The following is a 55,124-nucleotide window of genomic DNA, read 5'->3' on the forward strand; positions in this document are numbered from 1 at the left end:
CTGTGAGAGCCAGATAGGATGGGTTTGATGACTTCTAGGCTTAGAGTGCGAGTTACCTCTTTGGGTTAGCCGACCCGAGTATGATCCATCAGAGGCGGGGCATGTAGCGAGTGGATGCCTTCCAGCTGACCTTTTGGTTCTAGATTGGACTGGTCGATGTCATTCTAGTGATGGAGTGGCTAGCTACTCGTAGTGCTACCGAGTCAGTAGAGCCAAGGTAGTTAGGCTCACAGTTTAGGATAGACTAGAGGTAGTCCCTAGGAGGGACAGAGTAGATTGCCTAGAGGTTTGATGTCAGCCCTACAGGCTCAGAGTTTGCTCAGGAGAGGTCGTTAGAGGGTTCTAGCTCCTGTGAGAGAGTTTAGTAGTTGGGTTAGGGAACCAGCCTCTGTGTCTGTGGTTGAGAGAGTTCTTAGACGTCTGCCCAGACGAGCTGTCAGGTTTATCATCTGTCAGGGAGATAGAGTTGGGAGAGGAATGGTGTCTGGACCCAGAACCATTTCTTTCTTTCCCTACATGATGGCACCTGCAGAGTTGAGCGAGTAGTCGAGAGCAGTTGTGAGACTGGGTTTTATCCGACCTAGTACCTCACTCTGGAATGATCCAGAATAGTTGCGGGAAACGAAGGATGAATCCTTGAGGCTTGTAGCGACTGTAAGCAGTTGGACAAGGTCACTACCAGGGACAGGTATTCCCATTCAGGATTGATGATCTATTGGATCAGCTAGCAGGAGCTGGTCGTGTTTCCTAGATAGATCTGAGATCCGGGTACTACCTGTAGTGAGTTCAAGTTAGTATGAGTTAGTCGTGAGAAGTCAGAAGAGGAGCAGCTAGTTTAGTACAGATGAAGAGAGAAGGGCAAGGATCAGAGTGTGCAGCGAAAGCTGTTGCTGTGTAAGAGACGTTGTGGTAGTACTGGAGGTGTCTCCTAGAGAGGGGGAGATCTCCGGAGATCTCACCTGCTTAGCTCAGTTGTGTTTACTGTGCTAGGAAGACCGAGAGTTTTCACTCCAGTAATACCGAGTCTCTTTTCTGTATGCATGTTTTAGAGCAAGAACATTCGGGGACGAATGTTTTTGTAAGGGGGGTAGATTGTAATACCCGGCTCGTTCAGACATCGGAATTCTTACCGTCCGGTGGAATTCGAGGTTGTCGGAGCCTTCCCTAAGGGTAAACCAAGGTTTTAAGATGGTTTTAAGTGGTTTAAAGGTTTTATGTTAGAAAGGCTATGAGTTTTGAAGAGAAAAGACTAAGGAGGCAAAATGCAGGTTCGGCCGCCGAAGGTAATGTTCGGCCGCCGAAAGTGCCTTAGGTTTGGCTTCCGAACTCCAAGTTAGGCCGCCGAACGTTGCATGGTTTCGCATGCAGGTTAGGCTGCCGAAGGAGGGGCGGTTGACCACCTATAAAGGGCTCCTTGCTCTGGAAAAAGAGGAGGTTTCTCTCTCTTTTTGGGCTAAGGTGAGTTCATGCTTTCCTTGGGTTGATTTCATGGTTTCTCTTCAAATCTTTCAAGGTTTTCATGAGGTTTCTCCTTGAATTCAAGAGTTGTGAGCTTGGAGCAAGGAGGTGGAGCTTGGAGACTTTTGGAGCTCGGATCTCCATATCTTCAAGTTTGGGATCACACCAGCCTTTGTTCTTCAAGAGGTATGTGTTGATCCTTATGTTTTCTGATGTATTAAGCAAGTTTTATGGAGGGAGAAGGGAGTTATGCATGAGTTTTTGCATGAGTTGTGCATGTGAGGGTCTAGGGACCCTTTGTGCCTTTGTATGTTGTTTGAGTTGTTTTTGGGGTTTTGAGCTTGTTCTAAGCCCCTATGTGTTAGTAGAAGTGTTTATGCATGTTGAGTGAGGTTTGGGGGAAGTTGAGTATGAGGTGAGCAAGGTTCTGCCTAACTGGAGAACCCAGCTTCGGCCGCCGAAAGAGGATTCGGCCGCCGAACGTGTTGAGGAGGTGGTTTCGGCTGCCTAATCCTGCCCCCGAAGGATTGGACTTTCGTCTCTGGAGGGGCGGTTCGGCCGCCGAAGGTGCCGCCGAAGGTTAGAGACTTTCGTCTCTGGAGTGTGGTTTGGCCCCCGAACCATGCCCCCGAAAGGGTTCGGCCGCCGAAAGAGGAGATTCGGCCGCCGAAAGTATGTGAGTTTCGTCTCTGGAGAGGACATTCGGCCGCCGAACCTGCCGCCGAAAGTGTCCTGTCCAGCCTTCTTTTGCATGCTTTATGTGATTGTTTTCAGAGGTTCAGGGGGGATTGTTTAAGAGTTGTTCAGAGTATAGTTGACACCTCATTCGAGTCCATTTGTGTAGGATTGGACCCGAGAGATCGAGGAGGTCAGCAGAGTTAGAGGTTGCAGAGTCAGTTCAGTATCTGCCAGAGGAGCAGAGGTGAGTAGAACTAAACTTAATTTTAGTAAAAGATACAGACTGTATGAGCATAGTTCATGCATCATGGATGCTATGATTTATATTAGGGTGATTTGCATTAGAATCACGAAGTTGTTGCATTGCATATTATGTGATCAGAGATTAGGTGGACCCAGGCGACCTCAATAGCCTAAGCTTCGGCTCCTGTCATTGTGTCAGGTCAGTTGGGCAATTACTTGTTGGAATGCCCTGTGTAGCTCCTTTGGGGGGCCAGTGTTGACAGAGGGTATTTTTGGGGTCATGTCTACCTTAGTGGGGGTTGGACCAAGGCGACTTCAATAGCCCGTCGAGGGAGTTTTGGGGTCATGTCTAATCCAAGATATATTGAGATGCTTGTGTTGTGATGCATTTTCATATATAGTGCGTATGAATGAACTGTTTTCAGTGTTTCTACTCACTGGGCTTTAGAAGCTCATCCCTTTCCCTTAATCCCAGTTTTGCAGGTTCAGAGTAGCTGGGAAGGGTAGAAGCATCAGAGTTGCTAAAGGATTGCATATGTAATAGCATAGTGTGGACATGATGTATGTCACATGATGTATGTCACATGATGTATGTCAAATGATGTATGTAAAGAGATGTAATAGATAGTCAGTTGAGTTGTATATGAGATAGAATGTGCTTTTGCCTATAGTGTATGTTTAATCCTTGGTATATACATGTATCCTGTTTTTAAAGTTTCTTGATGAGAAATGAGTCAGACCAGACTTACTATATGTTGTGTTTCGAAAACCCAGTGACATATAGTAGATACAGAGGAAAGACCAGGTTTGATTCCTGTGATCCACAGAGTAGACCACTAGAGAAGACCAGGTTTGATTCCTGTGACTCTATGGTAACCAAGTTAACTTATGATATGCTGACCCTTACAGAGTGGGTTCTATGCTGCAGTGCGCATAGTGCATGGAGGTTACTTGGTAGAGCGTCGCTGGTTAGCCCCTGAGGGGTAGTTCAGACTAGTATGTCTGAGCTTTTGGTTCATATGATTGGACCTCCAGAGAGTGTTTTACAGGTTAAGTCTGGTTGTGTTACAGACAAGTTGTAACAGTTATAGTCCAGTCGGATCATGTATGGGATTGTAACAGATACACAGAGTTCAGGATAGGCTTACTACGGGTCTAGGCGGCCTTAAGTCGATCTGGATCCTAGTGCCGAGCAGTTTGGGCCGTTACAAAGAGGGTACCGGTTTCCGGGCTGTTACAAGTGGTTGCAGAGAATAATGTACGAACTTGTGGTATTTACAAACAAGCCGACCATCCCACAAATACGTATCCTATCCTTCAGGAAAGAGAGCAACAGGTAAATGCTATTGGAGGGTTCAATGAACAATAAAGGAAGTATGACCCATTTTCAAGTACCTACAATCCGGGGTGGAGAGATTATCCAAACCTTAGCTATGGGAATAGACAACAGTACTTTCAGCCTAGAGCAAACTATCAAGCTACAAAATCAGGTATGTCTCTAGAATACTTTGTTCAATCCCTTGCTAATAGCACCCTTGCTTTTTAACAAGAGACGAAATCGAGCATACAGAATTTAGAGAATCAAATGAGCCAACTTGGAATCTCAAGGGAAACTGCCCTTCCAAACCATACCAAATTCAAAATAGAACGTAAGTGCAATTATGCTGTGAAGTGGGTTGTAACATCCTCTGGGCCCACACCAGTGAATATTGTCTTGGGTCAAGGGATTGGCACCATTTCTTCTCTCAGGGTTTTATTTCCGGGTCAAAGGATTGGTTACCCTTTCTTCCGAAAACGCGTCCACTGGGGTTTCCAGGGCATGCCTTTATAAGGCCCTGCCCCTTCTAACCTCTTTATGATGTGGGATACCTTTGATCTACCTACATAGGGTTCCTTTCCCTATACAGGCCTGAGCGTCCTCGCTCAGCACACCGTACTCATGAGGCCCAGGCTTTGATACCAATTGTAACATCCTCTGGGCCCACACCAGTGAATATTGTCCATTTTAGGTCAAGGGATTGGCACCCTTTCTTCCCTCACGATTTTTTTTTCAGGTCAAGGGATTGGTTACCCTTTCTTCCCAAAACATGTCCACTGGGTGTCCAGGGCAGCCCCTTATAAGGCCATGCCCCCTCTAACCTCTTTCTGATGTGGGATACCTTTGATCCACCTACATAGGGTTCCTTCCCCCAATACAGGCCTGAGCATCCTCGCTCAGCAACCGTACTCATGAGGCCCAGGCTCTGATATCAATTGTAACATCCTCTGGGTCCACACCAGTGAAATTGTCCGCTTTGGATCAAGGGATTGGCACCCTTTCTTCCCTCACGGTTTTATTTCCGGGTCAAGGGATTGGTTACCCTTTCTTCCCAAAACACATCCACTGGGGTTTCCAGGGCATGCCTTTATAAGGCCCTACCCCTTCTAACCTCTTTCCGATGTGGGGAAGAAAGGGTGCCAATCCTTTGACCCAAAGAAGACAATATTCACTGGTGTGGGCCCAGAGGATGTTACAATTGATATCAGAGTCTGGGGTTCATGAGTACAGTGTGCTGAGCGAGGACGCTTAGGCCTGTATGGGGGGAAGGAACCCTATGTAGGTAGATCAAAGGTATCCCACATCGGAAAGAGGTTAGAAGGAGCAGGGCCTTATAAGGGCATGCCCTAGACACCCCAGTGCACGCGTTTTGGGAAGAAAGGGTAACCAATCTCTTGACCCGGAAATAAAATTGTGAGGGAAGAAAGGGTGCCAATCCCTTGACCTAAAACGGATAATATTCTTTGGTGTGGGCCCAGAGGGTGTTACAATTGGTATCAGAGCTTGGGCCTCATGAGTACGGTGTGTTGAGCGAGGACGCTTAGGCCTGTATGGGGGGAAGGAATCCTATGTAGGTAGATCAAAGTTATCCCACATCAGAAAGAGGTTAGAAGGGGCAGGGCCTTATAAAGGCATGCCCAGGAAACTCCAGTGGACGCGTTTTGGAAAGAAAGGGTAACCAATCCCTTGACTCGGAAACAAAACCGTGAGGGAAGAAAGGGTGCCAATCCCTTGACCCAAAGCGGACAATACTCACTGGTGTGGGCCCAGAGGATGTTATAGGGAAGGAGTTAAAATCTGCCAGCCCGAAGAGGCTTGCCCAAAGCAGTACGATAGACTTGAAAGCAGAAGCAGCAGAGAATCAGCCTAAAAAATCAGAGGTAGAACAACTCCCAATGCAGGTAATACGTCCTCCTTTTCTTGAAAGATTTGCTCAATCAAAAAGAGAAAAGGAAGAAAAAGAGATCTTAGGGATTTTTTGCAAAGTCCAAGTAAACATACCCCTTCTTGAAACTATAAAGCAATTACCCAGGTACGCGAAATTTCTAAAAGACTTTTGCACTAATAAAAGAAAATTGTATGGGTACGAAAAGATTAAAGTAGGGGAGAATGTATCAGCTATACTTCAAAGAAAATTTCCACAAAAATGTAAAGATAAAGGCATGTTTGCAATATCATGTAAAGTTGGAAACCTTGAAATCAAGAAGGCAATGTGTGATTTAGGAGCTTGCATATGCGTCTGTTAGTTTATTTGTCTTTGGATGCAGGTCCTTTGAAATAAACAGGAGTCACACTCCAATTCGCCGATAGATTAATAGTTTATTCTAAAAGCGTGTTGGAGGATGTTTTGGTCTAAGTGGGGAGATTAATTTTTTCAGTTGACTTTTTTGTCTCGGATATAAAAGATGACAGTTCATCCAACTCTACAGATTTATTGCTAGGAAGACCATTTCTTAGCATAGCTAGAGCGAATATCGACGTGCACGAAGGCAAGCTTTCAATGGAGTTTAATGGAGAAGAGGTAAAGTTTAATGTCTATGATGCAATGAAGTATTCTGATGATAATTTTTCTCTTTGCAGCATAGATGTAGTTGATTCTCTCGCTCAAGAAGCATTTGAATTAAGTAAGGAAGATAAGTTGGAGGTAGTTTTAATCGAAAACTTGATATCTGACAATAGTACATTGAAACTCAATGTGGAAAACATAGAAACAATCCGTTCATTGGACACTTTGAGCCATAAGGCACCAGAACTTGAGTTAAAAATGCTTCCAGCTCATTTGAAATATGCATTTTTGGGAAGTAATAACACACTTCCAATCATAATCACTTCCAAATTGAATACTTTAAAAGCAATAAAGTTAATTTGGGTGTTGAATGAATATGAAGATGGAAGTGGATGAAGTTCAACATACCACTGAAGTCTAGCCTAAGATAATAAACAAGGGTGCTGCTTGGGAGGTAGCCCAAAGTTACAGTCTTATCCAAGCCTGTAGAGTCACAAGTAAGTTTCCTTTTAATTTTTCAGTTTTTAATTTTTTTTTAATTTTTTGGAGCAGATTGGACCTTCTGGACAATTCAAAAATTTAAGGAACTTTTTTGGAGGTAAGTTGTTATTTTTAAAATTGCTCCCAAAAAAAGGTAAGTTTTTTTTCTACTTGGTTTTATTTTTCTATTTTTATTATTAATAAAATAAAATAAAATAAAATAAAAATATAAATTAAAACCTAATTTCTTTCTCTCTCCTTATTTTTCTTCTTCCTCTCCCTCTCCTGTCAATCTATAGAATGGTGAAGACGGCTGCCCTCGAGACTGCCAACGCCGCCACTCTGACTGAAAGGCGTCGCTCATTGCGTCGTCCCCAGACCACGCTGAAGACTCCAGTAGCCACGACGATTAGATCTTGCGCGCATAGGCCCATGATCGCTTTCCATCCTTGTCGGTTGCACGTCCTTCCGTGCCATCCTTATCGATCGCACGTCCTTCCGTGCCATCCTCATCGGTCATGCAGCCTTCCTCGTTGGTCGCACATCTCTCTTCACCGATTGCAAGTTCGCCCGCGCCATCCTCGCCAATCGCGTGCCCATCCTCACCGGTCGCAGCTTCTTCAGCATCGACACTGCCGCTCCACTGCTATCAGCCTCCTCGCCGACCACAACCACGCGACAAATGCATTCGCAGGTGAAAGAACATGCACCACATTGATGCCAAATCGGACGCCATTCTCTCTCACTTGTGATTGATGAGTTTGATTGATTCTGAATATATTTTTGCTGTGTTCTGAAAAATTTTTTGAAAATTTTTCTTGTGTTTTTGCTGTTTGAGCTAGAAGGTTGCCCAAGCCTATAAACATTGATATGTTTTTATGATTCTCAACATTTTCACTTGTTAAATTATTTTTCAGATTTAATTTTTTTATGATTTCCAGTATTAACATCATTTTATTAAAAAATAATAAAAAAATAAAATTTTTTACAGCTCCTTACTTGTCTGAGAAATTGATATGTCATTTATCATAGAATCCAAGTTCTTATGCGTTCTTATGCCATTTGTATTCTAGCTTGAATAGAATAAGTTGATCATTGTTCATTTTATTAGTCTTGTTTTTGAAAACTTATAAAGTATGGTCCTTGCCTAAATAGTTGGATAATTAATGCATGTTCTGTAAATAAATTGCTGCCCTTTGTTAAGAATAACTTTAAAGATATTGTCTAGATCACATGTTTATATGAAAATTAAGGGGAGTAAAAAAACTAAAGAAAAAAATATAGAAAAAGAAGAAATTAATGCACTCCTATGACCCACTCCTCTAGTTGCTTAATTAATTGGTTACCAACCCGATGATTTAAGTAGTGCGGTACTTGGTGACCCTTTAAGGTGATTCCATATGGAAAAAATCGGTGTTGGGAGAGTATCACCCCTTTTGGGCCGTTTAAACTCACCCATGCCTTTTAATGAGATAACCATGAGTGGAGCTAGTAGCCACCTGAGTTGAATAACCTAGGGCAAGTAGCTCAGTAACCATTTGTTTCACATTCACTTTATTAATTTCAGGTAAGATATAGTAGGAAGTGTAAAAAAAATAATAAACCCTCAACTCTTTAAATTTTTGATGGTCTAGTCAAAAGAGTTCCTAAGATTCTATTCTTTCAAAACGGCAATTTAATATTATGACATTCTAATATTTTATGTGCTTGAAATTGAATTGAGAACCAACATTATGTCTTGAGAAGTACATTTTAACATGAAATTTTTTGAAGTGAACTTTAGTGAAATTAAGCTATTTCTGCTATCATCCTATTGCATGACAATTTGGTTCTTTATTTTGGATAAATTAAATTTCAGTCTGGTTGAGGACAGGAATGTGATTTATTATTGTTATTATTTTGAATTTTTATGCTCGAAGACAGGCAAATGTGCAAGTGTAGAGGAGTCCGATGAGTTGCAAAATTCACAACTTTTTCCTTGTTTAATTTCATAATTTTGCTATGATTTTGGTATAAATATACATTTTTATTTGGAATTTAATTTTGGATAGATTTTTTGAGCAGAAGTTAAGAAAAGGAAGGAAAAGAGACTGAATTGAAGAATTTTTAGACGGAAAGGTTGCAATCTTGGCTGAATTTGTAGCCCAAGGTGATGGAAAATTTCAGAAAGCGCCACCTCAGCAGATTTTACTACCTAAGCAAGGATAAAATAAGTTTCAAGTTGGATCAAACACGATCAGATTAGAATGAAAATAAGATAGGAGTAGTAGATTTTATTTTAAATTATTAAATTTTATCTTTTTGTGCCTATATGAAGACTCCTAGAATTAAATCTAAGTATCATTTTTTTTTCTCTCTCTCCCTCCTCTCCTCTCTTACCGCCGCCTCTCTCTCTTCTTCTCCATCTTCTTCTTTTCTTTAGCTTTTGCAATTTTATTATGGCTCTAAGAGACTAAATAATTAATTTTAGTTGAGAGTTAATTTAAATTGAAGTTTTATTCAAGGTGTGAGGTTATGTGCTTTAATTCTTTTAATCCTATTTCTATTTTCTGTTAATTTTTAAATTTGAGCAACACTTGTTTTCATGAGAATTGAAGGGGTCCATTGAATCTCTTGGAAGACAACATATTGCTAATTAATATAATTAAATCTGTAATTGTTTAATTGAGTTAATAACAAGTAGCAATTAACATATTAATTTATGTTAATGAATTAGTAGATTTGATTTAAATATAATGGGTGTTTTTATTAATAAGTTTGGATTCTTCTTTTTAAATCTACACACGTGTTGAGATTGTCAGTTAACTAGGAATTAATTTAAGTGCGAATGTATGTTTGACCACTATAACCAAACAATAGATAATAACATGAATTATTTTTTTCTAACTAATGATCAACTGCAAAACACCTCAATTTGATTACTTTTAGCTAAAAGTTTTAATTAATTATTTGTTTCTCAAATTTTAATTGCATTATTTATTATTTTCTTTTAAATTTATTTTTTTACTTGCTCAAGGCAAGACCACTTTCATAATAAAAAAAAAACTCTCTTGTCACTTTTTGTATTAAACTACTTTTCTATTTTAAATTGGTCATCTAAATTAAACATAATTAAGGTTTCTGTGGGATCAACGGTCACTTACCTTATCTACAATTTCTTATCAATCAAGAAAAGTTAAGTAAATTTTAAATTAATAGATTTGATAATTGTCAATTGTTTTGTTTGACATATATGCATAATTTTTTTTTTAATAAAAAGAGGGATCATTTGATTCTATTTTTTATTTGAATTGGCCACTTACTAAAACAAATAAAAATAAAAATGAAGTTATGTAAATCCAAAAGGGAACGAACAATTTGCATTATAGTTTTCTTATTCCAATAATTTGGTTTATTTCTACAAAAAATTGATGCCGAAATGTTTGAATGGATCCACTTTGGCAAGATCAGCTACCTGTAAAATAGTAATTTGCTTTGTATTCTTCTTGTTCTTCCTCTTTCATATATATTCCCATGTTACACCTTTGGTGGAGGAAGCAACCAACTGCTTCCTTTAATATAACCAAGACTAAGGAAGGGTTTCGCTTCTGCTTCTGTTAGCTGTTTGGCAAATTTAACACGTCCAGCAGGATCAGCACCTGGTCCTGTATTCTTGTATTCTCCAAAAAATACATTCCTGCAAATTTCATTCAATATAATTTTAATATTCATATTATTAGAAAATCTCAAACTTTAAAATTACTCACTTTTCTGATTCAGGGTTCCTATTATTAGTCCACCCTTCAGGATTGACAACCGCACTCATAGTACAATAAGAGTAGACTGTGATGGGCATTGGCATCCATGGTCGACCCAAGAATGCTCCTTTTCCTTTTCCATCTACTTTACAATGTACAAAAGAGTAGCCCACATCTTCCGAATCTTTTTCTCTCGCTTGTGCTGCTATAAACGTTAGTTGATTAGGAACATCTGCTAATACATGTATCTCTGTTTGCTGCATTTAATTTACATAAAATTTCCATATTAATCATACAATGTAAATATTAAGCGTATCAAAAGAAGAATATTTATTGAGTTTAGACTAAAGATTTAAACATTACTAGGTAAATGGATTTTCCTCTTCCAAAAATAAAATCAACGGTGCCTTCGATATAGCAGTCTTTGTAGAAATGAACTCCCCTATCATCACACAGTGTATCTTGAAATCCAATCATTTTAACATTGTATACAGCTGCCATAGTACCGCCTATCCTTAAAGCAAGAGCTTGTTGTAGTTTGCTTACACCATCCGGCCTAGGTGCAGTATTCTAAACCAATAAAATTACAAAACCTATGAATTAATTTGAAAAACCAACATAAAAAATCACATAATACAATATACATAATGATTCAAGAGTAAGTTAGAAAATGAAAGAAAAGAAAAAAAAAAAAAAAGAGACCTCAATGATTAAGTTAGACGCCATGAAAAAATCAGAATCCACTTGTAATGTGGCACTGTAAACAGTTCCGTATTTAGCAGCAGTACCATCAAATGACAAGGTTGGCTTTTCAGCTCCTGTCCCGACAAACGTAATGAAAGGTTGGTCTTTTTCAATGGTTACTTTCTCAGTGTATTTTCCGGGACCGATATCCACAATAACACGCTCTGTATTTTTTTTTGGAACACTCTTAACTGCTTCAGTTAATGTCTTGAATTCTCCGCTTCCATCTGCTCTAACCTTAATGGTTTTAGGTTTAGCTTCCGCTGCTTCGAGAGCTTTCTCTAAGGTGCCAGCACGATCAGCAAGGGGCTTGACATTAGCATCAAACCATGCTTGTACTCCATCTAGACTTGCTGGGATTGGTGTTTCATCATCAGATCTAGCCGCGGTCGCTGCAAGAACAATGACAAAGACGATATATTGGGAGAAGAAAATGAAATTAAGTTGCTTTTTATCCATCTCTCGTTGATAGATTTTGGGAAGGTGTTGCTTGTTTCTTAAGTGAAGGAGGATGGGGAATTTATAGGCCATTTAGTTTAGAGAAAGTCTTAATGATGCAAGAAATTTGGAGAGCTTTTAGGCTATCGCATTCTCTAGCTACTCGTTTGTAGCGCTTGGAGAGCATTTCTCACTTCTTTACTTTTAATTTGTGGCTCACCTTATCTTTGCGATTTGTGTAATTTATTTATTTTTTCGACCAAATTTATTTAAGTTCATACTTGACAAATTAACATTACTTTTAACTTTTATGTTTTAATTGGACATGAATGATAAAACCATCCTCACACAAATAGAACAATATAGCATGTAATTTCCAACTAGAAATTTTTATCGGCCCTTCAATTCTTAAGGATATTTATGGATTAATTTTATCAAGTTTCACAATTTAAATAGATATTATATTAATAAAGTCGTCAGCGTTTTTCCATTTTATAAAGACTTTTAAAACTTTATTTTCAGTCTTATTAGAATTATTATGACTTTCGACTCAAGTTTCCCTCTATAGTCTCTTTGTGGTTCGATACTTTCACATTTTCTTCTTCCTTAAACCTAACTTCTTATTTTCCCTTTTACATGGAAGACAATCTGCGTCAATTGACTATCGATGAAAAAGAAGATGTTGTTGTCTCTATTAAGAGCTCTAGGGATATTTCGATCGTCACTTATGATTTATGTATGGTGAGAATATTTCTGACGTACAATCCAATCAATTTTCAGAATATGCAGACCTCTCCCGCTCCTTTCAATTTGCAGGATGGTGAAGATCGCTGCCTCGAGACCGCTGACGTCACCACTCCGACTGAAAGGCACCGCCGGACCCTGCCGAAGACTCCAACAGCCTTAGCGATTGGATCTTGCATACATCACAGGCCCACAATCGTGCTCCATCCTTACCGGTCGTACGTCCTTCTGCACCATCCTTGCCGGTCGCACGTCCTTCCGTGCCATCCTTGCCGGTCGCACGTCCTTCCTCGCCATCCTCATTAGTCGCGTAACCTTCCTTGTTGGTCGCACATCTCTCTTCACCGATTGCAAGTCTGTCCATGCCATCCTTGCCAATCGCGTGTCCATCCTCACCAGTTGCAGCTTCTTCCGTGCCAACACTGCCGCTTTGCCGCCTTTAGCTTCCTCGTCGACCACAACCATGTGACAAATGCATTCGCAGGTGGAAGAACATGCACCACATTGATGCCAAATTGGACGCTATTCTCTCTCACTTGTGGTTGCCCATACATCAACCACCACCAGCTTGAGTTCTATGCGATTTACTCCTCAGGAAAGTTCTCTTTGACTTACTTTTACTTTATTTTGTGAACTTTGCCCGTTTAATTGAATTTTTTCCACATTGAGGACAATGTGAGAAGTAAGTGGAGGGGGGAGATATGGAATAGAAATAGAAGTGTTTTTGTGATTGATGAGATTGATTGATTCTGAATATAGTTTTGTTGTGTTCTGGAAAATTTTTTGAAAATTTTTCTGTAACACCCCTTACCCTATCAAAGTGTAGACAGAGCAAAGAATGTCACAAACTATACCTTTTTAGATATATCCAGACTAAACAATTTCTTTTATCTGTAAATACCAAGTTTTTAGGTAATGCATGTAAATTTCATCAAGTGATTAAAATAAATGTGAGATTTTAAACTTAAAAGTTAGCAGAGTCTCATATGTTTCATTAATATTTCAACCTGTAGCACATATGAAAAACACATGTAAAATTATCAACTGTTATTTGACATCTTGATTTACATAACCCTCATAACTCACTCTATTTAATATGTACATGCCAAAATAAAACTATACTATGACTCAGAGACTCAAAACAACCAGCTATGGTAATGGCCTTGATATCTGATGTAGACCTCTGATGAACTTTGCATGCCTACTTTATCTACAACCTGCGTAAGGTAAAAACCAACACGCTGAACTAATGCTCAGTGGGTGATAGCAGACAAATAACAAAATAGAGCAAACAAGTTCACGTATACAGATAATCAGGTAAACAATTACAAGCTAGTAGATGCAAACATGTTAACACTCACTAATAAGTTCACAAAAGCAAGTATCAAACTTAATTACGATCTTAGCCCTTATAAACACATAGTAGGATCGACTAGGTAGATAAGAAGTTATAACGGTAGGCACAGGGTGCCGAACGGTAGGCTCAGAGGCCAAAACTGTGATAGCAGAGCTCTGTGGCCATGTTTATGAGGTACCAGATATGTAACCTCAAATATAGATCATGTATCGGTAGCAGTACTGCGAACTCTGTATGTATATATGGCATGCCATACCCTTAATCTGACCTCGACTTCTATTACGTTTACCAGGGCCAAGTATCATCAATTCAGTGTAAATGCATATCATTTGGAGCTATTTGAATTCATTTTCCAAAGTACATATATCATATGCTAAGGTTTACAATATGGAAAACTCATGGCAAATAGTGCAAAACTTTATTGACTTAGCATTCCAATATGAGTAAAATGCATTCTGCCATATATTACATACACTTTTCAAGCTGTTTAGAGTTACAATTTGACTTCAGTTTCTACATAATAAATGTACATCTATGTCTTATCTTTCCAACGAAGTATAATTCATGCAAATCTGCTCATTCTAGCTTAAGTTATGAATTTTTCTTTACAAGCGGCTCAATAAGGTCTTAATCAGTCCAGTATTGGTACTTGTTTATAGTATCACAAAACATATTAGATTCGTGCATTTCCATACAAATTCAAGCTTAAGTGCCTTCGACAAAATTCTAGCTATATTTTTTAGGATTAATTTGGAACTGGTCTTAATAAATTTCACTGAGTAAATAATTAGTTATGATACAATAAATACACTCTGTTCTGGATGCACTATCACTGTATCCAGTTTAGGTTCACTTGCAATTTTCATCATCTTACCTACAGATTTAGAATTTATTCAATTCATGAAAGTTTTATCTCTTTGTCTCAGATTTCATTTGGTATATCTTATACCTAATTTCAATAAATATACAATAAGTTATGAAGTTTTCAACACAAGCTGCCCTGTTACAACCTATTCTGCCAGGTTTGCACTTTTAGCTCTCATGTTAAATTTCTTTACTCTAAGCCTTTCAAACATCATTTTATCATTCATATAACATATTTATACAATCAAAGAAACATTTTCAGCAAGTAAAATTGTAATACCTGGCTAGAGTCCGGCATCGAAATTCTACTTTCCGGTGGAATCCAGGATGTCGGAATCCTCTAGAAGGGTAATATTTATATTTATTTAAAGTATTTTAATAAGTTTTAATGTTTTAAAGTGTAAAGGAAATAAGTTTGTTTGAAAGAAAAGAGCCAAGGAAGAAAGGCAAGGTTCGGCCGCCGAAGGTGAAAGTTTGGCTGCCGAACATGCATGAGTTTGGATTCATGTTAGGCCGCCGAAGGAGGTCTAGCCAGCCACCTATAAAAGGCCCTAGGTCGATGAAATGAATAAGTTTCTTCCATTTTCACAGACAGAGGTGAGACCATGCTCTTCCTTGGGTGATCTTCATGATTTTTCCAATTCTTTCAAAGTTTTGATGAGTTTGTATGTTGTTTTGAAGGTTTTGAGCTAAAAACCAAGATTTTGAAGTTTGGAGAGTTTGAGAGTGAGTTTCTCCACATCTCCACGTTAGGATCACATATCCTCTAGATCTTCAAGAGGTAAGTGTAGATCCTTAGCTTCTTTGATGTTTTATGAAGGTTTTATGGAGGTTTATGGGTAGAGATGCATGATTAGGGTAAGTTGAGTTTTTGGTTGATTTGTGGTCAAAGCATGCTTATGTGTTTAGTTGTGATGTTTGTTGGGGTTTTGAGGTAGTTTTGGACCCCTTTGTGCATATGGTTGAGTATATGTGATAAGCGGTTGTCGAAGCCGTAAAAAATAAACCTATTAAACAATCAACAATAAACTTGCAGATAGTGGCAATAGGGTCGAATCCACAGGGAATTGATACTTACTTATTTTCCTTGTCAAGACCAAGTAAAGAAACAAACAATAAAAGTAAAATGGGGGTTTTGAGGTTTGATAAACTAAACTAATATTGAAAGCAATAGAGAAAAGCAAATAATTAAAGTAGAAAAATTCAATAATGAGAAAGGCCTAGTTGAAGAGTTGGATCCACTTTAGTTGTTGGGATTGATCATTGAAACTTATATTCTCTTATTTAACTCAATAAATTAGTTATGGAGGTGGAAGACGCTTCTCACCAACCATATCCCTCCTTAAGCATAGATTAATTAGGGAACGTCCTCTAATTAATCACTAATCAACAAGTTGCCAAGGAACGTCCTTGGGCCTTTGGCATCTAACAACTGTTAATTGCATTAAGAAATAGAGAGACCTAATTCTAGCTACCCAAACGTATGGTGATATTGCTAGATTATGCAATTTCCTAGGTTTTTACACCAAGGGTTACTTGTGTTTGAATAATTCCAGCAATTACGGACTAAAAACTATCCAAACTAACAAAGAATTACTTTGCAATCAAGAATCAAGTGGCCAATTTGATCAAAACAACAAAGCAACAATGAATTAAGCACAAAATTGCATAAATACTGATTAATAAAAGAATAACATAAAGGTTCAGATCTCCCAATCCATAAACAACCTAAGTTTCACCTTATTCTTCAACTAGAAAAAGGGTTTCAGCCACTCATGGCTGAAACTAATACAAAAATAAAAGAAAGAAAACAAGAAAAAGGAAGAAGAAGGGCTGGCACAAGGGCGCAGCTGCTGTGGTGCTTCTGTCGCAGGTATTCTTGATCCCAGGATGATCCAAAGATACTTGATCTGCTGGTTTGCATGCCCTTTTATAGCTGAAGAGGCTGCCCTAGGTTTCCTTGTTGAGATGGGACTCCTTTTCCCAATTGGAGTTGAATTCTTGGAAGGTAATTGTATTTTGATGAGATTTGCCTTCCTAAATATGTGGGATTGAGTGCTGAGGTGTCTTTAGGGTTTGCTGAGCTGTCCACACGTGTTTGGGAGGGAAAACACTTCTTGAGCATTTGAATTTTGATTTTCCCGCAATTTACTGTCTGCTGGTTGCTGGTGCTGTTTGCCCGGGTTGTTTGGGCAAACAGCTCGGGCAAACAGTCTGTTTTCCCTGTTGCCTGCGCACTGCTGGCCTGTTTGCCCAGTCTGTTTGGGCAAACAGTCTGATTTTTGTGCTCTGCTTCTGCCCTACTGATCTGTTTGCCCAGTCTGTTTGGGCAAACAGTTTGGTCAAACAGCAGACTGTTCCTCTTCCATTTCAGCTTCAACTTTGGTTTGGGCAAATAATTTGGGCAAACCATGCTTGTGCAATTTTGCTCTCTTTTGGGCAGATTTAAGGCCATTTTTGCCAAATTACCATTTTACTCCTTTTTCTGCAAAATAAGGTTAAAACCACAAAATTAGGTAGAAAATGTTTAAATTAATATAAATATCAATATGGAAAATGGGTCTAAATTTGGCTCTATCAAATACCCCCACACCTAACCCTTTGCTTGTCCTCAAGCAAATAGACCTAGTGAAACAAGCTTTCTTTACTACTTGATCCTTATTTCCACTTAAGCTCATACCCTAGACTCCTACTTTGAAGTATTGTAGTGAAGTGTGTATGCACCAAGGTTACTTTCCTCTTTTCCTTGTCTCACTTTACCTACCATGGTTAGTATTTATTTTCCTCAAGAGATATACCATGCACATATTTGTTTATTTTTAGACTCTTTCTAGCTTTCAGAGTGATTTGCCCTTTTCTTGAAGCACTTTACTCTTTTATTCAGCTTTTGCACTTTTATTCTTGCTTGAAAAAGTCACCAACCTTTTGACGTGAAGGTACATATTTGTGATACCCACCCTCAGTTACTCAGTTGGTCACTTGTCCAAGTGGCTACTAGCTCTGTTCATAGTTTTTGACCATTGGAACAGTTTTTACTTTGTGCTTTTGAGGTCTTTGCCTTTGCTGAATTTTCTTTTTCTTTTTCTCAATGATTAGGGCAAATCAACACCAATTGCCAAAATAAGTCATATTTAGTTCATTCACACAACTTTCGATTTATTCTCTCTAATGAAGGTCATCAATATATTTTTCACCATGGCAAGCTCAAAGATTCAATTCAAAAGGAAATTTCCAAAAATGAATACAACTCACTACAATTGATTCAACTTAGGTTTAAAGGGTCATCACATCAATGGGGTCATGAGAGAAAAGCTCATTCAACATAGCCTATGTGTTTGAGTAAAGCATATCAAAACAGTAAAAAGAAAAGACTGTGGCTATGTGAATGTGTGTGAGTTGAAGGCAAAAATAACTAAAAATGAAAAAAAATTTAACCTAATGTGTACTAATTGAAAATTAAAGCTTAAAAGAAATTAAGAGGAATCAAAAAGTATGCATGAAGCATCAAAATTCAGAGATATGCACCCCCACACCTAACTCATGCATTGTCCTCAATGTATGGAAAAATTAAAGTTCAAGTGAAAAACTGATACTTCCCTGGTGCGGTTGTTTGCCCAGTTCTGTTTGGGCAAACAGCTGGATGCGTCAGGTATTTCTGTGTGCAGATGTGTGTTGGTACTGGTATTGGTTGCTGCACTGGTGGTTGGCCTGCTGGCTGGTAGGCCTGCTGGTCTTATCTGCTGGTAGGCCTGCTGATATAGGCTGCCCGCTGATCTGCTGCAGTTGTTTGCCCAGCTTGCGTGGGCAAACAACATAGTATGCTGCTGATTGGCCCGCTGGTGCTGTTTGTGTGATGCCCAAACATGATGTCATGCAGTGGGACAACAGAAAAATGCAAAAGGTGCTACCCTATTTTGTGCAGCAGCAAGAAGTTTTGAGAAGAAGAAGATTTGTCATTGAAAGGGCATAATAGAATATTGAATATAGAGGAAGAAGGTACTGCCCTGTTTAAGTTTTCTTCTTTGTCGCTTCTGCTGCCTTGGTTGTTTGCCCAGTCTGTTTGGGCAAACAGCTTGGTCGAACAGTGATTTTGTGGTGCTGTCTGGAAGTCTTCTCTGGCCTATTGTTTGCCCAGTTGCGCGGGCAAACAAGCTGGTTGAACAGTGATCTGGGGTGTGGTCTGCTGATGTGGTGGACTGCTGTGGTTGTTTGCCCAGCTTACGTGGGCAAACAGTGTGCCCTGATAGTCTTCTCTGCTGTTTGCCCAGTGTGTTTGGGCAAACAGTTTGGTCATCCAGCCTTTACCTACAAAACAGCTAAAATCTGGAAGTGGGTTAACTCCTCTGGTTCCTGCATCTCTGGTTGTTTGCCCATGCTGTTTGGGCAAACAGTCACATATCTCTGTTTTTTTTTTTTTTTTTTTTGGTCTGGAAAATCTTCCTTGATTGGGCATGTCTCCGCTGGGTTGCCTCCCAGTAGCGCCTTAGTTTAAAGTCACGGGCTAGACTTTCTTGACTTGATCAAGGCTCAAGTAATTGGAGGAGGGAAAATGGTTCCAACTGCATTAAGTAAAAAGTGTAGCGTGCCTTTTGATTTGGTCACAACCCATCCTATTTCTTTCATGTACTCATAAAGTAACATGATTAGCTTCTTCTCTTTCAGATGAGGTGTGCCTCTAGTCCTTATGTGTGCATATTTGAGATGATTGGGCAACACTTTGAACTCCAATTCATATTTCTCCATAGGTGGCTGCAATTTGATATTGAATTCGGGTAAAACAAATTCTACCTTACCTTGCTGTTTGGGCAAACAGCAATCTTCTTGTACAATCTGCATAGCTTGTTTGGGCAAACAAGTTTCTGCCTTGGCTTACTGTTCGAAAAAGCTGGATTCTCCTTCTCCCTGCTGTTTGGGCAAACAGCAACTTTCCTCATGCTCCTTTGCTGGCTGCTGTTCGGGCAAACAAGATTCTACCTTCTTTTCCTCTGCTGGTTTTTCAGGTGAACAGTGTTCTACTAGAGCTGTTTGCCCAACTGGTTTGGGCAAACAGAGTTCTTCTTGCTGGATTGACTTGGCCAGTATGCATTCTGTCTTAGTTGGTTGCTGAACCTGTTTGGGCAAACAAAGGCTTGCCTGTTCTACCTTTGCTGGCTGTTTGGGCAAATAGTAATCTGCCTGTTCTGCCTCTTGTCTGCTTGTTTGCCCAGGCTGTTTGGGCAAACAATAATCTGTCCTCTGCATGCAGCAGTTCATTGCTGTCCATTTCAGCTCTACTTGGCTTCTTTCATCTTCTTGGCTGTCCTCCCTATAAAAATCATTGGTTAGTACACCATTTTGATCCACATCAGCAGGTGTTTGGGCAGACACAGTAGTGGGCTGTGCTGTTTGGGCAAACACAGCAGTGGGCTGTGCTGTTTGGGCAAACACAGCAGTTGCTGGTTTTTGGACAGATGCTGGGGTTGCAAACTGTGCTTTGGCAAATGCTGGTACTGTGATGTATGTTGTTGATTCAGCAAGTGCAGTAACTTCAGGTTCAGTTGGGGCAATTTCTGCAATTGTTGATTTATGGACAGCAGTGGGTTCAGCAATTTCTGGTGTAATTGTGGAAGTTTCAGCAGGTTCAGGCTTGGTTGGGGCAATTTCAGTAGCTGCTGATTTTTGGACAGCAGCAGAGTCTGAATCTTTTACAGCAGGTGCTGCAATATTTTCAGCATCAGCAGTATGTATTGCTGTCTCTTTGATGGCAGGAGCTTCAACAAGTGTTGTTTGGACAATGGCTGATTCAACAATTTTGCAACTAGATTCAGCAGCTCGGTCTGTTTCTTGGGAACCTTCGTCATCGTCCCATAGATCTTGAAGATATTCCTCTCTTCTTAATATGTGCGCATTCATTGCGTTGACCGCTTGATCCACTTGCTGTTGGAGATTTTTCCCAGAAATTTCCAACCTCCTCACCATCTCTTCAAGTTCCATATAGGAGTTTTGAGGTGTTGCTTGGGCTTGATAGTTTTGGTAGTAGTCAGCCCTTGCATAGTCATAATTCGGGTGGTCCCATGGATTGTAGGTATCAAGGTAGGGATCATGTCTTGGCTGGCTATTGAATCCTCCAAAGGCATGTACTTGCTGGTAATCCTCATAAAGTGTAGGACATTGATCAGTTGGGTGTCCTACGTATGCGCAAATCCCACATGGCCGAGACTGCTGAAGTTGTTGAGCTTGACCTATGACATAACTTTTCACAACAGAGGTTAGTTCAGAAAGTCGAGCAGTGAGAATAGATGTACTTACCTCATCCATGAATCAGTTTCTTGAGTTCAGATCTGATCATGAAAGAAAAACAAATAAGTTAAATCAAGTCCCCGGCAACGGCGCCAATTTTTGATAGGCAGTTGTCGAAGCCGTCAAAAATAAACCTATTAAACAATCAACAATAAACTTGCAGATAGTGGCAATAGGGTCGAATCCACAGGGAATTGATACTTACTTATTTTCCTTGTCAAGACCAAGTAAAGAAACAAACAATAAAAGTAAAATGGGGGTTTTGAGGTTTGATAAACTAAACTAATATTGAAAGCAATAGAGAAAAGCAAATAATTAAAGTAGAAAAATTCAATAATGAGAAAGGCCTAGTTGAAGAGTTGGATCCACTTTAGTTGTTGGGATTGATCAGTGAAACTTATATTCTCTTATTTAACTCAATAAATTAGTTATGGAGGTGGAAGACGCTTCTCACCAACCATATCCCTCCTTAAGCATAGATTAATTAGGGAACGTCCTCTAATTAATCACTAATCAACAAGTTGCCAAGGAACGTCCTTGGGCCTTTGGCATCTAACAACTGTTAATTGCATTAAGAAATAGAGAGACCTAATTCTAGCTACCCAAACGTATGGTGATATTGCTAGATTATGCAATTTCCTAGGTTTTTACACCAAGGGTTACTTGTGTTTGAATAATTCCAGCAATTACGGACTAAAAACTATCCAAACTAACAAAGAATTACTTTGCAATCAAGAATCAAGTGGCCAATTTGATCAAAACAACAAAGCAACAATGAATTAAGCACAAAATTGCATAAATACTGATTAATAAAAGAATAACATAAAGGTTCAGATCTCCCAATCCATAAACAACCTAAGTTTCACCTTATTCTTCAACTAGAAAAAGGGTTTCAGCCACTCATGGCTGAAACTAATACAAAAATAAAAGAAAGAAAACAAGAAAAAGGAAGAAGAAGGGCTGGCACAAGGGCGCAGCTGCTGTGGTGCTTCTGTCGCAGGTATTCTTGATCCCAGGATGATCCAAAGATACTTGATCTGCTGGTTTGCATGCCCTTTTATAGCTGAAGAGGCTGCCCTAGGTTTCCTTGTTGAGATGGGACTCCTTTTCCCAATTGGAGTTGAATTCTTGGAAGGTAATTGTATTTTGATGAGATTTGCCTTCCTAAATATGTGGGATTGAGTGCTGAGGTGTCTTTAGGGTTTGCTGAGCTGTCCACACGTGTTTGGGAGGGAAAACACTTCTTGAGCATTTGAATTTTGATTTTCCCGCAATTTACTGTCTGCTGGTTGCTGGTGCTGTTTGCCCGGGTTGTTTGGGCAAACAGCTCGGGCAAACAGTCTGTTTTCCCTGTTGCCTGCGCACTGCTGGCCTGTTTGCCCAGTCTGTTTGGGCAAACAGTCTGATTTTTGTGCTCTGCTTCTGCCCTACTGATCTGTTTGCCCAGTCTGTTTGGGCAAACAGTCTGGTCAAACAGCAGACTGTTCCTCTTCCATTTCAGCTTCAACTTTGCTTTGGGCAAACAATTTGGGCAAACCATGCTTGTGCAATTTTGCTCTCTTTTGGGCAGATTTAAGGCCATTTTTGCCAAATTACCATTTTACTCCTTTTTCTGCAAAATAAGGTTAAAACCACAAAATTAGGTGGAAAATGTGTAAATTAATATAAATATCAATATGGAAAATGGGTCTAAATTTGGCTCTATCAATATGTGTGTTGTAGAGTTGAGGTTTGCATGGTTGAGCAGGGTTCTGCCTTACTGGGGAACCCAGTTTCGGTCGCTGAAAGAGGGTTCGGCCGTCGAACATGCTAAGGAGGTGGTTTCGGCTGCCTAAGCTTGCCCAAGCGTGCCTCCGAAAGTTTGGACTTTCGGCTCTGGAGGGGAGTTTCGGCCGCCGAAAGTGCCGCCGAACATGCATGACTTTCGTCTCTGGAAGGGACTTTCGGCCGCCGAACCTGCCGCCGAAAGTGCACTGTCCAGCCTTCTTTTGCATGTTTTCCTTGATGATTTTAGGATGTTTTAGGGGGTTTTTGGGGAGGTTTATAGAACTTTCCTTGAGTTAGTTTGGTCCCTCATTTGAGTCCATCTGTGTGGGAACGGACCAGAGGAACCAAAGAGATCAGCAGTGAGCACTGCTTCAGAGTTTTCAGAGTCAGTTCAGAGTCAGCCAGAGGTGAGTGGAACTAAACTGAATCTTTTTAATATGAGTAAGCAAATGCTTTTTAGCATGTTTCATGCACCATGATTATGCAATAGGTTGATTGCATTAGAATTCACGAAGATGTTGCATTGCATTTTATGTTGTTAATGTGGATGGAATGTGGGTGATCCATTAGTCTCTGAGAAAGACCAGGTGCCCATTCTACGCCCTGGCATGAGTTAGCAGGTAAGACAGGAAGACCAGGTGCCCATTCTACGCCCTGGCACGAGGTATCAGGTAAGACAGGAAGACCAGGTGCCCATTCTACGCCCTGGCACGAGTATAGGATGTCGAGACTATTGGTGACACATTCATCCTTGCTGTGAATTGTCTGTGATATGATGCATTTCATTTGAGCATGTTTAATTAACATGTTTTACTGTTCTACTCACTGGGCTAGTATAGCTCACCCCTCTCCCTTAATCCCAATTTTGCAGGATCAGAGTACAGGAGGAGTCAGAAGAGTACGGAAAGAGTAAAGATTTTTGTAATAGCATAGTGTGGACATGAAATATTTGTAAAGAGATGTTATGGTATTGTTTAGAGTTTAGTATTATGCTTGACCTAGATGTGTTGTAAATCCTTTTTGTATACATGATCTGTTTCTTGTATGTAAATATTTTTATGAGTATGAAAACTAGGCTTACCATAGTATGAGTTTAACCCGTCTAGAGCAAGCTCTAGTAAGGGGTTCTGTAAGTACAGAGATAGTGCATGCACAGGTAGAGCCGTGGTTCAGAGCAAAGTTTTATGCTTTTACAGAAAATGTATGATCATGTATGGGATTTTACAGGTACACAGACAGTATAACAGGCTTGCTACGGGTCCCGGCGACCTTAAGTCGACTTGGATCCTAGCGCTGGTAGCGATCCAGTTTCTGGGTCGTTACAGATTGGTATCAGAGCCCTAGGTTCATATGGTCGGACCTATAGAGAGAGTGTCGGGCTCATAGAGTGTAAGTCAAGCACAATAGGAAATCATGTCCACTAGGATAGGATGTAGAGTCCTGTCTTTATGATGATGTGTAATGCCATGCTTTATGCATGTGCATTGTTATTATGTGATGTTTTGTTTTTCAGAAAGTTAAGATGAGAGGAACTCGTCGATCGACATGATTGACTGGAGTCCCACCAGAAAGTGAGGGTACAGCTGCTCATCCTCCTGCATTGCCAAGGGCGAGATCTCAGAGATCGAGCAGGGAGGGTACATCAAGGGACCCTAGAAGGTCTTTTGACGAGAGCAAAAGAGGAACAGACAGAGGAGGAAGGTCAGAGGATGTGAGGGAAGCTATGGATGTGGATCAGGGCAGAGAGGAAAGCATGGGTATGGACAGATCTGAAGAGGGTATGGGAGAGTCTCAGGGAGGCGCTCAGGCCTCGGAGTTTGGTTATCCACCCCAATATCCACCCTTTCCACAGGGCCCGAGGTATCCGATGGGGGGTACGTCGGATTACTCTGGTTTTACCCCATATCCTACCTACATGCCTTTCATGCCTTATCCTCCTTTTTACCCACCATATCCTATGTATCCACCCACACCTTTCCATCCCAGTTCAGCATACTCAGATCCAAGTTCAGCACCTCCTCCACCACCAGAACCAGAACCAGTAACCCCTGTTGTCCAAGTACCTCAACCTAGCTCATCTGGGGGAAGTAAAGTGAAAATGACAGAGTATTTGAAGTTGGATGCTCCCAAATTTAATACGGGAGATGATCCATTTGAGTACTTCAGAACGGTTAAGATGATAACCGATGAGTTAGGAGCTGATGATAGCAGAGCCATTGAGATGGCAGGGTTCACACTGAAATGTAAGAAAGCTCGAGAGTGGTTCAAGAATTATGTGGACCCCAGGTTGGACAGCATGTCATGGGGAGAGTTCGCCAATGAGTTTGCAGGGTGGGCTTTTCCTGACAGTTCCAGAGAGCTGAAAGTGATAGAATTTGAGCAGTTGAGGCAGATCGAAGGGATGAGTGTAGATGAATACACAGACAAGTTCCTGGAACTGCTTCAGTATGTGGGTCAGGCTTATGACACTGACCAGAAGAAGGCAAGAAGATATACCATGAGACTTCATCCCAGGTATTCCTCCTTGATTCTTCCAGCAGAGAAGGAGAGTTTTCATTCTATAGTGGATGCCGCCAGGAAGATGGAGGTAAGTGCCATCATTCAGGGGACAGTAAAACAGCAAGTGGCACAGCCTTCGGGTTCTAAGACCCCCAGTGCAGCAGCTTTAGGCAGCAAGAAGTGGGGAAAGGCAAAAGGTACAAAGAATAAGTTCTGGAGCAAGATCAAGTCTGGTCTGGGAATGGGTAGTGGCTCAAGCTCTGGCACAAGCAGTCCAGTATGTGGGAGATGTGGGAGACCGCACAAAGGAGTCTGTCGATTGGGATCTACAGCCTGCTTTAACTGTGGGCAGGAGGGGCATTTTGCACCGGAATGTCCTAAGGCGACCTTCATGGCACCATCCCAGCAGATGACTTCTGGCAGTGTGGTTCAGCCAGCAGCTTCAGCCATGCCTCAGAGTAGTGGTAGAGGGAGAGGGAGAAGGTCAGCCTCTTTGCCAGCAGTAGGTTCTCGAGGTGGAGGTCCTGTGGCCCCAGCACGGATCTTCACTGTGACTCAGGAGGAGGCAAACACGTCGAACACAGTGGTGTCAGGTAATCTCATCATTGGGTGTTCTGATGTGTATGCTTTGATGGACCCCGGTGCTTCTCACTCTTTTATTACTTCTGGAGCCGTGGAGAGATTGGGTCTGATGATCTCTGAGTTAGAGTGTCCTCTCTGGGTCAGTGGACCCAAATGTGACCCATCAGTGGCAGAGTCAGTCTGTCGCTTCAGTCCAGTGTTCATAGAGGGTAGATGCCTTTCAGCTGACCTTGTGGTTCTAGATTTGACGGATTTTGATGTCATTCTAGGGATGGATTGGCTATCTATATATGGAGCTACCTTGGACTGTAGAGACAAGGTAGTTAGTCTCAGAGACCAGGATGGGTCAGAGTGTGTCTTCAGAGGAGACAGGAGGGGTACTCCTAGAGGTTTGATCTCAGCCCTTCAGGCTCGTAGATTGCTTAGGAGGGGTTGTCAGGGGTTTCTAGCTCATGTGAGAGAGCTAGATAGTCAGGTTAGGGAACCAGCCTCGGTACCAGTAGTCCGAGAATTTCCATACGTTTTCCCAGATGAGCTTCCAGGACTACCACCTGATAGGGAGATAGAGTTTGAAATAGAATTGCTGCCTGGTACCAGACCTATCTCTATTCCTCCCTACAGGATGGCGCCAGCAGAGTTAAAAGAGCTGAAAGAGCAATTGCAGGACTTGGTAGATCAGGGTTTCATCCGCCCTAGTACCTCACCTTGGGGTGCTCCAGTGCTTTTTGTCAGAAAGAAGGATGGATCCCTCAGACTTTGTATTGACTACAGGCAGTTGAACAAGGTCACTACCAAGAATAAGTATCCTCTGCCTAGGATCGATGATCTATTTGACCAGCTAGCTGGAGCAAGTTGTTTCTCTAAAATAGATCTGAGGTCCGGGTATCATCAGTTGAGAGTCAGAGAGGCAGATGTGCCAAAGATAGCTTTCAGGACCAGATATGGGCATTATGAGTTCTTAGTAATGCCGTTCGGGCTGACTAATGCCCCTGCAGCATTCATGGATCTCATGAACAGAGTTTTCAGTGAGTATCTGGATCACTTTATTATTGTCTTCATCGATGATATCTTAGTGTACTCCAGAGATGCAGAGGAGCATGCCCAGCATCTGAGAACAGTTCTGCAGACACTAAGAGAGCATGACTTGTATGCCAAATTCTCTAAGTGTGAGTTTTGGTTGAGAAGCATTTCCTTCTTGGGGCATGTGGTATCAGCAGAAGGTATTGAGGTAGACCCCAAGAAGACAGAGGCTGTAGCTAACTGGTCCAGACCCACGTCAGTGACAGAGATCAAAAGCTTTCTGGGTTTGGCAGGTTACTACAGGAGGTTCGTACAGGACTTCTCAAAGATAGCTGCTCCTATGACCAAACTGACTAAGAAGAATCAGAGGTTCGTGTGGTCGGACCAATGTGAAGAAAGCTTTGAGGAGCTAAAGAGAAGATTAACATCAGCACCGGTGTTAGCTCTGCCTGTCAGTAATGAGGACTTCACAGTGTTCTGTGATGCGTCCAGAGTGGGATTGGGTTGTGTTTTAATGCAGAACGACAGGGTCATTGCTTATGCTTCTAGACAGTTGAAGAAGCATGAGTTGAATTACCCCACCCATGACCTAGAGATGGCGGCAGTTATCTTTGCACTCAAGATGTGGAGGCATTACCTTTATGGGGTTAAATGCGAGATCTTCACCGATCACAAGAGTTTACAGTACATCTTGAGTCAGAAGGAGCTGAATTTGAGGCAGAGAAGATGGGTAGAACTGCTCAGTGACTATGATTGCAGGATTCAGTATCATCTGGATAAGGCGAATGTTGTGGCAGACGCCCTAAGCCGAAAATCACTAGGCAGTTTGTCCCATATAGCAGCAGAGAGAAGACCAGTGGTGATGGAGTTTTACAAGCTCATCGACGAAGGCCTACAGCTAGAGTTGTCTGGTACAGGTGCGTTGATAGCACAGATGAGAGTGATACCAGTGTTTCTGGAGCAGGTGGCTCAGAAACAGCATGAGGACCCTGAGTTAGTTAAAATTGCCAGGACTGTTCAGTCAGGCAATAGTGCAGAGTTTAGATTTGATAGCAAAGGGATCCTCCATCATGGGAATCGACTATGTGTACCAGATGACATAAATCTGAAGGGAGACATTATGAGAGAAGCTCATAATGCAAGGTATAGTGTTCACCCTGGAGCCACCAAGATGTATCAGGATCTGAAAAGAGTGTATTGGTGGCCAGCCATGAAGAAAGAAGTGGCACAGTTTGTGTCCGCCTGTGAGGTTTGCCAGAGGGTGAAACTGGAACATCAGAAGCCGGCTGGAATGCTTAACCCACTGCCGATTCCAGAGTGGAAATGGGAGAATATAGCTATGGATTTTGTAGTGGGCTTATCGGCAGCGTCCAACAGGATAGACTCCATATGGGTGATTGTGGACAGACTCACGAAATCTGCTCATTTCATCCCTGTTAGGAGCAACTACTCTGTGGACAAGTTAGCACAGGTTTATGTGGAGGAGATAGTAAGGTTGCATGGGGTTCTAGTGTCTATAGTGTCAAACAGAGGACCTCAGTTCACCTCCAGATTTTGGCGGAGTCTGCAGAGTGCTATGGGCACAAGGTTGAATTTTAGCACTGCTTTCCATCCACAGACTGATGGTCAGTCAGAGAGGACCATCCAGACCATAGAGGATATGCTCAGAATGTGTGTGTTAGACTTTGGCGGTTCTTAGAGGCAACATCTACCTTTGGTGGAATTTGCCTACAATAATAGCCATCATGCTAGCATAGGGATGGCTCCTTATGAAGCCTTGTATGGGAGGAAGTGCAAATCACCTGTTTGCTGGGAAGAAGAAGAAGAGGCGGCTCTTGCAGGGCCGAAGCTAGTAGAGATCACCAGCAGAGTGGTGCCCATGATCAGAGAGAGAATCAAAACTGCTCAGAGCAGACAGAAAAGCTATGCAGATATCCGCAGGAAGCAGATAGAGTTTCAGGAAGGTGATATGGTATTGCTGAAGGTGTCTCCAATGAAAGGAGTGGTTCGGTTTGGGAAAAGGGTAAGCTAGCTCCACGATACATCGGACCCTTTGAGATCTTGCAGAAGATCGGGAATGTGTCGTATAAGTTGGATTTACCTGCTTCTATGGAGAGAATTCACCCGGTTTTCCATGTTTCTATGCTCCGAAAGTTCGTGTCAGATCCGAGTAAGGTTCTTAGTGAGCCTGATGTAGAGATCCTTGGAGATCTCACCTATATAGAGCAGCCAGTACGGATCCTTGACACACAGATCAAAAAGCTAAGGAACAAGGAAATTCCAATGGTGAAAGTCCTGTGGAACCACCATAATCTAGAAGAGTGCACCTGGGAGACACGGGAGTCTATGCTCCAGCAATATCAATATCTGTTTTAAGGTTAGTTTTCTTGCTTTTTATGTGTTTATTTGTTTGAGGAACATTCGGGGATGAATGTTCTTAAGGGGGGGAGAATGTAATACCCGGCTAGAGTCCGGCATCGGAATTCTACTTTCCTGTGGAATCCAGGATGTCAAAATCCTCTAGAAGGGTAAGATTTATGTTTTTTTAAAGTGTTTTAGTAAGTTTTAATGTTTTAAAGTGTAAAGGAAATAAGTTTGTTTGAAAGAAAAGAGCCAAGGAAGAAAGGCAAGGTTCGGCCGCCGAAGGTGAAGGTTCGGCCGCCGAAGGTGAAAGTTCGGCTGCCGAATATGCATGAGTTTGGATTCATGTTAGGCCGCCGAAGGAGGTCTGGCCAGCCACCTATAAAAGGCCCTAGGTCGGTGAAATGGATAAGTTTCTTCCATTTTCACAAACAAAGGTGAGACCATGCTCTTCCTTGGGTGATCTTCATGATTTTTCCAATTCTTTCAAAGTTTTGATGAGTTTGTATGTTGTTTTGAAGGTTTTGAGCTAAACACCAAGATTTTGAAGTTTGGAGAGTTTGAGAGTGAGTTTCTCCACATCTCCCCGTTAGGATCACATATCCTCTAGATCTTCAAGAGGTAAGTGTAGATCCTTAGCTTCTTTGATGTTTTATGAAGGTTTTATGGAGGTTTATGGGTAGAGATGCATGATTAGGGTAAGTTGAGTTTTTGGTTGATTTGTGGTCAAAGCATGCTTATGTGTTTAGTTGTGATGTTTGTTGGGGTTTTGAGGTAGTTTTGGACCCCTTTGTGCATATGGTTGAGTATATGTGTGTTGTAGAGTTGAGGTTTGCATGTTTGAGAAGTTTGGAGGAAGATTGCGTGAAGTTGAGCAAGGTTCTACCTTACTGGGGAACCCAGTTTCAGCCGCCGAAAGAGGGTTCGGCCGCCGAACATGCTAAGGAGGTGGTTTCGGCTGCCTAAGCTTGCCCAAGCTTGCCCCCGAAAGTTTGGACTTTTAGCTCTGGAGGGGAGTTTCGGCAGCCGAAAGTGCCGCCGAACATGCATGACTTTCGTTTCTGGTAGGGACTTTCGGCCGCCGAACCTGCCGCCGAAAGTGCCCTGTCCAACCTTCTTTTGCATGTTTTCCTTGATGGTTTTAGGATGTTTTAGGGGGTTTTTGGGGAGGTTTATAGAACTGTCCTTAAGTTAGTTTGGTCCCTCATTTGAGTCCATCTGTGTAGGAACAGACCAGAGAAACCAAAGAGATTAGCAGTGAGCACTGCTTCAGAGTTTTCAGAGTCAGTTCAGAGTCAGCCAGAGGTAAGTGGAACTAAACTGAATCTTTTTAATATGAGTAAGCAAATGCTTTTTAGCATGTTTCATGCACCATGATTATGCAATAGGTTGATTGCATTAGAATTCACGAAGATGTTGCATTGCATTTTATGTTGTTGATGTGGATGGAATGTGGGTGATCCATTAGTCTCTGAGAAAGACCAGGTGCCCATTCTACGCCCTGGCACGAGGTATCAGGTAAGACAGGAAGACCAGGTGCCCATTCTATGCCCTGGCACGAGTATAGGATGTCGAGACTATTGGTGACACATTCATCCTTGCTGTGAATTGTCTGTGATATGATGCATTTCATTTGAGCATGTTTAATTAACATGTTTTACTGTTCTACTCACTGGGCTAGTATAGCTCACCCCTCTCCCTTAATCCTAGTTTTGCAGGATCAGAGTACAGGGGGAGTCAGAAGAGTACGGAAAGAGTAAAGAGTTTTGTAATAGCATAATGTGGACATGAAATATTTGTAAAGAGATGTTATGGTATTGTTTAGAGTTTAGTATTGTGCTTGACCTAGATGTATTGTAAATCCTTTTTGTATACATGATCTGTTTCTTGTATGTAAATATTTTTATGAGTATGAAAACCAGGCTTACCATAGTATGAGTTTAACCCGTCTAGAGCAAGCTCTAGTAAGGGGTTCTGTAAGTACAGAGATAGTGCATGCACAGGTAGAGCCGTGGTTCAGAGCAAAGTTTTATGCTTTTACAGAAAATGTATGATCATGTAATTTTACAGGTACACAGACAGTATAACAGGCTTGCTACAGGTCCCAGCGACCTTAAGTAGACCTGGATCCTAGCGCCGGTAGCGGTCCGATTTTCGGGTCGTTACAAAAATCAACCCCTAATTTCACTTATTCATAGCAGAATCAAAGGAAGACAGAAAATCATACAAACACCAAACCTTTCTTGAATTTCTTCTTTTCTTTTTCTCTTCTAATCTCTAGCTATCTGTTTTCCCTTTGATGTTCCTTCACCTAGGTAGATTTATGTCTTAGGAAAGGATTGAATAAATTGTAAATTAAAGCTTTATAATTCAAATTCATGCATGAAGAAATGAGAAGATGTTAGTTTCTACACATTTCTAAGCTCACCTTTGATTTTCAAGCCTGGTGCATATGGAATCCTAAACTTTTCTTCTTCAATTCCTTTAATATATGGCTGTTCCTTTAGCTCTTGGTCTTAGGATGAGTTTTAATTAAGGCAAGAAGTTGATTGGGTTAGATTTGGCTTGGCTTTGGTGGAAGGAAGACAAAACAAAGCTTTGGTTTTCAATGGGTGAGCTACGGCAATGGTGTGGTAGAGAAAGAAGACAGCCCCTTTTTACTTTGCTTGGTCATTCTTTCATGCATAATTAGGTGACACATGGAGGGTATATGTGAAGAGGTGGAAAACATGAAGGACTAATCTGAATTTTGTCTTTAAACTTTCTATATTCATACTTTAACCTACTAAACTCTTTACAATGTTTCAATTTAGTTTTCAAACTTTCAATAATCATAGATTGACCTACTAAACTATACATTTAGCCTTTAGAAGTCCTTTTTACTTAAGCAAGCATGACAGATTTAAATAAGCACCTCAAGCAAGCATGTTGGGAAACTCTAAGCACCTCCCGAAAGTGACTCGTTCTCGACTCGCTAATCACACTGTCTGCTTTATTTCTGGATACGTCCGTTTCTTTATTTGAGTTTTCTATGATTCAGTTATTAGCAGATTAGAGTTAAGCTAGCACCTCCCTTAATGCCACTTACTCTAGTAGTGAAATAGCCTAACTCATACCTAGTGATGCTACTACTCTAACTATGGGTTTGAGGATGTTACATTTTCTCTGTGTTTTGCTATTTGAGCTAGAAGCTTGCCCAAACCTATAAACACTTGATCTATTTTCATGATTCTCAGTACTTGCACTTACTAAATTGTTTCTCAAATTTATTTTTTTATGATTTCCAGTATTAGCATCATTTTATTCAAAATAAATAATAAATAAATAAAATTTTTTACAGCTCCTTACTTGCCGTGAGAAATTGATATGTCCTTTATCCTAGAATCCAAGTTCTATGCCATTTGTATGCTAGCTTAAATAGAATAAGTTGATCATTGTTCATTTTATTAGTCTTGTTTTTAAGACTTGTTTTGAAAACTTATGAAATATGGTCATTGCCTAAATAGTTGGATAATGAATGCATGTTCTGTAAATAAATTGCTGCCCTTTGCTAAGAATAACTTTAAAGACATTGTCTAGACCACATGTTTATATGAAAATTAAGGGGAATAAAAAAGCTAAAGAAAAAAATATAGAAAAAGTAGAAATTAATGCACTCCTATGACCCACTCCTCTAGTTGCTTAATTAATTGGTTACCAACCCGATGACCCAAGTAGTGCGGTACTTAGTGACCTCTTAAGGTAATTTCGTATAGAAAAAATTGGTTTTAGGAGAGTATCACCCCTTTTGGGCCGTTTAAACTCGCCCCATGTCTTTTAATTAGGTAAACATGAGTGGAGCTAGTAGCCACCTGAACTGAATAACCTAGGGCAAGTGGCTCAGTAACAATTTGTTTCACGTTCACTTTATCGATTGTAGGCAAGATGTAGTAGGAAGTGTAAAAAAAGAAATAAACCCCCAACTCTTTAAATTTTTTATGGTCTAGTCAAAAGAGTTCCTAAGATTGTATTCTTTCAAAAGAGCAGTTTAATATTATGAAACATTAAGGGGAATGAAATTTGAGCAATTATGAAATTAACAATCATAGGAACTCTACCGTTATAATTGAAGATCCCATGAAAAAGATTCATATAGGTGATAATAAGTCACTTATTAATTCTGCTAGTAATATTTGTCGTTGTTCATTCCTATGGTATAAGAATTTCTAAACTGCATTAAATTAGAGGATAAGCTAAAAGCTTTTAATAATATTCACAAACCTTATAGATAGTTTATGAATTGCAGTATGTACTTGATGATATTATCTATATAAGTGTTGAGTGAGGCGTTTCTATGAGATTATGACATAATTTCTAAATGACTTATGAACTACTATGCATGCGCATGGCCTATTAATGCAAAACAGCGTTAAAAGAAAGATTTGTGGAGTGTTATAAGATTAATGATATATTAGCCTATTAAAAGGATTTTTTAATTCGTAGAAAAAAAAGTTTTGCCAATTGTTCTGTATGTTAAGTCTTATTAGTCTAGATATAATTCACAGTCCAAACGATACCAAATTCGAAGTATATACACTTAAATCTTAAATCCAGTAATGGAAAATCTTTTTAAATATGTGGAGAATGGTTGTAAACATGAGTTCTATTTCAAAAGATTTTTCTACTTGCCAATAAATATTTTTTTTTGACCTTTCAAAAATATTTAGATCTCAAATATAATTATCTCACTGATAAAATTTTAAGGTCATTTAAAATTTTAGTTGTGAGATTGTTTTGTTGTTATAGGTTTGATATTTAAATCCAATTTTACATCTTATTGTTATTATATTGTGCAAATTCGATTAGATTATCTCAAAATTTTTATAACAATTTATAATAACTAGATTTTTTTATTATAAATAGCTTACACCTCTACAAAGAAAAGACGCTCTCATTTCCTACTTTATCATTTCCTACTTTATCATTTCCTTCATCATACTTTCTGTTGGGTTATAAATTAGAACTAAATTTTATTATTTTAATCCTATAAATTAATTTTCTAGAAAAATATGTTTTGTCCTAGGAAACAATATCCAACACGACTCAAATTTTATTATTTGATCCTACTTTTATAACAAACTTCAGCATAATATTGTTGATATAGTCTCTACAAAATTATCCAAAATAGAAAGTGGACACTCAAAATGTTATAATCCTTAGAAATGGATTCAGTTATGGGTTCATTGCTGGAATTATCCGGGGACGAAATTTTCTAACACAACTATATTACTCTTGAAAATATGACAACTAGCAAAAAAACTAAATTGCATTATTTGCTAACACAAAATCAAAATCTTGAATCTAAAAATAGGATCCCATGGTTAAAACCTCAAAATTTTAAAAATTATATATTGGAGCTCTATATCTCATCCACGGTTAGTAAAAATTTGTATATGTCAAAGTTAGTATTGTATAGGGCACATACGTAAGCATAGGTGTGGATGGAGAACTAAATATGAATGGATTATAAATAAGAATTTATAACTTACACTTTTATTTAAAAAAAAATCAATATTCATTGTTTTGTTTGACATATATGCATAATTTTTTTTTAATAAAAAGAGGGATCATTTAATACTATTTTTTATTTGAATTGGCCACATACTAAAACAAATAAAAATAAAAAATGAAGTTATGTAAATCCAAAAGGGAACGAACAATTTGCATTATAGTTTTCTTATTCCAATAATTTGGTTTATTTCTACAAAAAATTGATGCCGAAATGTTTGAATGGATCCACTTTGGCAAGATCAGCTACCTGTAAAATAATAATTTGCTTTGTATTCTTCTTGTTCTTCCTCTTTCATATATATTCCCATGTTACACCTTTGGTGGAGGAAGCAACCAACTGCTTCCTTTAATATAACCAAGACTAAGGAAGGGTTTCGCTTCTGCTTCTGTTAGCTGTTTGGCAAATTTAACACGTCCAGCAGGATCAGCACCTGGTCCTGTATTCTTGTATTCTCCAAAAAATACATTCCTGCAAATTTCATTCAATATATTTTTAATATTCATATTATTAGAAAATCTCAAACTTTAAAATTACTCACTTTTCTGATTCAGGGTTCCTATTATTAGTCCACCCTTCAGGATTGACAACCGCACTCATAGTACAATAAGAGTAGACTGTGATGGGCATTGGCATCCATGGTCGACCCAAGAATGCTCCTTTTCCTTTTCCATCTACTTTACAATGTACAAAAGAGTAGCCCACATCTTCCGAATCTTTTTCTCTCGCTTGTGCTGCTATAAACGTTAGTTGATTAGGAACATCTGCTAATACATGTATCTCTGTTTGCTGCATTTAATTTACATAAAATTTCCATATTAATCATACAATGTAAATATTAAGCGTATCAAAAGAAGAATATTTATTGAGTTTAGACTAAAGATTTAAACATTACTAGGTAAATGGATTTTCCTCTTCCAAAAATAAAATCAACGGTGCCTTCGATATAGCAGTCTTTGTAGAAATGAACTCCCCTATCATCACACAGTGTATCTTGAAATCCAATCATTTTAACATTGTATACAGCTGCCATAGTACCGCCTATCCTTAAAGCAAGAGCTTGTTGTAGTTTGCTTACACCATCCGGCCTAGGTGCAGTATTCTAAACCAATAAAATTACAAAACCTATGAATTAATTTGAAAAACCAACATAAAAAATCACATAATACAATATACATAATGATTCAAGAGTAAGTTAGAAAATGAAAGAAAAGAAAAAAAAAAAAAAAGACCTCAATGATTAAGTTAGACGCCATGAAAAAATCAGAATCCACTTGTAATGTGGCACTGTAAACAGTTCCGTATTTAGCAGCAGTACCAGCAAATGACAAGGTTGGCTTTTCAGCTCCTGTCCCGACAAACGTAATGAAAGGTTGGTCTTTTTCAATGGTTACTTTCTCAGTGTATTTTCCGGGACCGATATCCACAATAACACGCTCTGTATTTTTTTTTGGAACACTCTTAACTGCTTCAGTTAATGTCTTGAATTCTCCGCTTCCATCTGCTCTAACCTTAATGGTTTTAGGTTTAGCTTCCGCTGCTTCGAGAGCTTTCTCTAAGGTGCCAGCACGATCAGCAAGGGGCTTGACATTAGCATCAAACCATGCTTGTACTCCATCTAGACTTGCTGGGATTGGTGTTTCATCATCAGATCTAGCCGCGGTCGCTGCAAGAACAATGACAAAGACGATATATTGGGAGAAGGAAATGAAATTAAGTTGCTTTTTATCCATCTCTCGTTGATAGATTTTGGGAAGGTGTTGCTTGTTTCTTAAGTGAAGGAAGATGGGAAATTTATAGGCCATTTAGTTTAGAGAAAGTCTTAATGATGCAAGAAATTTGGAGAGCTTTTAGGCTGTGGTATTCTCTAGCTACTCGTTTGTAGCGCTTGGAGAGCATTTCTCACTTCTTTACTTTGAATTTGTGGCTCATCTTATCTTTCGGTTGTGTAATTTATTTATTTTTTGCACCAAGTTTATTCATGTTTAAACTTGAGAAATTAACGTTATGTCTTAATTAGAGTGGACGATAAAGTCATCCTCACACAAATAAAATAATATCCCATGTAATTTTCAACTAGAATTTTTTATCAGTCCTTTAATCCTTAAGAACTATTATGGGTTAATTTTATCAAGTTCCACGATTTAAATAGATAGTTATATTAATATTGTGGTTAGCGTTTTTTCATTTTATAAAGATTTTTAAAACTTTATTTTCAATCTTATTAAAATATATTCAAACTCTAATTAAATTTGAATAATTTTATTTTTCTAAAACATAAATAATTATTACATATATTTTGTTATATATTTTTTACATTTAAAACATAATATGATAATATTAAAATGTTTTTTTTAAATCTTTTTTTTTGTGATTTTGAAACTTATTTATTGATTAAAATAGAATTTAAAAATTATGCGATATAAATTAAAATTGAGCAATGCATGTTTATAGTACACGTATATAGTTGAGAGAACAAAGAAATCTAGCAATAATACTCAACTAAAAATTTATTAAATTTTCAATATAAATTTAAGTTGATCTTGTTAATTATGTTAAGAGATTATAAGTGAGAAAATGCTGTTAAAAAAGAAAAGAAATGAAAATGACATTTAAAATCATCACTATGATTTTTTTGGGATTTATTAATAAAATTGTTGTAAAAATTAGTTTACAGTTTAAAGATTTATACTTACTTATAAATATTTATAATTGACCTTTTAAAAATGTTTAGATCTCAAATATAATTATCTCATATGATAAAATTTTATGAACGTTGAAAAATTTATTGGAGATATTTTTTGCTATTACAAATTTGATATTTAAATCTAATTTTAAATAGATTAGTGTCCAACACAATTCAAATTTTATTATTCTATTAAACTTTTACAAAAAACTTTAGAAACTTTAGATGCATAATAACATGCTACTGAAATCTAGTTTAGGACAATAAGCATGGACGCTGCTTGGGAGGCAATCCAAGATTACAAGCTTGCTTAAGTCTGTAGAGTCACAAATAAGTTTTTTTTTTTAATTTTTTAATTTTTAATTTATTTATTATTTTTTGGAGCCGATTGGACCTTCTGTATAATTCAAAAATTTAAGAAACCTTTTTGGAGGTAAGTTGTTATTTTTAAAATTGCTTCCAAAGAAAGGTAAGTTTTTTTTTCTACTTAATTTTATTTTTCTATTTTTATTACTAATAAAATAAAATAAAATAAAAATATAAATTAAAACCTAATTTCTTTCTCTCTCCTTATTTTTCTTCTTCCTCCTCCGGTCCTTTCAATCTGCAGGATGGTGAAGACTGCCACCCCCAAGATCGCCGACACAGACTGAAAGGCATCGTCGGACTGTGCCGAAGACTCCAGCAGCTGCGACAATTGGATCTTGCGTGCATCACAGGCCCACGATCGCGCTCCATCCTTACCGGTCGCATGTCCTTCTGCGCCATCCTTGCCTGTCGAACGTCCTTCCGCGTCATCCTCGTCGGTCGCGCAGTGATCAAGCGTAATTTAACCATATTTTTCATCTTATTATTATTGTTTAAATATGTATTTTCTTAGCTTAATTTGTGTTTTTATAATATTTTTTGTAAAAAAAGGAGAAAAATAGCTTGAAATGCTGAAAAACTGATTTGACCGAAGTAATTTAGCCAAATCAAGCCTCAAAGAATGCCTAAGGCAGCTGCAGAAAGAGGAAGCTAACCTACAAGATTTGATATGCCTAAGTTGATTTGTCTGGATTACTGGCCAAATCACTTGAAGAAAGTTGAAGCTGAAACCCGAAGGAAACACACAGAAACGATTTGGGCGAGTGATTTGTCCAAATCAACTGTCTTCAGCAAGAAAATACTAAAGCGCGGGAAAGGCAAAAATTCAAAAAATTCAAAAGTGTTAGAATCCTATTCTACTTCAAATACAACAAGACTAATCTTAAGGTGCCTCCAAAAACTGCACCAAAAGAAGTCCTTCACCAAGGGAGATCTATTCATGCTAGAATACAAAACAAAGAAGGAATCAAAGAACCTTCAAAGACCAAGCCAAAATAGGATTCCAACTCCAAGAATGATTAGACTAGGACTTCTCACTTATAAAAAGGGGCAGCAACCAAATAGCAAGATATCCCGGAATTTTCGACAGAAAACTTCAGCAGTGCCTCTCTCCCTTTTCTTCTTTCTTTTCTCTTTTATGTGTTCTTTGTCCACCATGAGTGGCTAAAAACATTTTTCTCTAGTTGAAGTAGGAGAAATTTCAGTTTTGTTATGAATTGGGAGATCTGAAACTACATTGTTTAAATTCTATTTTTTTAATATTTATGCAACTTATTCTTCATGTTTATTATTGCCTTGCTATTAGAATCAATAAGGGCCCACTGTTTTTAATTGCTTAAGCAATAGATTGTTAGTTTGAATGATTTAGATTCGTAATTGTTTAGATTATTTGAACACAAGTAACAATTGGTTGCATAATCTAACTTAAGCACGCGGTTGGCAATGTTAGAATTAGGTTTCTCCAATTCTTAAAGCAGTTAACAGTTGAAAAGTGAAGAACCCCAAGGTCGTTCCTTAGTAACTTGTTAACTAGTGTTTGATTGGTGAATGTTTCCTAATCAAACTAAACTTAAGGAGGAATTTAGTTGTAAGGAGTGTCTTCCACAACCTAAACTAATTTATTGAAATAAATAGAAGAATCAAAGTATCAATGATCAATTCCAAACTGAAATGGATTCTATGCTTCAACTAGACTCTTTTTATTATTGATTTACTCATCTTTTAATCGTTGCTCTCTTTTACTACTTAGTTTTAATTTTAGTTCACTATCATAAAAAACAATCCCCCTTATTTTACTTTTGTTATTGATTTACCTAAGTCATTACTAGGAAAGTCCTTAGTGTCAAATCGCTGTGATTCGACTCTATTGCCACTATCTACAGTTCTTTTTGTTGATTGTTAATAGGTTTATTTTTTATGGATTCGACAACTGTTATCACGCAGCCTTCCTCGCTGGTCGCGCATCTCTCTTCACCGATTGCAGGTCCGTCCGCACCATCCTTGCCAATCGCATGTCCATCCTCACCGGTCGCAGCTTCCTTCGCGCCGACACTGCCGCTCTGTCGCCGTCAGCCTCCTCTCTGACCACAAGCACATGACAAATGCATTCGCAGGTGAAAGAACATGCATCACATTGATGCCAAATTGGACGCTATTCTCTCTCACTTGTGGTTGCCCATACACCATACACCAACCACCACCAGCTTGAGTTGTATGCGATTTACTCCTCATGGAAGTTCTGTTTGACTTACTTTTATTTTATTTTGTGAACTTCCCTCGTTTTATTGAATTTTTTTTACATTAAGGATAATGTGAGAAGTAAGTATGGGGGGGGGGATATGGAATAGGAATAGAAGTATTTTTGTGATTGATGAGATTGATTGATTCTGAATATATTTTTGCTGTGTTCTGGAAAATTTTTTGAAAATTTTCCTTTGTGTTTTTGTTGTTTGAGCTAGAAGCTTGCCTAAGCCTATAAACACTTGATCTGTTTTCATGATTCTCAGCACTTGCACTTGCTAAATTGTTTCTTAGATTTAATTTTTTATGATTTCCAGTATTAGCATCATTTTATTTAAAAAAATAAATAATAAATAATAATAAATAAATAAAATTTTTTACAGCTCCTTACTTGCCGTGAGAAATTGATATGTCATTTTTCATAGAATCCAAGCTCTTATGCCATTTATATGCTAGCTTAAATAAAATAAGTTGATCATTGTTTATTTTATTAATTTTGTTTTTAAGGCTTGTTTTGAAAACTTATGAAGTATGGTCCTTGTCTAAATAGTTGGATAATGAATGCATGTTCTGTAAGTAAATTGCTGCCCTTTGTTAAGAATAACTTTAAAGACATTGTCTAGACCACATGTTTATGTGAAAATTAAGGGAAGTCAAAAAGCTAAAGAAAAAATATAGAAAAAGTAGAAATTAATGCACTCCTGTGACCCACTCCTCTAGTTGCTTAATTAATTAGTTACCAACTTGATGGTTGATCAAGCATAATTTAGCCACATTTATATTATATTTATTACTGTTTAAATACTCATTTTTCTAGTTTAATCTATATTTTTATGATATTTTTGCAGAAAAGGAGAAAACTGAAAACTTGAAAATCGACTGGGTCGAAGTGATTTGGCCAAATCACTCGCAGGAAGCTGAAGCAGAAAACTGGGACTGACTTGCAGAAACAATTTGGGCAAGCGATTTGGGCAAATCAACTACCCAAATCAAACTGACGCAGAAGAGTCCAGCAGTACGGGAAAAAGGAAATTCAGAATTTAAAAAGTAGTGGAGTCCCATCCTACTTCAAACACCACAAGACCAATCCTATGACAACTCCAAGAGCCACTCCAAAGGAAGACTTTCTCCAAAAGAATATTTATTCATGATTAAATACAAAGGCAAAGAAGGAATAAAAGACTACAAAAGACCAAGTCAAATTAGGATTCCAAATCTTAATTGGATTATGACTCTTCACTTATAAAGAGGGACAACAACTAACCAGCAAAAATAATTCAGATTCTCTCTAGAATTTTGGCATCCCTCTTCCTCTACTTTTCTTCTTTCTTTTTGTGTATTTTTGTCCACCATGAGTGGCTAAACATTTCTTTTCTAGTTGAAGTTGGGAAATTTCAGTTTTGTGATGAATTGGGAGATTTAAAACTCCATTGTTAAGCTTCTATTTTTTTAATATTTATCCAACTTGTTCTTCATGTCATTATTGCTTTGCTATTAGAATCAATTAAGGCCTATTGCTTTTAATTGCATAAATGATAAAATTGTTAGTTTAAATAATTTAGGTCTGTAATTGCTTAGATTGTTTGAACACAAGCACACTTGGTTGCATAATCTAAACTTGACCACGCGGTTGGCAAGGTTAGAATTAGGTTTCTCTAAGTCTTAATGCGGTTAACAGTTGAAAAGTAAAAAACCCCAAGGAAGTTCCTTGGCAACTTGTTAACTAGTGTTTGGTTAGCGAACGTTTCCTAGTTAAACTAAAACTAAGGAGGAATTTAGTTGTGAGAAGTGTCTTCCACAACTTAAATTAATTTATTGAAATAAATAGGAGTATCAAGGAATCAATGATCAATTCTAAACAAATGAAATAGATCGATACTTCAACTAGAGTTTTTCTCCCATTGATTTACTCATCTATTTAATTATTACTTTCCTTTACTCAGTTTTAATTCCATTCTACTGTCATCTCAAACAAACCCTCCTTTTTATTTTATTTTATTTCATTTTACTTTTTGCCCAAGTCATAGTTAGGAGAGTCTTTAGTGTCAAATCCCTGTGGTTCGACCCTATTGCCACTATCTACAAATTATTTCGTTGATTGATAATAGGTTTATTTTTTATAGCTTCGACAACCGCTATCAATGGCCCAAGTAGGTGCAGTACTTGATAACCCTTTAAGGTGATTTTGTATGGAAAAAAATCGGTATTGGTGGCCCTTTAAGATAATTTCGTATGGAAAAAATTGGTATTTGAGAGAGTATTACCTCTTTTGGGCCGTTTAAACTTGCCCCGTGCCTTTTAATTAGGTAATCATGAGTGAATCTAGTAGCCACCTGAGCTGAATAATCTGGGGTAAGTGGCTAAGTAACCATTTGTTTCACGTTCACTTTATTGGTTTCAGGCAAGATATAGTAGAAAGTGTAAAAAGAATTATAAACCCCCAAGTCTTTAAATTTTTGATGGTCTAATCAAAAGAGTTCCTTAGATTCTATTCCTTTAAAAGGGCAGTTTAATATTATATGGCATTCTAACATTTTATATGCTTGATATTGAATTGAAAACCAATGTTATGTCTTGAGAAACACGTTTTAAACATGAAATTTGTTGAAGTGAACTTTGGTGAAATTAAACTATTTATGCTATCATCCTATTACACGACAATTTCATTCTTTATTTTGAATAAATTAAATTTCAGATTAGTTGAGGACAATAATGTGTTTTATTATTTTTATTATTTTGAATTTTTATACTTGAGGACAAGTAAATGTGCAAGTGTGGGGGGAGTCTGATGAGTTGCAAAACTCATAACTTTTTTTTTATTTAATTCTATAATTTTTCTATGATTAAAAAGATTTTATCAATTAAGAAAAGGAAAGTAATTGTTTTGTTTGACATATATACATAATGTTTTTTAATAAAAAGAGGGATCATTTGATTCTATTTTTTTATTTGAATTGGCCACTTACTAAAACAAATAAAATAAAAAAAATGAAGTTATGTAAATCCAAAAGGGAACGAACAATTTGCATTATAGTTTTCTTATTCCAATAATTTGGTTTATTTCTACAAAAAATTGATGCCGAAATGTTTGAATGGATCCACTTTGGCAAGATCAGCTACCTGTAAAATAATAATTTGCTTTGTATTCTTCTTGTTCTTCCTCTTTCATATATATTCCCATGTTACACCTTTGGTGGAGGAAGCAACCAACTGCTTCCTTTAATATAACCAAGACTAAGGAAGGGTTTCGCTTCTGCTTCTGTTAGCTGTTTGGCAAATTTAACACGTCCAGCAGGATCAGCACCTGGTCCTGTATTCTTGTATTCTCCAAAAAATACATTCCTGCAAATTTCATTCAATATATTTTTAATATTCATATTATTAGAAAATCTCAAACTTTAAAATTACTCACTTTTCTGATTCAGGGTTCCTATTATTAGTCCACCCTTCAGGATTGACAACCGCACTCATAGTACAATAAGAGTAGACTGTGATGGGCATTGGCATCCATGGTCGACCCAAGAATGCTCCTTTTCCTTTTCCATCTACTTTACAATGTACAAAAGAGTAGCCCACATCTTCCGAATCTTTTTCTCTCGCTTGTGCTGCTATAAACGTTAGTTGATTAGGAACATCTGCTAATACATGTATCTCTGTTTGCTGCATTTAATTTACATAAAATTTCCATATTAATCATACAATGTAAATATTAAGCGTATCAAAAGAAGAATATTTATTGAGTTTAGACTAAAGATTTAAACATTACTAGGTAAATGGATTTTCCTCTTCCAAAAATAAAATCAACGGTGCCTTCGATATAGCAGTCTTTGTAGAAATGAACTCCCCTATCATCACACAGTGTATCTTGAAATCCAATCATTTTAACATTGTATACAGCTGCCATAGTACCGCCTATCCTTAAAGCAAGAGCTTGTTGTAGTTTGCTTACACCATCCGGCCTAGGTGCAGTATTCTAAACCAATAAAATTACAAAACCTATGAATTAATTTGAAAAACCAACATAAAAAATCACATAATACAATATACATAATGATTCAAGAGTAAGTTAGAAAATGAAAGAAAAGAAAAAAAAAAAAAAAGAGACCTCAATGATTAAGTTAGACGCCATGAAAAAATCAGAATCCACTTGTAATGTGGCACTGTAAACAGTTCCGTATTTAGCAGCAGTACCAGCAAATGACAAGGTTGGCTTTTCAGCTCCTGTCCCGACAAACGTAATGAAAGGTTGGTCTTTTTCAATGGTTACTTTCTCAGTGTATTTTCCGGGACCGATATCCACAATAACACGCTCTGTATTTTTTTTTGGAACACTCTTAACTGCTTCAGTTAATGTCTTGAATTCTCCGCTTCCATCTGCTCTAACCTTAATGGTTTTAGGTTTAGCTTCCGCTGCTTCGAGAGCTTTCTCTAAGGTGCCAGCACGATCAGCAAGGGGCTTGACATTAGCATCAAACCATGCTTGTACTCCATCTAGACTTGCTGGGATTGGTGTTTCATCATCAGATCTAGCCGCGGTCGCTGCAAGAACAATGACAAAGACGATATATTGGGAGAAGGAAATGAAATTAAGTTGCTTTTTATCCATCTCTCGTTGATAGATTTTGGGAAGGTGTTGCTTGTTTCTTAAGTGAAGGAAGATGGGAAATTTATAGGCCATTTAGTTTAGAGAAAGTCTTAATGATGCAAGAAATTTGGAGAGCTTTTAGGCTGTGGTATTCTCTAGCTACTCGTTTGTAGCGCTTGGAGAGCATTTCTCACTTCTTTACTTTGAATTTGTGGCTCATCTTATCTTTCGGTTGTGTAATTTATTTATTTTTTGCACCAAGTTTATTCATGTTTAAACTTGAGAAATTAACGTTATGTCTTAATTAGAATGGACGATAAAGTCATCCTCACACAAATAAAATAATATCCCATGTAATTTTCAACTAGAATTTTTTATCAGTCCTTTAATCCTTAAGAACTATTATGGGTTAATTTTATCAAGTTCCACGATTTAAATAGATAGTTATATTAATATTGTGGTTAGCGTTTTTTCATTTTATAAAGATTTTTAAAACTTTATTTTCAATCTTATTAAAATATATTCAAACTCTAATTAAATTTGAATAATTTTATTTTTCTAAAACATAAATAATTATTACATATATTTTGTTATATATTTTTTACATTTAAAACATAATATGATAATATTAAAATGTTTTTTTTAAATCTTTTTTTTTTGTGATTTTGAAACTTATTTATTGATTAAAATAGAATTTAAAAATTATGCGATATAAATTAAAATTGAGCAATGCATGTTTATAGTACACGTATATAGTTGAGAGAACAAAGAAATCTAGCAATAATACTCAACTAAAAATTTATTAAATTTTCAATATAAATTTAAGTTGATCTTGTTAATTATGTTAAGAGATTATAAGTGAGAAAATGCTGTTAAAAAAGAAAAGAAATGAAAATGACATTTAAAATCATCACTATGATTTTTTTGGGATTTATTAATAAAATTGTTGTAAAAATTAGTTTACAGTTTAAAGATTTATACTTACTTATAAATATTTATAATTGACCTTTTAAAAATGTTTAGATCTCAAATATAATTATGTTATAAGATAAGATTTTATGAACCTTTAAAATTTTATTTATCAGATTTTTTTCTTTATAAATTTAATATTTAAATATAATTTTAGATCTGATTAGTGTCCAATACAGGTTTTATTATTCTATCAAACTTTTACGGCAAACTTCACATGCAGAATAACATGCCACTGAAGTCTAGCATAGAATAATAAATAAGGGTACTGCTTGGGAGGCAATCCAAAGTTATAGGTTTGCTCAAATCTGTAAACTCACAAGTAAGTTTCTTTTTAATTTTTCAGTTTTTAATTTATTTGTTATTTTTTAGAGCATATTAGACTTTTTGGGAAATTCAAAAATTTAAGGAAACTTTTTGGAGGTTAAATTCTTATTTTTAAAATTGCTCTTAAAAAAAGTAATTTTTTATTCTACTTGGTTTTATTTTTCTATTTTTATTATTAAAAAATAAAATAAATAAAAATAAAATAAAATATAAATATAAATTAAAACCTAATTTTTTTTCTCTCTCCTTAGTTTTTTTTTCTTCCTCTCCCGCTCCTTTCAATCTGCAAAATTGTGAATGAAACAGTCAGATCCAAACCGACTTAAATAACTTTTGGACCTATCTTCCACTTGATCCAAAATGAATGGGTAACTTTTGGACTCATCCTCCACTTTGATCCAAAATGGTTAACCCAATGCTAGCTATTATATACAATTCTGATTTGCCGTACTTTGCCGATGTGAGACGGCATCCCATCCCAAGCAGTTGAATGTTATACTCTCCCCTGCTAAATTTACAATATCCTCGTCACAACTGAATCGGGTACAATTGCTATGTCAGGATCGAACCCTTGGGTATTGTTGTTCACTAGTACCTCAGGCAGCTCCACCTCGTCTCACACGGACAACCCTTTCCTCGCAGAGCCTTGCAGGCCCACTAGCTCTGCACAATTTTTCTAAGTCGGAGGGCCCTGATATTGAAACAGCCCAGCCCAAACTGACTCAAATAACTTTTGGACCCATTTTCCACTTGGACCAAAATGGTTAGCCTAACTTATTTAGTAGTTTTTGCTAACTATTATATATAATTTTGATTTGTCATAAACAGCCGATGTGGGACACAGTACAAGCAAGCAGCTGGATCTCACACTCTCCCACGCTCAATTTGCGACGTTCTCGTCGCAACTGAATTGAATACAATTGCTAAATCAGGACCGGACCCTCGGGTATTGTGGTTCGCTAGTACCTCGGGCGGCTCTACCTCGTCTCACACGGGTAGCCCTTTCCTTGCAGGTCCACTAACTCTGCACAATTTTTCTTACCTAAGGTGGCTTTGATACCAATTGAAACAGCCCGGCCCAAACTGACCCAAATAACTTTTAGATCCACTTTCCACTTGACCCAAAATGGTTAACTCAAGTTATTTAGTAGTTTCGTGCTAGCTATTATATACGATTCCGATTTGCCGATGTGGGACGGCATCCCATCCCAAGCAGCTGGATGTTACACTCTCCCCTGCTAAATTTGTGACACCCTCATTGTCACACCCATTCTCTAATCTGTGGAGATGGATATGACTCGAAAAACTGATAGAATTTTCCCTAAATATAAATATATATATATAAATACGTGTAACCTACTTTAATTTTAAAATATTAAACATAGAAAAGAGGACTGATGGCTGGTCTAGTCAATTCTTAATATATTTAAACCAAACAGAAATACATCCAGCATTTGAATATACAATTTATATATTATATTCCAAAATTACAAAAAGTTATAAAGGACTTAGGATTGGCTCGACCTCCACTAGACTCTGAGTGGATGAAGTGGAAGGAAGGACAACAATAGAAGATGAAGACTGCTAGGAGTAGATCACCAAAAAGGATCTGTAATATTAAAAGTATAAAGGGTGAATACAATCTACTCAGTGAGCGGATAAATAAATAACAAAGGGGAAAAGATAAAGTTTAAGTACTTAATAGTACCAAATACTTAGCTAAAATAAGTCAGCTGAATAAATACACTTTAATTCAATTAATATAAAATAAGCTGAATATAAATTGTTGAGATATCACTGCTGGATAATGAATCCAAAAATTATAAATATAAAAAAAATCTGCATACACTCATAACATGCTCCTTGTGGATAATGCTGGCATCTCAAGTGTGATAAAATAAAATAACGACAGCCTGAGAGTAATGCTGGCATCTTAGACTCTATGATGATAATATTGGCTCAAGAGCTAATAAAATACTGGTCATACACATGTGCAGAGCTATCCCAAAGGGTGACCACCTGACTTACGCTTCAAAGGTTGTCTGTATATCAAGCACTGTCCCAAAAATAGTATAAATATATATTAAGCTGAAAATAAATCACCTGTTATCAAGGTGTTATTTGTTCGGTGCATATACAGAGTATAATCGGCTATTTATTTAGTTCTGTTTTAAATTCAATTTTCATTCATTCAAGAAATACAAATTCATTTTATCCATTCCAGCATATACATATATAAATATATTTAAGAAAAGTATCAATATTATATATTTATCTACTCACTTGTATTGAGGACAAAATAGGTTTAGATGGCAAGAACATCCCTATTATCTATACTGGAAGCTGGATCCTCATCTAGAATTAATAAGAAAAATAATATATCAAGTGATAAATAAATATTCTAAGATGAAAATATAAAACGTAAAATGCGACTTATATATATATATATATATATATATATATATATATATATTTTAAGAAAAATTGGACAATATTTCTGCATAACTAGACCTCCCAAAATTACACAGACTCAACAAAAATATATAATAAACTATAAATATTATTTAGATCATCCTATGAAAATCATCAATCCAAAAAAATTTAGAATCTCATTAATTGGGTCTAACTAAAACTTATTTCCTTTTAATTCTCAAATCACAAAAATCACTATTTAATAGTAAAGAAAATAAATTATATCGTAATAATTCCAATAAAAGGGATAAAACTCACCTATCCAATTATTGGAGCCTCTAAAAGAAATTATTGAATTTCTGATAAGGATATTGGTTTAAATAAGGATCTAATTGATGATTTCAGAAGTTTATGGATATATTGGATTGAGGAGGAGAAATTTTGGATTAAAAAAAGAATTTCTTTTTTTTTTTAAATAATAGAGTTTTGCTCTGTTTCAATTAATCAGGAGGAAGAAGATGCGGTGCTCGTCCCGAAACCAAAGCTTTTAATACTTTTATTTTATTTATTTATTTATTTATTTTTACTTTTTTAATAATTTTTTTATAATTAATTTTACTTTTAAATTTTAATTTTTTTTAATGGCCGGTTATGATACTCGTCGCAACTGAATCAGATGCAATTGCTAAACCAGGACCGGACCCTTGGGTATTGTGGTTTGCTAGTATCTCGGGCGACTCCACCTCGTCTCACATGGGTAGCCCTTTCCTCGCATACCAACTAGCTCTACACAATTTGTTTGACCCAGAGTGGCTCTGATACCAATTGAAACAATAGCCTGGCCCAAACTGACCAAAATAATGGCCCAAAATGGTTAACCCAAGTTATTTAGTAGTTTCGTACTAGCTATTATATACAATTTTGATTTATCGTACTTTGCCGATGTGGGACGACATCTCATCCCAAGCAACTGGATGTTACACTTTCCCTTGCTAAATTTGCGACATGCTCGTCGCAACTGAATCAGATACACAATTACTAAGTCAGGACCGAACCCTTAGGTATTGTGGTTCGCTAGTACCTCGGACGGCTCCACCTCGTCTCATACGGGTAGCCATTTCCTCGCACGCCCACTAGCTCTGCATAATTTTTCTAACCAAGGGTGGCTTTGATACCAATTAAAACAGTCCGGTCCAAACTGATCCAAATAACTTTTGGATCCACTTTCCACTTGGCCCAAAATGGTTAACCCAACTTATTTAGTAGTTTCGTGCTCGCTATTATATACAATTTCGATTTACCATAAACCGCCAATGTGGGACGCGATACAAGCAAGCAGCTGTATCTGACACTCTCCCTTGCTAAATTTGCAACGTCCTCATCGCAACTGAATTGAATACAATTGCTAAATTAGGATTGGACCATCGAGTATTGTGGTTCGCTAGTACCTCGAGTGGCTCCACCTCGTCTCACACGAGTAGCCCTTTCCTTGCAGGTCCACTAGCTCTACACAATTTTTCTGATCCAGGGTGACTCTGATACTAATTGAAATAGCTCGGCCCAAACTGACCCAAATAACTTTTGGATCCACTTTCCATTTGGCCCAAAATGGTTAACCCAAGTTATTTAGTAATTTCGTGCTAGCTATTATATACAATTTCAACTTTTCGTACTTTGCCGATGTGTGACGGCATCCCATCCTAAGCAGTTAGATGTTACACTCTCCCTTGTTAAATTTGTGACGTCTTTATCGCAACTAAATCGGATACAATTGCTAAATCAGGACCGGACCCTTAGGTATTGTGGTTCGCTGGTATCTCAAGCAGCTCCACTTCATTTCACACGGGTTGCCCTTTTCTCGCAGGCCCACTAGCTCTACACAATTTGTCTGACCTAGAGTGGCTCTGATACCAATTGAAACAATAACCTGGCCCAAACTGACCCAAATAACTTTTGGACCTACTTTCCACTTGGCCCAAAATGGTTAGCCCAAAATGGTTAACCTAAGTTATTTAGTAGTTTCGTGCTAGCTATTATATACAATTTTGATTTGTTGCACTTTGTCGATGTTGGACGGCATCCCATCCCAAGCAGCTAGATGTTACACTTTAGGGTATTGTGGTTCGCTAGTACCTCGAGCAGCTCCACCTCGTCTCGCACGGGTAGCCCTTTTCTCGCAGACCCACTAGCTCTGCACAATTTGTCTGACCCAGGGTGGCTCTAATACCAATTGAAACAATAGCCTGGCCCAAACTGATCGAAACAACTTTTGGACCCACTTTCCACTTGATCCAAAATGGTTAACCCAAGATATTTAACAAGCTATTATATACAATTTTAATTTGCTGTAAACCGCCGCTGTGAGACACGGTACAAGCAAGCAGCTGGATCTGACACTCTCCCCTGCTAAATTTGCGACATCCTCGTCGCAATTGAATTGAATACAATTGCTAAATCAGGATCAAACCCTCAGGTATTGTGGTTCGCTAGTACCTCGGGTGGCTCCACCTCATCTCACACGGGTAGCCCTTTCCTCGCAAGTCCACTACCTTTGCACAATTTTTCTGACCCAGGGTGGCTCTAATACCAATTGAAACAGTCTGGCTCAAGCTGATCCAAATAAATTTTGGATCCACTTTCCACTTGGATTTTAAATTTAGATAAACTCCACTAGTGATTTAGTCACTCTATGTTGTAGTGCAGTTACTTAGAGATCAACTAAACAAATTATTATTGTCAAATCTACCATAGAGTTAAAGTTTATTGCTCTAAAACTATATAGCAATGAGGCTTGAGTGACTAAGAAATTACTTAGCAAATACTATGTTGATATTAAAACCAATACCATCTATGTGTTGTGATTGCCAAATGGCAATAGATATTGCAAAAAATAAAAGTTTCAATGGTAAAAATAGATATATTCATCTAAGATATAATGTGGTTAAGCTATGAAATAGAATTACGTCCATTAATTCTGTGAAGTAAAAAGTAAATTTGGGCAATCTTGTAACTAAACCTTTATGAAAGAAGTTAATAAATGAAACATTAAAGGGAATGAAATTTGAGTAATTATGAAATTAACGGTCATAGGAACTCTACCATTATGATTGAAGATTCCATGAAAAAAGTTCATATAGGTGATAACAAGTCACTTATTAGTTCTGCTAGTAATATTTATCATTTTTCCTTCCTATGGTATAAGAATTGCTAGATTGCATTAAATTAGAGGATAAGCTAAAAGCCCTTAATAATATTCACAACCCTTATAGATAGTGTATCAATTGCAGTATACACTTGATGATATTATCTATATAAGTGTGGAGTGAGGTGTTTTTATAAGATTATGACATAATCTCTAGATTACTTATGAACTACTATGTATGCGCATGGTCTATTAACGCAAAACAACGTTAACTGAAAGGTTTGTGGAGTGTTATAAGATTAATAATATATTAGCCTATTAAAAGGACTTTTTAATTCATAGAAAAAAAAAAGTTTCGCTAATTACATTGTATGTTAAATATTATTAGTCTAAATATGGTTCATAGTCAAAATGATACCAAATTCGAAGCATATATACTTAATTCTTAAATCAAGTAATGAAAAATCTTTTGAAATATGTGGAGAATGGTTGTAAACATGAGTTCTATTTCAAAAGATTTTTCTACTTACCAATAAATATTCCTTTTTGACCTTTCAAAATGTTTAGATCTCAAATATAATTATCTCACTGATAAAATTTTAAGGTTGTTAAAAATTTTATTTATGAGATTGTTTTGTTGTTGTAGCTTTGATATTTAAATCCAATTTTACATCTTATTGTTATTATATTGTGCAAATACGATTACATTATCTCAAAAATTTTGTAACAACTTAAAATAGCTAGATTTTTTATTATAAATAGCTTGCACCTCTATAAAGAAAAGACGCTCCTATTTTCTACTTTATCCTTTTCTTCATCATACTCTCTGTTGGGTTATAAATTAGAACTAAATTTTATTATTCTAATCCTATAAATTAATTTTCTAGAAAAATTTATTTTATCTTGGGGAACAGTATCCAACACGACTCAAATTTTATTATTTTATCCTACTTTTACAATGAACTTCAGCATAATATTGTTGATATAGTCTCTACAAAATTATTCGAAATAGAAAGTGGACACTCAAAATGTTATAATCCTTAGGATTGAGTTATGGGTTCATTGCTGGAATTATCCGGGGATGAAATTTTCTTTTTGCGACCTATGGTTGCAATGGAACAAACTCCTTATTGAGAATCTAAAAATCTCTTGAATTGAAGAACTAAAAAACTTTGGTAATTTTTCTTATATTTCTTTTATTGAATTGTTGAACTTAAAAACAAGAGGAAGAAATAACCATCTTCTAAAAATAGGAAGCTATTAAACAAAATAGAGGATTACCCTCCTACCAATAAGGAAAGCAAAAGCTAACTTACACTATCTATATCATGGATTAACCACTAAGAATATGGCTAAACCACTAGCTACATTGTAACGATCCTAGAACCGAACAGCTACCGGCACTAGGGTTCAGATCGACTTAAGGTCGCCGGAACCCGTAACAAGCCTACTGGACATCCTGTTACACCTTATAAAATCCCATACATGATCACAAGATATAACAAAACATAAACATCCCATGAACTAAGGCTCGACCTGTGCATGCATCAAAACTGAAAATATGAACTCATACTAGAGCCCTCATCAAATGCTCCAGTATGGTAAACATCACATGCCTCAAGCTTAGTTCAAACATAACTCATAATTAAAACTTTTACATAAGAATCATGTAAACTGGGATTACTAGGACAAAACTAAGGCAAAGCATAATTCTACAACCATAAAATAATACATGTCCACATCTATACTATTACATTTGACTATACCAACAACTATGCCGACCTTCCCGAGCTATCTTTGACCCTACAAACCTGGGGTTAGGGGAAAGGGATAAGCTACAAGAGCCTAGTGAGCAGAACATAAAAACAGTTAATAAACATATGATCGTATGAAATGCATCACAACACAAACAATTCACATCAAGTTGGACTTGTCACCGGTAACCCTCTACATATTCTAATAATGCCCGGCCCTCAATGGGAGCTCCTCAGAACTTCCCTTTAAACATAACATGACATATCCATAATGCCAGGGGCATAGAATGAGTCTCGACCTGAACTTTCTCTTACATATTGCCAGGGGCGTAGATTGGAAAGTTAGGGACTTTCGGGGGCAGGTTTGGCAGCCTAAACCCTTCACAGATCTGAAAGTCAGGGACTTTCGGGGACAGGTTTGGCGGCCTAAACCCCACACAGATCCGAAAGTTGGAACTTTCGGAGGCAGGTTAAGCGGCCAAAAGACTGCCTCCACAAGTAGGTTTGGCGGCCAATCTTGCTTCGACGGCTGAACCTGGATTCTCCAGCAGGGCAAAACCCGATTCTGCCCTATGCACAAAGCCACCAAAACACTCCAATCCTCACACCCAAAAACCCATAAACATCCATACTCACTCAACATGTATAAGGGACATAAAAACTAGGCTAATCTCTAACAAGCAACAACAAAAACAACACAGGAGAAAACATTCATTAGCAACCTAACTCAAACCCTAAAACTTTGGATTTAACCATTTCATGCATTAACAACCCTTAATCCCTTCTGAAAACTTATTTAAAACATAGTAAAAGCAAAGATCTAAACTTACCTCTTGAAGATCTAAAGGTGACAGCAACTCCAACTTGGAGATGAGGTAAAACGGTCTCCGGAGGTCTCCAAGGTTTAAAACTTTAAATTTGAACTCAAATCTTCAAAAATGAGGGAAAACTCATGAATTTTCTAAGAGATTTGAAGAAAAAAAATAACATGAGCAAACAAGGGAGGGTTAGGACTCACCTTTGCCCGAAAATGGAGAGAAAGCTCTCACATTTTCGGGCTGAAGGCCTCTTATAGGTGGCTGGATAAACCACCTTCGGCGACCTAACACGAACCATCTTCAGCGGCCGAACCTGAGGTTTTCCTTCAAAACTCTTCTCTTTCTTTTTAACACAAAGCTCTAAAAGAAAAATTTTCAAATTCATTTTTTATGAAAACCTTATTTTACCCTTCTAAGGAGATTCCAGTTTCGAGATTTCGGATTCCAACGGAGATTTCATCGGAAGATTGGAATTTCGATGCCGGAGTTTAGCCGGATATTACATACATAACTATTGAAAATAGGACAACTAAATTGCATTATTTGCTAACACAAAATCAAAATCTTGAATCTAAAAATAGGATCCCATGGTTGAAACCTCAAAATTTTAAAAATTATAGGGAAAATTACTTTTTAGTCCCTCAGGTTTAACGTAATTAACACTTCCGTCCCTCTATTTTGGCGACCCAACACTTAAGTCCCTCACTTTCTCTTCCGTCCAATTTTGTAGTCCTTCCGTTCATTTAAACCGTTTGGTCAAAGAGTCAAAAGTGAGAGGTGATAATTTTTTCTAAAAATACCCTTCTCTTAATGTGAAATTCCTTTTTTTTTTTTCTCTTTCATGCTTTCTCCCGTTGAAGAAGAAGAAGAAGAAGAAGAAGAAGAAGAAGAAGAAGAAGAAGAAGTTGCTGGGTAGGAAGAAGAAGAAAAAGTTGCTGGGTAGGAAGAAGAAGAAGAAGAAGAAGAAGAAGAAGAAAGATTTGCTGGGTAGGAGGAAGAAGAAGAAGAAGAAAAAGTTGCTGGGTAGGAGGAAGAAGAAGAAGAAGAAGAAGAAGAAGAAGAAAGAAGAAGAAGAAGAAGAAGAAGAAGAAGAAGAAGAAGTTGCTGGGTAGGAAGAAGAAGAAGAAGAAGAAGAAGAAAGAAGAAGAAGAAGAAGAAGAAGAAGAAGAAGAAGAAAGATTTGCTGGGTAGGAGGAAGAAG

The 55,124-nt window shown here is 37.6% G+C and overlaps 4 protein-coding genes across 5 annotated transcripts; 1 reads left to right on the plus strand and 3 right to left on the minus strand.

Moving 5' to 3' along the window:
- The first annotated feature begins 6,960 nt into the window (after positions 1 to 6,960).
- LOC110631353 lies at positions 6,961 to 9,139 on the plus strand. 2 transcript variants are annotated; one of them, XM_021779152.2, is made up of 2 exons: positions 6,961 to 7,377; positions 8,735 to 9,139. In XM_021779152.2, exons 1-2 carry the CDS (start codon positions 6,984 to 6,986, stop codon positions 8,752 to 8,754), a joined length of 414 nt encoding a protein of 137 aa, XP_021634844.1. In that variant the 5' UTR covers positions 6,961 to 6,983; the 3' UTR covers positions 8,755 to 9,139. The 2 variants fall into 2 exon arrangements, with proteins under 2 accessions (XP_021634844.1, XP_021634843.1); XM_021779151.2 differs by having other exon boundaries at positions 8,748 to 9,139.
- Positions 9,140 to 10,199: 1,060 nt separating this feature from the next.
- Positions 10,200 to 11,756, minus strand: LOC122721739 (pectinesterase PPME1-like). The gene is made up of 4 exons (XM_043950385.1): positions 11,123 to 11,756; positions 10,784 to 10,990; positions 10,430 to 10,677; positions 10,200 to 10,359 (listed from the first exon to the last, which is right to left on the minus strand). The coding sequence occupies exons 1-4, from the start codon at positions 11,693 to 11,695 to the stop codon at positions 10,200 to 10,202; spliced, it is 1,188 nt and encodes a 395-aa protein (XP_043806320.1). The 5' UTR covers positions 11,696 to 11,756.
- A 7,680-nt stretch (positions 11,757 to 19,436) lies between these two features.
- Positions 19,437 to 36,471, minus strand: LOC110620900 (pectinesterase PPME1-like). The gene is made up of 6 exons (XM_043950386.1): positions 35,856 to 36,471; positions 35,519 to 35,725; positions 35,165 to 35,412; positions 34,964 to 35,094; positions 19,993 to 20,419; positions 19,437 to 19,872 (listed from the first exon to the last, which is right to left on the minus strand). Exons 1-6 carry the CDS (start codon positions 36,426 to 36,428, stop codon positions 19,437 to 19,439), a joined length of 2,022 nt encoding a protein of 673 aa, XP_043806321.1. The 5' UTR covers positions 36,429 to 36,471.
- Positions 36,472 to 43,098: 6,627 nt separating this feature from the next.
- LOC122721740 (pectinesterase PPME1-like) lies at positions 43,099 to 44,637 on the minus strand. The gene is made up of 4 exons (XM_043950387.1): positions 44,022 to 44,637; positions 43,683 to 43,889; positions 43,329 to 43,576; positions 43,099 to 43,258 (listed from the first exon to the last, which is right to left on the minus strand). Exons 1-4 carry the CDS (start codon positions 44,592 to 44,594, stop codon positions 43,099 to 43,101), a joined length of 1,188 nt encoding a protein of 395 aa, XP_043806322.1. The 5' UTR covers positions 44,595 to 44,637.
- Positions 44,638 to 55,124: the final 10,487 nt, after the last annotated feature.

Source organism: Manihot esculenta, chromosome 14 (genome assembly GCF_001659605.2).
Source record: "Manihot esculenta cultivar AM560-2 chromosome 14, M.esculenta_v8, whole genome shotgun sequence".
Taxonomy (NCBI): Eukaryota; Viridiplantae; Streptophyta; class Magnoliopsida; order Malpighiales; family Euphorbiaceae; genus Manihot; species Manihot esculenta.

Excerpts from the sequence above, each read along its gene's own strand:
- LOC110631353 (XM_021779151.2), top strand. The coding sequence starts at position 6,984 with ATGGTGAAGACGGCTGCCCTCGAGACTGCCAACGCCGCCACTCTGACT. Across the intron at positions 7,378-8,747 it reads CGCGACAAATGCATTCGCAG|AAGTTAAGAAAAGGAAGGAA; the intron begins GTGAAAGAACAT and ends TTTTTTGAGCAG.
- LOC122721739 (XM_043950385.1), bottom strand. The coding sequence starts at position 11,695 with ATGGCCTATAAATTCCCCATCCTCCTTCACTTAAGAAACAAGCAACAC. Across the intron at positions 10,678-10,783 it reads GAGGAAAATCCATTTACCTA|CAAACAGAGATACATGTATT; the intron begins GTAATGTTTAAA and ends AATTAAATGCAG. Across the intron at positions 10,360-10,429 it reads AGGAACCCTGAATCAGAAAA|GAATGTATTTTTTGGAGAAT; the intron begins GTGAGTAATTTT and ends TGAAATTTGCAG.
- LOC110620900 (XM_043950386.1), bottom strand. The coding sequence starts at position 36,428 with ATGGCCTATAAATTTCCCATCTTCCTTCACTTAAGAAACAAGCAACAC. Across the intron at positions 35,095-35,164 it reads AGGAACCCTGAATCAGAAAA|GAATGTATTTTTTGGAGAAT; the intron begins GTGAGTAATTTT and ends TGAAATTTGCAG. Across the intron at positions 19,873-19,992 it reads CAAAAACCAGCAACTGCTGT|GGAGGACAGCCAAGAAGATG; the intron begins GTTTGCCCAAAC and ends TGATTTTTATAG.
- LOC122721740 (XM_043950387.1), bottom strand. The coding sequence starts at position 44,594 with ATGGCCTATAAATTTCCCATCTTCCTTCACTTAAGAAACAAGCAACAC. Across the intron at positions 43,890-44,021 it reads CGTCTAACTTAATCATTGAG|AATACTGCACCTAGGCCGGA; the intron begins GTCTCTTTTTTT and ends TTATTGGTTTAG. Across the intron at positions 43,577-43,682 it reads GAGGAAAATCCATTTACCTA|CAAACAGAGATACATGTATT; the intron begins GTAATGTTTAAA and ends AATTAAATGCAG.